Here is a 51,396-nt window from a genome sequence, read left to right on the forward strand (position 1 = left end):
ATTTTACCTGGATTTTCCACTATTTATTTAAAATGTAATACATTCTCATTCAGTTACCAGGCCTGGGTGCAATAGTAGATGTGTGTGGCAGCTTGTGCACACAGATAAAGGTTCTCCTCATTCCCGCGTGTAGATCTTTTTTTTTTATAGGGAAGGCCCAGTCATTTGCAGTAATGCCACTGTTACATCGTAATTTTGTTTCATCCACCAAGTTCACCCATTTTTACCTAAATGAAACCTGCCAAACTGCTAGTAGTGAACTCTGAATTGTACCATTTTTTTGTAGTATTCAGAGTTTATTTGTGCAGAAACCACAAACTCATTGGATATCGGTAGGGACATCAGCGCAGACACCGGAACCTTCCCCATTGACTTATACAGGATCTCGAGAGCTTTGTGATGGCTGATTTTCGGAGTCTGACTTTTAAGACCATCAGGCTTTAATAAATTTCGGCTTTGATAGGCTTTTAATAAACCTTTTTAAAATAAATCTCTAAAAATTTTAACAGGCTTTTAATACATTTTTAGTCTGAAAACCACAAATTATTTGAATTTCGAATATTCAGAGCATAATAAATAACTCCCTGATAGTTGTGTTTGCTAAGACTCAAAATTTCCCCATTTTTTAATTAAAAAATAATCTGTGTGGGAAAAGTCTTGACAAAATTGTACATCAATTTTAATCGTGCAACATTTTCAAATTTGATGCTTGATTCTTAGGTGTTTTTCGAGTTGTCGCCCAATAACTGACTTTTTCGGATTACCGTACGAAAACCAATGTAGATCACAATGGCAAGAAACATATTCAGATTGTAAAAGGGACATCTGCCATTGACTTCTACGTGACTTTTTGACAGGTTTAACTGAAGTATTTTCAGATTTGGATTTTTAGCAGCTTCATGGTTTTTTTTTCCTCTAAAAATTTTAGTTTTTCCTATTTTAAAAACTCGACAAGAAAAATTTGAGGTTTAATAAATAGGCCCCTGAATCTCATCTGCCAAATAAATAACAGAGCAGTGCAGACTGACAGCTGTTTATCTTGTTAGGCATTAAGCAGATGCCATTCCCAGTTGCTACGTCTGAAGCCAGAAACCTTCTTCCTTGGTAAGCTCCGATTACCTTGATAGAGAAAAAGCCTCTTGAATTATTTCACCTAGTGTAATCAAAGCATAGTCTGAGTACAGCACCACCAAGGAATAACATTTCACTCCTGACGTGTGAAAATTAAAATTCATTCAAACAACATATGCAGTGAAAGACAATAGACATGCAAGTGATGGCTGAGATGAGGCAATAAGCAGTAGTCTCAACAGTCCCCCTCTATAGACAATCTTGTGTCTGTAGCAGATACTTATTCATCTTCTACCTCTATTAGAAGACTTTTCACTTTTCAGCCATGGCATGTAGATTGATAACAGTAATTGCCCTTATCATCATGCTGACTACCGTTTAGCCATACAGAATATACATAAAAAATTTTCTTTATGTGGCTAATAACTTGATAACTATTTAATATAAATAATAAAGACCAATTGCAAAGTTGTTAGGGACTGGACATTCTATAAAATACAAAGAGGGTTATTTATCAAGGTCCGAATTTATCTCAATATCGGCTGCTACAAACTCCGATCTAACCTGCTCGGGTTTTTAACGCTTATTTATTATTACATTTTCCCGAAACTTTTCTTTGCGGGAAAAACTCTGATTTTCAAGATTTTTTCATGAATTTTCCCCGAAAGCTTTGAATTTTTCAGAGTTTTCACCCGAAAGCTCCAAAAACATTGTGAAATTGCCTGAAACCCCCAACACAACCAAAAATCAATGGGACTGTTCCCATTGACTTTTATGCAACCCCGACAGGTTTGAGATGCTGTGTTTTTATATTTGGGCTTTTTAGCCCTCAGGGTTTAATAAATTCTGAAAAATTTATTAAAAAAGATTTTTTTTTAAGCCTATTATAACAAAAAAATCACGAATTTTTCCGATTTCGGGTATTCAGAGCTTAGTAAATAACCCCCTAAAAGTTATTGCAACAGTGTCTTTAACTTTTGTCTGTGGCCTTTCGTATTACCTCCTGTAATGTCCTATAGAGTCATAATTCCCTTAGTATAAAAAAAAACTTGCAGTGGCCACTAACTAAGTTCAATTTTAGTATGCAATAGAATGCCATACTCCTGGAAACATTGCAATTGGTCTTCATCATTTATTATTTTATAGTTTATTTGCCCTTTTCTTTTACATCTTTCCATCTTTCAAATGGGTAGCAAAAAACGATTTCTTTGTAAGCTTACATTTGCATTTTGTACTTTTTGTTTCTTATCTTTTTATTCAGCCCTTCTTCTATTCATAGTTCAGTCTCTAATTCAAACCACTGCCTGGTTGCTAAAGTAAACTAGACACTAGCAACAAGATTGCTGGTGAAATTGCAAACTGGAAAGCTGTACAAAAAGCAAAATAAATGAACCACAAAAAATAAAAACCAGAATATCAATGTCTATGTCATAATAAAAGTTAACTGAAAGGTTTGAACTGATGTCACAGGGCCATAGACAAACAGAATTGTCTGAAACTCCTAAAAATACAGTTATACAGACATAGATGCCACAGGTACATTTTTCCCATAGGCCGTACAAAGAGATACAGTAGCTTATTACTGTTTCAGCAAAAGTGTTTTGTTCAGCACAACCTGAAAGCCACTCTTCTAGGTTGTAAAACTGCCCCATAAATATACAGCCACCTCAATGAGAGGACACATGGCCACACACACTTTTGAATTATGAGTGAATTACTTTATGGTGAAGCATCAAAATAAAGTTCTGTGGCTACTTTCTGCATTATATATGAGCCCCACTGAATAGTATTTAAGCATGATTATAGGGAACTGCATACTTGAAGAGTAGGGATTTCTGAGTTATGCATGTTCCAGAGTAGAATGTCCTCACAGGGGATTAACCTGCATACAGTTTAATAAAATGCTTTTGTTGTTAAAGGGTTAAATATGACATCTTGTGCAAGTGGATACTCGGCTGGGCACATCATTCAGAGGACAACAATAGCAACCTGATACAGTAAATACAAAAAGCAGTGTGAATTATACAGGTGTAATTTTGAAGATAGCTCACTCCACAAACACTGTTAATCCATCTGACTGTTATTTTCACATTTGGACTAGTTACTGCTTATTAGCAAGGCATGTGTTAAAATACAACTTGGTTCTTACTGTAATGCTTCTTTATAAAAAAGCATAATATGCATTTATTTACTTGTATGAACTATACTAGTTTCAAGTAGGTAAAGGAACATATTCATATAGTGGCAAAAATTGCAATACACTCTTTGAAGAAAATATATTCTCCAAAAATTACAGTCGAATTGATGTTGAATGGAACAGAATTAATCCAAATCCACAAATATACACAATAATATACTCATAAGTAAGTATGTTAGCATTGCTACCTTCTGGTACTGCAATGCTGGGTTTGATTCTGTACACTATCTGCATAGAGTTTGGATGTTTTGGCGTGAGTTTCCCAATAAAAGCAAGTTTTTAAATGGCTTCTGCTGTAACTGAACCTGGTGTGCGTGCATAACAGGGAATTTGAGCTCCTCTGGGGTGTGGACCATCTGAATGATGGACTGTTAAGTGCTGCTTAAAGTGCACCTATAATGTATAAATAAATAAGATACATTCACAAGATTCTGCCAATTTGATGCAGCCCAACACAATGGGGCCCATTTACTTAGTTCGAGTGAAGGAATAGAAAAAAAAACTTTGAATTTCGAATGTTTTTTTGGCAACTTCGACCATCGAATTGGCTACTTCGACCTTCGACTGCGACTTCGAATCGAACGATTTGAACTAAAAATCGTTAGACTATTCGACCATTCAATAGTCGAAGTACTGTCTCTTTAAAAAAAAATTCGACCCCCTACTTCACCACTTAATACCTACTGAGGTGCCATGTTAGCCTATGGGGAAGGTCCCCATAGGCTTTCTATCAATTTTTAGGTTGAAGACAAATCGTTTCGATCGATGGATTGAAATCCTTTGAATCAAACGATTTTTCGTTCGATCATTCGATCGAACTATTTGCGCTAAATCCTTTGACTTCGATATTCAATTAATTAACCCTCGATATTCAACCTTATGTAAATCTGCCCCAAAATGTTGAGTTTAATTTACCCAAATCTAAGACAAAAAAAAAGCATATTTAGGTCAAAGTGTATCTGCTTAAAGACTACGTTTTCTTCCCAACCACGTGGAAATAGTAAATTCCATACAAGTCTGCTTCTTATGTTAATTTTACATTAATGTTTAGCAGTGTTAATACATTCTTTCCACTGAAGAGTAGCTTTTGTTTCAGCTATAGTTTACTGATATAGTAGGCATCAATGAAGGCTTGAGTTGGACACTTCTGCTTTATTGCTTTTAAAGTGTGCTATTCTTCGAATTTGCATTCCTTTCTGTGAATGAGTGACTCCTTATATTTCAACTTGAGTCTATCACTCTCCTACTTAAGCTCATGACTTCTGATTCTAGAATTTCAACCTTCCTACAGCTTGTTACACCAGTCTATCAGAAAATGTTGCCTTTGCGTTATCGTTATTTTGTCTTTTTTTGAGAAAAAAATCTTAAATTAAGGATTTTGTGGCCTGTTGGTAGCAAAGATTGGTGTAACAGCAGAAGAACATGAAATATTAAGCTGATCTCTTGTAAGCACTAGCTTCTTCCCTTGTTGCATATCTGCGTCCTAAAAATTTGATGTGGTGTTCAAACAAAGGCAAGTTGAATGACATAGGATCCTGAGGAATATACATTATTAACTTAAGAAAAAACCTAACACCTCCTTGACTGACCCATTTCCCAGCCAGACAATCCCATCAGGTTTTGAACCACCTGGTCTGCTTTTCAAAGAGACCCTGTCCTGCAAGGTACTTCCTAGGGTGCAGGGTTATCTTGTACGGTGTAGTTCCATAAATTCATCCAAAGTAAGAAATAGCACTACAATGAAAGCTTGATATTAAATTTCAGGAAAATTATATTCTATTATTTTGTATGTATAGTTGTTTAAATAAGTTATAATTTATGATATAATGCCAGGGTCACGTGGGATTAATAGTTCTCACTTTTTTAATAGCATCTTATTGATTGTTATGCAGTTGAGCAAACATAGTGCCTTTTTATTACATATGGGGGTCATGAGTTAAGATTTGGTTTGGCCAGGCAATCTTCTTTGCATCCCTACAAGACATATTGGCCAGCTAGTCGCCCCCATATTTAATAAGTAGTATTCGTTTTTTTAGGGATGTACCGTATCCGCTGTTTTGGGATTTGGCTGAATTCTGAATCCTTCATGAAAGATTTGTCTGAATCCTGATCTAAATCTAACCCCTAATTTGCAAATGCAAACTTAGTTGCTTGACTCATAAAAAGTCAAGTGATTTTAAGGATTCGGTTCAGCCAGGCACTTGGAACTCTTGGAATATTGCTTAATCCAGCCAAATCCTGGCTGGATCCCAAAACAAATTCAGGATTTGGTGCATCCCTATTATTTTTTAAGTTTATAAGATCCGAATGCAATATAACAGCACCAACAAAACTTGTATAACCATGTCTTTCAGCATCTGACTTCACTTTGACTTTGGCAATCCGGTTCTTTCAACTACTGGACGATGCTATCAGTTCATGTTCTGTGCATTTCTAGAGGTTCTTCTTTGGTAAGGCACCATATCTGAAATGTATCCTTCAACTTTTTCTTACTGACTTCCCTGTGTTCCTTATTTACTATCAATGCACTTACACAGCAAGCCTTGTCCTTGACCTGTCTCACTGGTGCTCATTTAGAGTAGGAACACTGCTCACCAGTTGATACATGCCTACTCACTGTTACATAATTCACGCAGTAGTATATTTGCATGAAACACTCCCTGGTCTCATATTTTATTAAACATTAAATTCTATGCAAGTGCATACATTTAAAAACATCCCTTTTTCTCACATGTTCATATTCTAACAAAAGCAAAAAAAACATATCCCTAAGGCATCCTATATGATTGCCCTAATTATCTTTAGCAATATTTCATCCAGTTAGTAATTTCCATTCCAGTTAGTATTTTCTTGGTGTCTCCCTGATCTCTACATTGCTCTTGTAGGCTAGGGTGGAACCCCATGAGTTGTATTTAGCCTGCACCCTGCCCAAGGACTCCATAGATGTCTTTGTGTGTCATTATCATGTTATTATAATCTGGCACCAAAACCTTATATTAGATAATCAGACTACTACATGGAAAGAGTAGGAAAGAAACACATATTGACTGATAACTATGACATTTTTTTAGTTACTATGCAGGCTAAACTTTTGTAGCAGTGGCACCTGCAACTATTCCTTTAAACGTTTCATGTGTTTATGTGTGAGATCATTCAAAGCAGATTTAAATAAATAAAAACTCACCCACGTTCTATGGGATTTTTAGAATGATATTTATCAATGGATGAAAATTAGAACTCACCATTTGATAAATATGCTTCCAAAAATCCCATAGGAATGAATAGAAAGTGGGTGAGTTTTTATTTATTAAGCTATGAACTCACATTTTGATAAATCTGCCCCTTAAAAAGGGATTTATTATTTCCAGAATAGTAGCCTTTAAACTGCTTTGAATGATCTCACACATAAACACATGAAACGTTTAAAGGAATAGTTGTAGGTGCCACGGCTACAAAAGTTTAGCCTGCACAGTAACTAAAAAAAAATGTTATCAGTCAATATGTGTTTCTTTCCTACTCTTTCCATGTAGTAGTCTGATTATCTAATATAAGGTTTCTCTAGATCACAAATTCATTGTTTTCAGTAAATTGCTTATTTTGTATTTTGGATCATCTACTGTAAGGGGCTGATTCACTATGGGTCGAATATCGAGGGTTAATTAACCCTCGATATTCGACTAGGAATTGAAATCCTTCGACTTCGAAAATCGAAGTTGAAGGATTTAGCGCAAATTCTGCGATCGTACGATCGAAGGATAATTCCTTCGATCGAACGATTAAATCCTTCGAATCAAACGATTCGAAGGATTTAAATCCAACGATCGAAGGAATATCCTTCAATCAAAAAAACTTAGGCAAGCCTATGGGGACCTTCCCCATAGGCTAACATTGACTTCGGTAGCTTTTATCTGCCGAACTAGGGGGTCGAAGTTTTTCTTAAAGAGACAGTACTTCGACTATCGAATGGTCGAATAGTCGAACGATTTTTACTTAGAATCCTTCGATAGTCGTAGCCGAAAGTCGAAGTAGCCCATTCGATGGTCGAAGAAGCCCAAAAAAACTTCGAAATTCGAAGTTTTTTTACTTCGAATCCTTCACTCGAATTTAGTGAATCGGCCCCTAAAAGTATCTAAATACAAAACTGCTGGGAAAGCAGAAAACACTTCACTGCCTTCCCAGTTTTGTTGTTAGGAAAGGCAGCCAGAACATGAGGGGTCTCTAGTTCAAACTCTCAAAAGAGCCGTACATTACCCCCATGCCCCATCCCATCCACATTCCAGGCACCTAAAAATACAGTCTTTTGTTAAAGCTGCAGGAGCAGGTTAGAGGCAGGGATGCTGGCATAGGAAAATAAGGAGACTGATCATCCAGCACAGGAAAAGTCAATGATACAGCTGAAAACGCCCCTGAATTTTAGAAAGAATTTCAGCTAGAAAGGCCAGCAGCATGGGAATGAGGTTGGGCTTCAAGTAGAGCCACCTCCATGGTTGGCTTGACTAAAACTGGGTTTATGGCAGAGGCACTTGCATGGGTGCCTGGTCAAGGGTCATGACAGCAGGAAGGGCCACCTTTATGTGCAGAAGGAAAAGCACAGTGGTGGGGCTGCAGGAATAACCAACTTCTGGGGGTCCAGGTTTAAAGAGGAGCCCTTCAACTTTGGGTTCAATAGCAAGTGTAAGCCCTTAAACTGCACAAAGAGGCAAAAGACCCTCACTTCACTATGCAGGAACAGGAGCAGGTTAGAGACAGGGATACTGGCATAGGAAAAGAATGAGACTGTGCAGCCCATTCAGGAAAAGGCTGGCAGGCTAAATCAGGAGTCGGAAAACAGGCTGTATTATAATATATAAATTCAATAAACCTTTTCTCTGCCCGCATTATTTTTCATACAAGACAGTTAACATAAAAAGCTATTTGCAGTCAAATGTTGCCTACCACCCCTTTTCTATAAATCTGGGTATTATGTATAGTTATCCTTTATAAACCAAGGCTGATTATATGAAAAGTGGGGAAAAAAATGATAGGTTTCAGTATTTTAATAGGAATATCCATTTGATGATGCAATGCCTCTTATGCTAATGTCCCATTGTCATTAAAAATCTATTAATGTATAACACTGTTTTATTAAAGCAGTTTATAAAGCATGTATACAGAACAGAATTTCTATGTAATGGGATAATGGTGAACTATATTTCTGTAAAGTGCTGCGGAAATGTGTTGGCACAATAAAAATAGTGTATAATAATAATTATAACACTGAGGGAAGGTGTCTACAGTGTGGTTACAGATATATCTTGATCAAGAGAAAGTCAGAATTGCATGCATTCTGTTATCAAGGGTAATGTTATACAGTATAGCTGTAATATTCTTCAATGAAGAATATTCGAATACTACAAATATTATCTTCACCCAGCAAGCTTGCAGTCTTTTTCCTTCTCCTCCCAATCGAAAGTAATTACTCTGTAATGAAACAGGCCTAATGAAGGATCAGCTGAAACTCAATCGGGAAAAAGGTACAGTTACCACTTCTTATCTATACAGCAGCCAGGATACTTGTGTAGCAGAATGTGACCAAAGGGCTGAGCTACTGACTCAAGAGTGTGAATTATTAAGGGCTGCAGGAGAGGGAGAGAGAGCAGGACTTACCATACTGACCATACAGAATAGACAAGAAGTGAACAAGTTCTGCAGGTTTCGGGAAGTCGCTGCTACCCTCTGAAGGGGGAGACGGGGGATGAAAATGGAAACACAGGTATTTTCTAAGTAGTTCTTCTAGTATTTTAAACGGTATAACTAGGATAGTCTTGTAATCGAGTACTTTGCAATCCAACTAATTTAAATGCAGTTAGCAGTCTTGTATGAGCGTGGAAGTCAAATGTGAAAATAATTGTTTAATAATTTTTTCTGTAAAACGACCAATTACTGCACATATTTTACCGACCCAGTTCCATTTGATTAAACGTGGAATGTAAAAGGTAGACAGATTATTCACTGCTTAATAGAATTTCCTTTTATTGTGGCTCCTTTGTATGGATGTGGCAAGGGATCCTATCACAAGCACTGCAGCAGCCTACAAATAACATAGCTTTAAAGGGATTGCTCATGTTTAAGTTAACTTGTAGGGGGTTATTTATTAAACTCAGAATGCAAAAATCACGAATAATTTGGGGGTTGAAATACAACAGCAATCAACCTGCTCTCATTTTATTCACATCTCTTGGATCGATAGGCTTCACAGGAGAATTTTACATAACACTCACCCGGCGCTAAACTATACTTTAAGGGGCCTATTCACTAAGGGTCGAATATCGAGGGTTAATTAACGCTCGATATTCGACTAGGAATTAAAATCCTTCAACTTCGAATATCGAAGTAGAAGGATTTAGCGCAGATAGTTCGATCGAACGATCGAAGGATAATTCCTTCAATCGAACGATAAAATCCTTCAAATCGAACGATTCGAAGGATTTTAATCCACCGATCGAAGGAATATCCTTCGATCAAAAAAAGTTAGCCAAGCCTTTGGGGACCTTCCCCATAGGCTAACATTGACTTCGGTAGCTTTTAGATGGCGAACTAGGGGGTCGAAGTTTTTTTTAAAGAGACAGTACTTCGACTATCGAATGGTCGAACGATTTTTACTTCGAATCCTTCGATTCGAAGTCGTAGTAGCCCATTCAATGGTCGAAGTAGCCCAAAAAAAACTTTGAAATTCATAGTTTTTTACCTTCGAATCCTTCACTCGAAGTTAGTGAATTGGCCCCTAAAGATCTGGGATATATTAAAGGAGAAGTCAATCCCTTTGGCGCTAAAATCCCTCCCCTGTGTTGCCCCCCTCCCTCCTCCCCGGCCTTCCTCCCCCCCCAGGCAAATGCCCGCGGCGCAGGTCCTGTCCACGGAGGTCACAGGCGCCATCTTCTCCCGTGTGGTCTTCTTCTTCCTGGATTCCCCGGCGGCGCATGTGCAGTAGGAAAATTTGCCGGTTCAGCTCTACTGCGCATGTGCTGAAAGTCACAAAGTTTTTCAATTTCTTTTGTCGGAAACTTCGTGACTTACGGCGCATGCACAGTAGAGCTGAACCGGCAAATGCTCCTACTGCGCATGCGCCGCCAAATGCTGGGGAATCCAGGAAGAAGACCACACGGGAGAAGATGGTGCCTGTGAACTCCGTGGACAGGACCTGCACCAAGGGGTAAGCAGCAACTTAGGGGCATTTGCCCGGGGGGGAGGAGGGAGGGGGGAAACACAGGGAGGGATTTTAGCACAGAAGGGGTTGACTTCTCCTTTAAAGGAGAATAAGAATTTCTCTAAATATCCCTCCCCGCCTTCCCCCCAGCATTGCAGGCAAATACTTTTAAAGAATGGTTGGTAGAGGATCATCTACAATTTATTCATCTTATAACCCAAGGCCAATTAGCTGATTTAGACATGCTATGGCCAGCCAGACCTACCAACGCACTCCCTGAATTTCAATACTCTCAAATTAGGCATTACTATTTGCACTTGGGAGGTCACCGCAGATTAGGTACTTATTCACTTTGAAACTTTATGTACTGCTAAAAACCCACCTACTCAGACAATCTCAGCCTTATATAAGCTTTTATTCCCAGGTAGTGATAAAAAACAACTGCTTTTCGTTGAGTCATGGGAAAGAGATCTTGGGTTAGGTATGTCGGATGAAGCTTTAAATAAGGGATTGAGTACTCTCATCTTTAGTTCACGATGCTGTAGAATTCAAGAGTTGACTTATAAGATTCTCACTAGATGGTACCATACGCCTCACAAATTGAAACTAATTTTCCCACAAGCAAGCAGTGTTTGCTGGAGATGTCAATCTGGAACTGGCACCTTGTTACATGTTTTTTGGGAGTGCGCTGAAATACAGATATTAGTCAGCAATCCTGCAACTATGTAAATCGGTGCTAGGCCGCGAAATCCCTAATCATCCAGCCCAGGTCTTACTTTTCTGGGATGTAGGTAATACAGACCATACTGCAGACCGGGTACTTGAAAGGCATCTATTAAATGCGGCCAAACTCCAAATACCACTCAGGTGGAAATTGGTATAATGTGTGCATATCAAAAACTCGATGTATAAACTTAAATTATATTTATGGATGTTTGGCTGTATAATAATGGTGTGCAACCTTTCCCCTTCCCTCTTTCTTTCTGTATCCCCTCCCTTTTTTTAAGCTTCAATAAAGATTTATGATTAAAAAAAAAAAAAAAAAAAAAAAAAATATATATATATATATATATATATATATATATATATATATATATATATATATATATATATACACAAGGCCATTTGTAGAGAATATATTGGTTGATTCAATAAGAACGATCGTGTCAAACCTGCACTCTTCCACTTATTGTCAACCACAGCCTCCCAAACCAGTAAATGACATGTCTGACATAAACATATTGGCTTTGTAATTTAATATATGGATTGAAGTCATCCAACAATTTATTTTCCAGTTACACTTGCTGACCATTATTGTGCCAACCAATTGCATTACTACCCCAGTAGAAATCTCATTTGTCAACTTAAAGTATCCAGATCACATTTTCTGCCAAGTTCCTTTATGATCCAGGTATTGGCTTGTATATAACTGTATACGATATATATAGTCATATTGCATGTAATTAATAACTTCAACCAATAGATCAGCCAATCAAAAAAGACTTTCAATAAAAAATTGGCATATGTTTAGTGATGTAACTAGGGTCACATGGGTCCAGGTGCAGGATTTGCACCCTCAACACCATTGGTAGTAACACCACTGCATACATTATGTTAAAGTATCGGTCTTACTGGACCAGACTAAATTCTGAATATAACTAATTATAAATGGCAGACTTTCCAAGGGAGTTTTTATTTTATGCAATAGTTATCAAATTGATTAATTTTCAGGTATTATTTTACTCAGTAAAATAATTTTCCCTGTTAAGCATTTAACATGTCAATGAAAATCTTACTAAGAAATGTGTTGTACATAATTCGTGCTTTGTGTGAATTGTCCTCAGTAACCTTCACATTTAATAATTCAATAAAATCATTTTTATTAGTCTCAAGAGGGTCAGAAAATGAATTGATTGTGGCGCCCAGAAGGGTGTTCCTTTAACAAGTGCTTTCACCTGTCTGTTTGCATTAAATTATATAGGAGAGTTTCAATGCACAACTCGAGGGAAAGAAACTGTAGAAGTGGGGGAAATGCTTGTGAGCAGGTGGAAAGCAACTTGTCCCACGTACGGAACTGTGTCTTCCTCAGACAATTCCTCATTGTTTCCCCTCATCCAGAAATGAGTGTCAGATCACACAGGGGGTTCTTTGACCGTTAACTGCCCAATTTAGCCCCCCCCACCTTGGGAAGTGGGCTCCTCCTCCCAGGACTTTCTCAGATTAGGCAGAGAAGGAACGAGAGAATCCCACTGTAATGGGCTTACTCTGAGTCTTTGTCCGCAGACTGCCTAGTGTGAAATCCACAGCGACATTAAATGTTTTCTAATGAATAATTACTCAAAGAGAATTCGCCAATATATGTGTAATGGATTGTAACAGCGTTAAAACGGTTTTTATACGGACTACAAAAAATGTTATCCGTCACAAGCATGGTAATTGTTATGGGGGAGCCTTTGTAATGGAGAGAGAGGGAGGGGGCTTCGTGGGACTGAAAAGCTGATCTGATAGTCTGACATTCCACAACAAGAATCAAAGACAGGCTTTGGCAACAGAAATACGGTTTCAAGAGGGCAGCTATAAAACCCGGCCCTGCGTTTTGTGGTTTGCAGAATGAATGCTTTTCCCTCCCTTTCTAGTACATTTCTATTGAGCTCCTCACAAGCGCTAAGCCACTCTCGGCTGCCCTACTGTTACCTCAGGGAGCTTCATGCGCTAAACCTGGGGGTTGTTCTCAAGCAGTGAGGCTTTTTCTAATCAAAGGGCCTCTGTCAAAACCACAGTGACAAGAAAAGTGCAACTAATGGCTGTTTATTTTCTTTATCCTAGGGCAGTACAAACTATTAAAATCGCCTTTTCTCCGTTTATTTACTATGAATTTGTATAGGTTCCTTATTCCAATGTCTTGTTGGCAGTTAGTGGATCAGAAGTCGGTCAACAAATAATGTTTTTATATGGGGAATAACTGACCATCATTAGATTTGTGGGACACTGATATTCCCCTTTTATGTGGGTCTCTTTTCTCTGCTTTTTTTTTTATACCTTGGTATTTTTGAGTCGAGCATAATTCTGTGACATATCCTGTATATATTATTGTTTTTTTTAAAAAAGTTATCCATAACTTCAAACACCATTAAATAAGAGGTGTGGTACTTACACTATTTTTACCCATTGGACAAATGTGCCCAGTTTATGCTTCTGATACATTCAACTGCATCAGCCAGACCTTACAGTACATGGCACAAAAACCAGAGTTTAAAATGCCTGTGGGTATTAACTTTAATTCCTTTAGCTGTCAAGTTTAGCGGTCAACTCTGTCACTAACATATTTGATAGAGTCTAATCACTCCTATAAACGGACAAGCTACCAGCAGATTTACTTGCAAAAATGCAGGTATTTGGTGGGTTACATGTAGGAATTTCAGATTTAAGTATGTGTGCTAGTTGTGTGTGTGGGATGTGCATCTAGAAGTAGGATTCTTTGCTTCACCTTTCCTTTCAATGATATTACTCAGGGAAATAGGGTGAATTTTTTGTTTGGGGAGGCAACCAGCAGAAATATTTATTTTCACTGGAGAACATATGATTAAATGGAATATATATATATATATATATATATATATATATATATATATATATATATATATATATATATATGATTTTTAAAAGATCCAATCATCATCGTGAGGCCACGATTATCTCGGAACGGTTGTACGAATTGACCATCAACTAAAAAGACCAATTTGCCAGGAAAACAAAGGGCAGCTGCCTGCTTGGCCCTGAATACATAGATAGATTGCACTGGGACCGACAAAGATTTTTTAACCTGGCCGATCAATTTCCTGACAGATGTCGGCCGAAAAATCATAAGATGTTCCATCGTTCGAATCCCACTAACCGCATGATAATTTCGAAGGACTTCGCTAAAATCGGTCGTTCGGCAAGAGAAATCTTTGCGTCTATGGGGACCTTAAGCCTCCCTATGTCTATTATTCTCTGCCTTCGATATCATGGCCAGCATTATAATGCCATTTCTTTTTCATGGGGGCCATCAGGTAGCAGATAAAACAGCTGTGGACCAGATAGGATAACCCATAGCAGGGTAAAATTAAAATACAGGTTGTGGGTATGAGTCATTTTTCTGTGGTACAGACACACCCTACAGGTCTTCATCCTAAGAGACAAATGTTTGGATCCTACATCCAGTGCAGAAAGTGGACACTTATGTCTCCTGCACACCTGTGTTTGGATATATCACATATAAAATTGGAGCAACAGCTTGCAGATAACATAAAACTCATTCAGTGATGCTGGAGTCATGGTGCATATTCTATTAGTACAAGTGTGTGATTTCCCACTTACACCATCACACCAAAATACATTGGAGTAACTACCAAGGGTGAGTTGTGGGAGTCTGACGTCACCCATGTCTAGATTATAAAACAGTTTAAGAGCCAGATTCTGTGAGCATCATCATTATTTTGTCCTCAGTAACCTTACCATTTGCCTTTATACAGAGGAAGGCTGCATCTGTGTTATTGTGAGGATATGATAAAGAAAACAACATGTTCATTTGCAATAGCGATCAGTACAGGAAGAGTCAACAGCTCTAAGCTTTTGAGCACTGAGAATTCCAAGCATACTGTATATGTACGAGCTAGCAAATGTAGATGTGGAAAAAACCTACTGTGTCTAACATATGATTTAGGGTATGAATCCATTGGTTTCTTTTGTGTGTTTTCTAGTCATTTATAAGAAAGAAAACAAGGAAGATTATTTAATATTCTATTTAATAATGTTTTATGATGAGTTAATCCATCAGTTACTTATTGTAAGTTTTAGGTAAGAAAGTGCAGTTGTAGAAATTTGTAAGTACACCCCCACACCACAGTAAAAAAGCCACATAGACATGAGCGCTAAAAATCCATTGGTGGCCAGGGTCCCTCCTACAAGGTAAAAAAAGAATTGGTGGACAGGGGCCCCCATAAAATTTAAAAAAATAACATTGGTGAGCCGGGGCCCCATAGAAGAGTAAAATAAAACACCGGTGGCCAGGGGCCCCATAGAACATTTAAAAAAAACGTTGGTGGCTAGAGGCCCCATAGAAGATTAAAAAACACATTGGTGGCCAGGGGTTGAATTAAAAAAAAATAAAAACATTCGTGCTCAGTGGAACTTAGCTTTTAAGTTCAACATGAGATCTTCTTCATTCTCCTCAACAATGGCAGCTTCTTCTACGGCTTTGGCTCCCTTCAGTGGATTTGGCTTCAGCTCCCTTAGGCAGCTTCGGCTCTTTGGCGACATCCTGCTTTAATGCCTGCTCAATGGGGGCCTGGCTAATACAGAAAGAGCAGCATAGCCATACCCCTCTTTAAACTTGAAATCTGTACGACTGTACCCCCCAATGGAGACCCTATCCATGGACAACCACTTGTGTCTTGATTGACAGTGGTATTCTGTATAATGTTCCATACGCCATACAAAGCTGTACTTGACTCAGAGCCGGGCTGCGCTGGCCAGGCGCCCTAGGCAAGCCGGCCAGTCGTGGCGCCGGCTTAGCCTGCGCATGCGCGAATGGGCGATCGCGTGCGCACGCACGAATTACCGCTCTCGCGTGCGCATGCGCAAATTACCGCTCTTGCGTGCGCATGCGCAAATTACCACTCTCGCGTGCGCATGCGCTGGTTAGAGGTCTTGCGCATGCGCACAAGGGGAAAAAAATCCTAAAATGCCACAGATAGTCGGACAGAGAAGGGAACCGGACTATAGGTAGGTGACAGAGGCGGTACGTGCCTGGCGCCCCCCCAGCTTTGCACCCTAGGCACGTGCCTACTCTGCCTGCCTACCCCTAGTTCCGGCCCTGACTTAACTACTTGTCTGGTCTGATGGTTTTACACAAGAATGAGCAATGTAGGAATTCTATGGAATCACAGGCAGCTGCCTGTTTATCCTTTTATTCAGAGCAATATTTGCTCCACCTTTATTGGTTCTGGTTTGAGGCTGGTGGAGTTCCCTTGCTGCATGAGAAATTTTAAACATTCCCATAACATCACAGAACTTACAGGAGACTGTTTTTGGTGCCAGGCTGTTGTCTGGCACCCTCTACCTTGCGTGTCATTCATGATGTGCAAGAAGGAAGTGCCAGGGAATGTAAGGTACTTCAAAACTCTGTACTTAATGGCTACTAAGGGCACCTTTCTAAGCAACTTGCACTGGATAGACAGTTAAAAACAATGACTTTATTTTTGCACCCATTATATCTTTTGTGTGGTGCCTTGAGAATGAAAGAATTTCTATCATCTCGAGGCATTTAACATACTCACTGATTTTTGAGAGGCTGTGTTATATGTAGAAATTCCATGTAGTTTCATCTGCTCTACCTCACCTCACCTGTCTTTCTATGTCTCTCAGTTTGGGCTCTCTCGTAGTCTCTGAATGTTCCATAAAGGGAAAAATATCGTCTAACAAATCAGACATTTTTAATTGCATTGTCCCACCACCCTGGAAATGACCAACTGTTGTGCAATCCCAATAGCCTCCCAATGCACGTGGGAGATCAATGGCCATAAGATGAGCACACCTCCCCTTCACTCCCTATGTGATATGATTGTTTTGCTTGTAGACTAAGTACAATTTGCCTATCACTTGTGTCATCTAATCATCTGTGTTACAATAAACTTACCTATGGGACCACTAATTTGACTGGACAGGAATTAGCTAATGGGTTTTTCTCCATAGTTTTTGCATCCCTCTATTTGTGTGTAATGTATCCTCTGCTTATGCTTAAAATAAGTATCCAAATCTTCCTTGAGCTTTTCATCTAGCAATAAGAAAACTGGAAAACAATGATTCTCGAGAGTGAAGGAAAGAGTTAAATGGGCAGAGACTGAATAGACTTGTAAATAATGAATGGCAGAACACATTATTTCCAAACAATTGGTCTTTACAAGGACAGACAAATATATAATACAAGAAGAGTAGCCCTGCAGATGGACATCCTTTATTGTGCAAACTTGTATCAGATGTAAATCTCCAGTTACCTGTTAATCAGGCCTCCGATCTAGTGACTTGTGACATAATCGTATTAAACAGAATTGCATCTAGTTTTCTATATATATATATCTGTTCTGCAACTGGAAAATGCTAAGGGAAAATGAAATAGGATCAATACAATATTTAAAATAAACTCTGGAATTTCTGGAAAATAATTGTATATTTCTGCCACAAGACCAGTGATTTCCATTGCCTATAGCTATTGAGACTTTTTAGATTTTTGGGTATTATTTTCAATGTTTTCCCATGTGTCCCAAGCCCTTAGTCAACATCAAGGGGCACATTTACTCATTTTTGGGTACTTCGTCCATCGAATAGGCCAAAATTAGATTCGAAATGAAAAAACGTAGAATATTCGGCCATTCGAAAATTGAAGTATTGTCTCTTTAAAAAACTTTCGACTTCGACACTTCGCCACCTTTATTATTCTCATGTACAACGAATGATTGTTTGTTTCAATTTACCGACCTACAAGTAAACATTTAGATTAAATAAAGCAGGAAAAATAACAAATCAGATAATGTTCTGGCCATTGATTGACACACAGCAATCATACCAAAGTAATGTTGAGAAATAGTAGTGACAGTCACCCATTAATATTATCAGATAAGCAATATATGCAAAGATATCGTTAGCCGACAGAAATCTTCTAACTTGTCCGATCGACTAAACGACTGATCGCCATGGTACGAAAAATGTTGGGACGATCCACATCCAGTCCGAAAACCATATGAAACTTCGTTTCTTACGACTATATCTTTCCATCTGTGGCCAGCTTTATACACTGGTGTTTTATTATGCTTTTACCAACACATGCTGAGCACAAAACAATACATATACTGTGTTTATATGCATTTTTAAACAAAACCAAGTACATTTTTGTGAATTTAAAACGCAATCTTTTATTTGATTGTCTTTTGAATGCGTATCAAGTTGCAGCAAGGATACCACTAGGCAGAATATGATGGAATCAATTAGCTGATGTGTTAGGTGTGACCAGACCTGTGTCTCAAATGCATAAGAAATGCCTGTGTGTATGAGCCCTTAGTAAGGATTTGCTTCTCAAATAAAGTCTGACATGTACACAAATATATAGTCAGATAGCCTCACCAGTGCCAGCCATGCTGCCTAACCATCACTGCCTATTTGAATGATTAGCACATTCAAAAAAAAGAAAAAGAGAATTTAAAGGGGTGCTTAGGCTAACATGAAAATGGCATCATTTCAACTGCATTATATGACCGATAATGTCAGTCAGATTCCATTCATGATGGCAACCCTTTTACTCTTTCTAGGCAAACAGAGATTGATTTACATCATCTGCCAGCTGCTACTAGCATTTTAGTTTTTAAAACAGGTTAGGCCTAATATACCATTGCAGGCTCAGGTTTGCACAGATTAGAACACTGAACACAAAGTGTACACCCTTATTGCATTTATTTATATACAGTACACACAAGGTAGCCCTGTACATGCCTCCAAAATGATACACAACTGAGAGACATGTACAACATTTCCTGAATGTGATCTGTGTGCTATTTACAAATAAGTACATTTTTTTTTTTTGCCCTAACGGAATGCACCAAATTTTATTACAAATTGAGGCCCCTGCAATTCACCGTATATATATTAATCGCAACGTTGGTTGTTCTTACAATTTATGCAATGTATTTAGTGTTACAAAACTGTTTAAATTTGTTTTGATTCTTTTGACACTGTTGTCCATGTTAGGCTAGCAAATAAAATCAAATTTTGATTACTGTCCAATCCTTTACTTGGGAGACGGTTGACTGAAAGAGGAATGAGGAGATGGTTGCTGTAGAAAGGAGGCAGCCAACCGTGGAGAGGAGGAGCCGTCCTCCAAGAATATATTAAGAGATCAGGGATGAAATGTACAAAAAGCAACTAATTGCAGGGCTTTCAAGGTTACCAACTGGTCTTGTTGGTAATTCATTTCTTAAATGTGACATGTATGAGAGTCAATAGTAGGACAATTTTTGGAGAGGTATGATAAGTGGAAGTAAATGGAAGTAATTATACCAGTGAGTCGCAAGAGCACCTTCCCTCTGCCTGAAAATCTTTCTTAATTTCTTGCCTTATTATTGACTTTTTTGTACATAAAGACCTAAAATCTTCCCCCTATTAAACTCTAATAAGCAACTTTCTTGTATGAGTCTCCTCAGTTATCAGACCCCTACCCGGACCTGTTATCCAGGATGCTCGGGACCTGGGGTTTTCCAGATTTAAGATACTTTTGTTTGCTAAAAAAAATCTTTTAAACATGAAATAAACTCAGTGGGATTGTTTGGCCAACAATAAGGATTTACGAGACAAAGGAAATCATTTTACAATTTTGATTTATATGATTAAAATGGAGTCTATGGGAGATGGGTTCTTTAATTCAGAGCTATCTGTATAGAGAGAATTATATCTGTTAATGACATCTATAATGTTATGATTGTACTTGCATATTATTCTTTGCTTTGTTACTTTGCTGTACAGAGCACTTGAGTTTTCAGATGATGTTGGCTACTGTTTTAGTCAATAATAGAGAAATAATATGCCTCGTAAGGTTAGGGTTAAGATTCACTGTGTTTCCTGCAAATGTTCAATATAAAATATTGGAATTGGTTATTCTATCCAGGAGGCCCTTTACAGCTGAATAATTTTGTTTATTAATACAGGAAATTCTATGCTGTTCTTTTTTAGAGCAAACTATTGGAATGTATTCATATACTAAAGGAAAGTAGAACCTGCAAAGACTAACAGGGGAATTTACAAAAGTGGAGTAAACTGAAATTGGAGTAATAAATATTATTGGAGTTAATTGTTTATTCATTTATACCAGGTAGTGTTGATTTTCTACACTTCTCAACCATAAGCAAGCTTGCCAGGAGAAACATTTTATAAAATAAAATGAAGCTAACATATTTCTTGAACTGAACTCAGAATAGCTCTGTTAAGACCTCTTGTGGACATTGCTAGTATTTCCTGTCTAATCCGTATGTTTTAGGAATTGTTCCAAATACTTCATTCATTTGGGAGATCTTCAGCTATAATATATAGATTATTACATGCACTAAATATCTAGTCAACTACCCTGCCCTTTAAAAAACAATTGGATTTATTATTGTTTACTCCAAATGTAATAGATCAGGGCCAGTTTGTTTGGAAGGGAGATAAGAAGCAAATATACTGCCCAGTTCTTCAGTAAAAATATACGTATGACACCACTAATAAATTGATCCTAAATGTACCCCTAAAAATCATATACAAATTAATAGAGACGTGAAAAATTTCTTTGTGGCTGTCTTCTTTTTTACACCTTTGTTTTGCTGGCAGTTGTTAATGGAAAACTGGTTTATCCTCCCTCTAGCTAGCAATACTGGCTTTTTCCTGTCAACTGGCATGTCTTCCTGGCAACTGTTTATTTTCACTTACTTGGCAAGTGCGCTAGTAGCTCAGGGTTGTTTTCCTGAAGCTGAACGATGACTAAAAAGCTCAGTCCATTTAGCAATAGTTTTTACTTATTGAATAATTGCAACTGTTGACTTGAGCCAGGCCCACTGCTGTCACTGACAGGTGCATGTGCCAGACTGGGAATGCATCTTACATCACCAGAAAGTGGCACCCAAGAAACCAAATGTAGCTGGAATATACAGTTAGGTTCATAAATATTTGGACAGACAACTTTTGTTTTCTAATTTTGGTTCTGTACATTACCACAATGAATTTTAAATGAAACAACTCAGATGCAGTTGAACTGCAGACTTTCAGCTTTAATTCAGTGGGTTGAACAAAAAGGTTGCATATAAATGTGAGGAACTAAAGCCTTTTTTCAACACAATAACTTCATTTCAGGGGCTCAAAGGTAATTGGACAAATTAAAAAACTGAAAATAAAATGTTCATTTCTAATACTTGGTTGAACCCCCTTTGCTGGCAATGACAGCCTGAAGTCTTGAACTCATGGACATCACCAGATTCTGGGTTTCCTCCTTTTTAATGCTCTGCCAGTCCTTTACTGCAGCGGCTTTCACTTGCTGTTTGTTTGTGGGCCTTTCTGTCCGAAGTTTCGTCTTCAGTAAGTGAAATGCATGCACAATTGGGTTCAGATCAGGTGACTGACTTGGCCATTCAAGAATATTCCACTACTTTGCTTTAATAAACTCCTGGGTTGCTTTGGCTGTATGTTTTGGGCCATTGTCCATCTGTATTATGAAACACCTCCCAATCAATTTGACTGAATTTAGCTGGATTTGAGCAGACAGTGTCTCTAAACACCTCAAAATTCATTTGGCTGCTTCTGTCATGTGTCACATCATTGATAAACAGTAGTGTCCCAGTGCCATGGCAGCCATGCACGCCCAAGCCATCACACTCCCTCCACCATGTTTTATAGAGATGTGGTTTGCTTTGGATCATGAGCTTTTCACGCCTTCTCCATACTTTTTTCTTGCCATCATTCTGGTAGAGGTTGGTAGAGGTTGATCTTGGTTTCATCTGTCCAAAGAATGTTTTTCCAGAACTGTGCTGGCTCTTTTAGATGTTTTTTAGCAAGTCCAAATATTTAGCCAATTTAGCCTTTCTATTCTTGATGCTTATGAGTGGCTTGCACCTTGCAGTGCACCCTCTGAATTTACTTTCATGCAGTCTTCTCTTTATGGTAGACCTGGATATCGATATGTCTACCTCCTGGAGAGTGTTGCTCACTGTTTTGAAGGGGTTTCTTTTCCCCCTGGAAATGATTCTGGGATCATCCACCACTGTTGTCTTCCGTGGACGTCCAGGTCTTTTTGTGTTGCTGAGTTCACCAGTGCTTTCTTCCTTTCTTTCTCAGCATGTACCAAACTGTAGATTTTGCCACTCCTAATATTGTAGCAATTTCTTGGATGGTTTTTTTCTGTTTTTGGCTTGTTTCACCTTCATGGAGAGCTCCTTTGATTGCATGTTGTCTGTTCACAGCAAAATCTTCCACATACAAGCACCCTCCTCAAATCAACTCCAGGGCTTTTATCTGCTTCATTGATAATGACATAACGAAGGAATTGAAGTAGCATTTGAGTCAATGTCCAATTACTTTTGAGCCCCTTAAATGAAGTAATTGTGTAAAAAAAAAGGCTTTAATTACTCACATTTTAATACAATCTTTTTGTTCAACCCACTGAATTAAAGCTGAAAGTCTGCAGTTCAGCTGCATCTGAGTTGATTAATTTAAAATTCATTGTGGTAATGTACAGAACCAAAATTAGAAAATAAGTTCTCTGTTCAAATATTTATGGACCTATGAAGACATAGAGGCATAGAACTTCATGTCTGGGAGTCTACTTTGATTTGGAAAAGTCAGCACTTTGGTATAAGGAACATTTTCTACTAAAAGTTTTCTTCCCTTCAAATAGATGCAAATAAGCAATTGTGAGAACAGAACACACTTTTCTCCCAACCTGCCATGTCTGAAAATTCCCTCTATAAAAAGGCTGCTTAAGATAAAACTTGGGTGACTTGAATGGCCAATGAAAGAAGATCTTATTCGAGATCTAATGATCAACTTGAGGATAAACTAACCATTGTAATGAAATTGCACCTACAGTCCTTTTTCCACACTATGCTTTCTGACATGGCATACAAACTTTTTTAACTGTGCTATTCTTTCAAGCAGCAGGGAGGACAAGAGAATGGACGTATGCACATGGAAGGGTCGTTGTCTGCACGGGACAAAGTTGGTGTACAGGACTTTGTTTTGCTGGATTCCCACACTAGCGAGGCAGCGTTCATGGACAATCTACGAAAACGATTTCAGGAGAACCTCATTTATGTAACACCTTATTTTATATATCTATTGAGTACTTTGCATATTTAATGATATAGAGACTGTATAAATAAACATACATAAATATCTTGTGCAATCTTTAGACATACATAGGAACAATGCTGGTGTCTGTGAATCCATACAAGGAGCTTGAGCTGTACACCCAGAGGCAGATGGAGCTATACCAAGGAGTAAATTTCATTGAACTCCCACCACACATGTAAGCTTCAGCAAATGTATTTGTATTTAGGTTGTTAGGCATGGATTGTATTTGCACCAATCATTAAATTCAAATTAATTTATTTCTCATATTTGTCGCAGAGGCTAGGTTTCAATATTGGTAGATTACTTTTTTCCATCATTGTTGGTGTCCCTTTTGAAAATTGCTTTGTTAAAAGAATTAATGATTCACTGTACTGTACCATCATTTTTAATGCAACTTTTTTATTTGTATAATGGAAATATTAAGAGATAAAGTATGTTATATTTTCTCTCTTGTTTGGTTGGCAATTTCAGAGATGTGTAAATGGCTGCATATTGCTGGCTAACAACTTTCCATACCTTTTCAGTATTGTTTCAGTATTGTTCCTTACAGTAGGGCCATGGCGTTGGCCCGCTTGTGAAAAGCCATAATTTTCATAATTTTTGCCCACACTTACAGTGGAACTATTGGTTGATCACCATTGTAAATCCCTGTTTGTTGACTGCCATTGTAAATGCGGCCAGTAAAAAACATACCAAAGTCATAATTGTGCTCAGTGGTGCAACTACAGAGGAAGCAGACCCCGTGACCGGGAGGGGGGGCAGGGAAAAGGGGTGCCCTGTTTCCTCTATAGCGTTAAAATCCCCCTCCCTGACACTTTCTAGTTCTTATAATTAACGCACTTGTGTCTGAGCGACCATGTGGCGGGGGAGGGGGTTGCAGCCAGCCCATTTTTATTACGCCCCTGATTTTGCTTGTAGCTTATACAAATATTGTACTGTAAAACTATGTCAGCATAATTATACAACACAGTGCAACAGGAAAACTGAAGTGTATACAGAACTCTTATAAATTAAGTTTAAATGAATAAAATGTAAAGCAATAATTCTTTTATCTCACTACATAAATTTCTCTATCCTTAGATATGCAGTTGCCGATAACGCATACAGGGTAATGTGCACAGAGCGTAATAACCACTTTATCCTTATCTCTGGTGAAAGTGGTTCTGGAAAGACAGAGACATCTAAGAAGATCCTCCAGTACCTTGCCATGACATGTCCTATCACTGAGAAACTTCAAACAATCAGAGATCGTCTCCTTCTCTCTAATCCTGTACTAGAGGTACAAAAAAATATAGTATATGAATGTAAATCTTTTTTATTTTTTTTTCTATCTTAAATTACAGTACAAAATCAAATTAAGATTGATTGTAAATCAGCGATAGAAACACAGCTTCACTTTTTATTTGAACAAAAAAAATTCCAAATTCAAGGTCACTTGATCCTATGCAGTAAGTGGCATGCAAAGATATCTATCAAGGCCCAGGCACAAGTTTATCACTTACTAAAAAGTTAAATATTTCACATTAAAAGAAAAGTTAAAGCAAATGAATGGATGTCCATTATTTTTAGTAAAAAAAAAAATATGGTGATAACCTATAAGTATAAATACTTAGAAGCTTTAGTGTTCTCTGATATAGCTTAAAAATCATGTTAAAAGGCAAAATGTTGAGCTGTACGGTTACATGCACATGCAGTATACAAAATATATGTATTATTATTTTTTAGGCTTTTGGAAATGCCAAAACAATCCGCAATGACAATTCAAGCCGATTTGGAAAATACATGGATGTGCAGTTTGACTACAAGGTAAAAATATCCTCTAGGCTTATTTTCTAAAGTTTATACAATATACCTGTGGTTGTCAGCCTGTGACTGTATATCTAATACTAAAGTGCTGGACCTCATCAATGAGATGAGAATGTGTCACTGTGAAAGTTGTCTTTTTCTGTGGTTTTTTTCTGCAGGGAGCCCCCGCTGGAGGACACATCTTGAGCTACCTGATAGAAAAGTCACGCGTGGTTCACCAAAATCCCGGGGAGAGGAACTTTCACATTTTCTATCAGCTGCTGGAAGGAGGTGAAGATCATCTGATCCGTTGGTTGGGCCTGGACCGTAATCCACAGACATACAGTTACCTGATTCAAGTAAGGTCGTTTAAATTGATAAATTCTGTACAATGAAATGTTTCTTTATAAACGGTTGATTTCCTTTGCTAGGGCGAGTCTGCCAAAGTAAGCTCAATCTGTGACAAAACCAACTGGAAGCTCGTCCGTAGGGCATTCACTATCATTGAATTCACAGAAGCAGATATTGAGGTACAGTATTCTTTGTTACTTTAAAGGTGACTTTATAGTATGATCAATATATTTATATATATATATGGAGAGAGAGAGAGAGAGAGAGAGAGAGAGAGAGAGAGAGAGAGAGAGAGAGAGAGAGAGAGAGAGAGTTTCTTGGTACTGTGTCCTGGTGCTTTCCAATTATTTTTTTAACGATGAAATGATAATTGGTTTTATGCATATTCATGAACTGGATTTTGCTGAAGCAATGATAATGTCAGAAAACAAAAAATCTACAGTACAATCAACAGACAGGAGGGCCCATCCCACCCAGGCCACAGTCTGGACAGCTATGAGTTAGACTTTCTGTATTGTATTGTAAGCATTTTATGGCAAAATCACATCCGACATATGTCTCACATTAAAGGGATCACTAACTCTGGGGCCTACTCATAGCTTATACTGTAGAAGGTCAGAATGTCTAATGAAATACACAAATATGTCCCTGATACATATGGTAATCTAACCCTAGATAGTTCAGTTCTGTATGTTTCTGAGTTTTGTTCAGGTATTTACTTGGTTCACAAAATATGGAACCAGATAGAATATGTGCCACACACAGCAGGTATGTTGTCTGCATTAAAATACAAGCTGATCTGTGTTCATTGTGAGCACCAGATGCATCAGGTCTGCACCATCTGTACAGATGTGAGCCACGTTGCATAACCTGGAGTAATATGTTAACAAAATTAATTGTTGCCATTCATATTTCTCATCAGCATCTATTTGGAATAGTAGCCAGTGTTCTACATCTGGGGAATATAAAGTATGAAGAAGACACCCATGGTCATGCAATCATTAAGAATGGATCTCAGCTTCAGTGGATATCTAAGGTATGCCTTGGAGCAATGAAATACTTTCATAAAAATGATATCTGTGTATTAGCTAGAATGTGTTAAGTAAGTGTTAATATTCTAGCTGCCTGTTCTTTGTAGTTGTAAGGGGTGAGTGAATTCATGTTGCTTCTCTGTTTTCTCTATATTTTCCCATATAAGAACACTTTATATAACCCTTTTGTTTTTACTTCCCATAGTTGCTCGGTGTCCCTGTATCCATTTTGCAAGAAGCACTGACACATAAAAAGATTGAAGCTAGGGCAGAAGAGGTATGTGACAAATGAACATGATTTTAAGATTATATGAAATCAGTATATCTCCTAAAGAAGTTTTGCTCAACATATTTATACTGTATCTAAAACAATTTTCTTCTCCAAAAGGTATACGGGTTTAGGCTGATCTATCATATTGTACTTCTTGTACCTCCCTGCCTGTGTGCATGGGGTGGGGGGGGGGGGTCAGACACAGTTTTGAAAGCTTTGCTGTTCTTCTGCAAGAAAGTCCACTGCCATAAAATCCTGCATTTAAAGACTTGCATTACTTAATGTGACTGTAGGTTATAGGCATGTTTACTTGCAATAGACTGAGGTTCAAAATAGGTAGGCAATTCTCTAAAAGAGAATAAGATTAAATTTTAATCAATATGACTTTTAGAAGCATTGCTATATGATACTATTAGAATAACTTATTTTTTGCAATGAAAATGTTATAATAAATGTTTGAAATAAATGATTGAATGCACTTTTTCGTGCATGTTATTATTGTTTGAAGTTTGTTTGGATGTTGTTTGTTCTCAGGGCCAGAGAGACAAGAAATGTTTGAAAGTCATTTTTTTATTTGCAGGTTCTCAGTCCTTTGAATTTAGAGCTGGCTTATTATGCTCGTGATGCCCTCGCCAAAGCTATTTATGGAAGGTCTTTCAATTGGCTGGTAAACAAAATTAATAGCTCTCTGGCCAACAAGGTAATTCACCTACCAACTAGATATCTTTTGCCAAGAGGCAAATTTAAAATGCTGTTTTGTCCAAACTTAATCAAGTAAACTTAATATTCTTTCTTAAGATTTGTAGTAGCATCTAATCTTGAGTGCCAACCAGCTTCTTACAGTTCTTTGCAATAATAAAATGTAAAGAAAGTCAAATACAGGCAATCTCAAGTTAGTTTTACCAGCTCTCTCCTTCTGGAGTGTTTTTCTTTTTTTTTACATGTATAGTAAAACATTAGATTTTTTGCTATTTGCACTTGTTGCATCCCCACAATTTAGACTGTTACACAAAATCTATTTAGGAGCTTAGCTAAATACGTTTATATTTATAATTTTGCAGTGTGGTTTTTCTATTACGTGTAATATATAATTGTATTAAAACTTTACTGTTAATAGGAGCCACCAAAGAAAACAGTTATTGGACTCCTTGACATTTATGGATTTGAGGTTTTTGAGACAAACAGGTAATATAAATTGCGCACAAAATCCTAAAAGTGAAGTACAGGTATGTGATCTATTATCAAACATGCTTAGGTAAACAGGTTTTATGTATAGGTATATTTCTATCATCTGGAGAACCATATCAGGCAGCAAAAAAAAAAGTTTGTTTGCCATTGCTATGGATTTATGATTGTTTTGTTAACAGCTTTCCCATATTCATGCTTTCTGGTTAGCAGGTTTCTGGATAATAGACCACATACCTTTAATAACAAAAAACTTTCCATTACATATATATGAAATGCAATTGTAGTATCTTATGTCAGTCTCTTATATTTGTAACTCTGCAGCTTTGAACAGTTCTGCATTAATTACTGCAATGAGAAGCTACAGCAGCTCTTTATTTCCATGACACTAAAGGCAGAACAAGAGGAATATGAAATAGAGGGTATTGAGGTAAGAAACACTGCTCTAAAAGCAGATTTACATATATTTACCTACTATATACAAACAGAGAATACACAACCGTACTCTGTTGGCAAATACAGACATGTTGTCGTGCCCTGTCTACTCTTTTTGTCCTGCCAGATAATATATTCAAGGCTTAGACCTCAATCATTCCTTTAATTACTGCTATCAGTTTCACTTGAAGCACTTGGTACACTGTATAATGTTTTTAAATCAAGTTCACAGTGCCAAGGAAGTATCTACTGTTTAATCAACCTTACACGTTTCATAAAGTAATGGAGTTTCCTTATTAGTGAGATGCAAAGAATACAACTGTTACTGTAGGTTGGCAGGCCAGTGGCCTGGCTTTGCATATAGAACAGTCTTTTTCTGGAGTGATCTTTCCAGGCTCACATATCTGGGATGTGTGAAATTAATTTATTTGCTATTTTACTCCCTTGTTGCATTAATTTTGGTTAAAATGTTTGTATTTTCTGTGCACTGATCTATTTATGACAATGTCTTTTTTTTTATAACATTAGTGGGAACCTGTACAGTACTTTGACAATAAAATTATCTGTGACCTAATTGAAGAGAAGTATAAAGGGATCATTGCCATAATGGTAAGAATTGCATATGCAAAATATTCAAATAACTTCTGTTATAGAAGAGGTTCTAGAAAAACAGGGCAATAGTCCATAGTTAGAAAGTCCTTGGTAAAGGCTTTCTTTAAGAACAGTGGAAATACTTTTGTGGCCTACAGAACATCAGAGTGATAGCAATTATCTTTCCTATACACAGATAATCTACCGAATATACTCGAGTATAAGCCGAGTTTTTCAGCCCCCAAAATATGCTGAAAAACTCTACCTCGGCATATACTCGAGTCGCCGGCGTCTAAGAATAGTCGCCGGTGCCTAAGAATAGTCGCCGGCACCTAAGAATAGTGGCCGGTGCCTAAGAATAGTCGCCAGCATCCAAGAATAGTCTCCAAGAATATTTGCCGGCGTCCAAGAATGGTCGCCGGCATCCAAAAACGAGACGCTGGCACCTCCAATGGGAGCAGAAACCCTCAATTTTTTGATTGAAACTTACCAGAAGCTGCTTCATTTCTCACCCTAGTCTTATACTCGAGTCAATAAGCTTTCCCAGTTTTTGGAGGTAAAATTAGGTACCTCGGCTTATACTCGGGACGGCTTATACTCGAGTATATACGGTAGTTTTCTTTTTTTAAGCTCACCATATATCTGCCACTTCTACCTGTAGTTAATATTCTTTGTGTTCTTATCTAAGTCAGTGCTAGAGCTTTCTTTTGTGTACAGCCTGTAAATGTATGATGATTGCATCCCATTTATCTTTAAAAAACGATATGTATATGTAGAACTGTTGTTTTATGTTCTAATAGGACGAAGAGTGCTTGAGACCTGGGGAAGCCACAGACCTGAGCTTCTTAGCAAAACTGGAAGAGAAGGTTGGAGATCACCCCCATTTATTAACGTAAGTGCTCAGCTTTTTGTTTGTTTACATGTGAAAATAAGACAAAATTCTTACTGTGCCTCTAACCCAAATTGGGATTCCATTCTGTTGTGATTGTTACGATAATTTGACTGGGAATTAAGTACTATATGATTATTTTCCACTATCTTCTGTAAATAGACGCAAACTTGCAGATCCGGTAGCCAGAAAAACCATAGACTGGTTGGATTTCAGGCTTATCCACTATGCAGGAGAAGTTACATACTGTGCAGTTGGTGAGTAAAAAAACAGAACCTCTCAAATACTTTTGCTCTGCAAAAGAGTATTTTGGACTTGTTGGGTTCATCTCCTTTACCATTTGTATACATTTTCTATATCTTAATTTTAATCTGTGTTGGGCTTTCCATTTTCGCTCCGTGTGTCCTGACTGAGCACTGTGAAAATATATAAACACCACTCGGTGTAAAGTACCCTAAAATAAACAACTAATAGACTTTTTGGTAGTATATAAGTGCACACATGAATTAATAAATGTATATGATATATAGAGCATAGCAATACTTGCGGCTAAATTACCCATTCTAGTACAGTTCTATAATAACAATTTATAAATGTATTATATGGTATAGTAATCCACTGATCCTGACATGAGTTAAAAGGGAGAACACATCATATAGTCAAGTAATTTAATAAGACTGTTTGTTTATTGAGAATAATTATTATTAAGTAAATCATTTAAAACTATCAATCCCCCACAACACCTATTTCTGGCATTGTAGCTATGATGATGTAGCAAACGTCTTCTCTTCCCTATAATAGGAGCCAAACAGTTCAACCATACTGGTGCATGGTATAGCTTCAGGGATTTGAGGAGATTCTAGGATCCATATATCGAGAGTGCATTTTCCAAAGAATATTGGGATCTATTAAACAATTGTTTAAAAAAATGACTATAAGGTGCTCACATCTTTTTAGCTATACACAGGGTATACAGTATTTCCTATCACCCTAAGTACGATGCACCTATTAGTATATCAGCTATCCTATATATGTTTCCTTGGCAGTCACACTCATTTTCCAGATGATGATGATGATGATAATGATATGTATCATTTGAAAGAGATCCGATTATTTATGTCACGTGCAGATATAATTGCCCTAATTATTGTTTTTCTGTTTATTTAGGGTTTTTGGAAAAAAATAATGACTTGCTATATCGAAATTTGAAAGAGGTAATAAAATGCATCTTCCAAAATGTATCTGTGTCACACAAAATAATTAAATAATTATTGTTATTTATACATTATAAATTAGATTTATTAATAATCTGTTTGATGTTTGCAGGTGGTTCTGAAATCTAAAAACTATATCTTAAGAGATTGTTTTCATTCCTCGGAACTGGACAACAGGAGGAGGCCAGAGACTGTGAGTGAATATAATCATTTAATATATGGCTATTGATGAGGCACAAGTTACCAACTCATTGTACAGTACTGATAAACCATCTTGTGATACATGTCTACCTGTATAAAAATTAAGATTTTTATCCTGCAGCAACTAAAGTGGTACTGACACTTTCATACACATGATAGGAATATCAACATGTCAGTATAACTGACAAATAGCTATGTTGTACTGAAAATCAATTTTACCAGTTTTTGCCCTCACTTCTCTATTTCCAGGTAACAACACAGTTCAAGAACAGCTTGTCCTCCCTGATAGAAATCCTTCTGTTAAAGGAACCGACATACATTAGGTGTATCAAGCCAAATAACAACAAACAACCTGGTGAGAACATCGTCTGAAGGAAAACAGGTTGTTTCTTCAGTCTTGGATATTGCTTTAGTATGGAGACAGAGTGAACACATATATCTATATTGCATTGTCAATGGGAGATTCATGTTTTAGGCACAAACTTTAAAATAACTATACCTGAAAACAGCAACAAGGCTGTTATATCAAAACATACACACTTTATTTAAAACAACGGTATCACAACATTGGCAAATACTATATAAATTTGGAAGACCTTCTGCATAGGTATCTGCAAAAAATGTTGTTTCATACTACAGGTATAGGATCTTTTATCTGGAAACACAATATCCAGAAAGCTACGAATTATGGAATGGTTGACTCCCATAGACTCCATTTTATCCAAATAATCCAAATTTTTTAAAATGATTTCCTTTTTCTGTGTATTAATAAAACAGTACCTTGTACTTGATCCAAACTAAGATATAATTAATCCTTATTGGAAGCAAAACCAGCCTATTGGGTTTATTTAATGTTTAAATGAATTTCTAGTAGACTTAAGGCATGAAGACCCAAATTGCGGAAAGATCCATTATCCAGAAAACCCCAGGTCCCGAGCATTCTGGATAACAGGTCCCATACCTGTATCAGTTTGTAGAGAAATTAAATTCAGTCTCTACTTGAATAGCAAAACTTAAATGTTAATGTTGAAATATGCAACCACTGCATTGAGTAAGTCACACATCTTTCCCAGCAAGAAAAAGGTAGTTAAAAGTGCCCATTAGCTGCTGAGTAGTGCACCAGATGTAATTTATTTTTAGCTTCTGCTCAGTATAAATCACTAGGAGGCAAATATTAAATTTTAGCCCCCATGATGAAATATTTTCTTTGTTTTGAAATGCCTACCCCTAGTCCAGAAACATTATTCTATAAAACTGATTAAATTTATGATGCTGAATCTGCATTGTAGAACCCCACCGTTATTGATTTTTTTTTGTTAACTTAGAGACAAAAAATTAACATATATAAACAAAAGCAAGCATATGAAGCAGCAAAGACAAAGATAGAACTGCATGAAAAATGGGATATTGCAACATTGCCACAACAACCTATGAATTGAATTCATCAAATCTCATCTCTTTTGGATCAATGTGCTTCTGCTGTTTCTGTTTACAGGAAAGTTTGAAGATATGATCGTCCGCCATCAGGTAAAGTACCTGGGCTTGATGGAGCATTTACGGGTCAGAAGAGCTGGATTTGCCTATCGAAGGAAATATGAGATATTCTTGGAAAGGTAACTCTACAAAAAGAAACTGCTTAGCTGCAATTAAGAATTGACCTAAAAGAACACGAAAGGCTAGTAACTTGCAGGTAACATTCTTAGTAAAATTTCATAACATAGAGAAGTAGATTTTACTAACTAAACCAATTTATTCCTAAGTTTATTCATATGTTGTATTGTTATATTTTGGTGTAAATTTTCACATTGCTCTGTTTTATATACAATTTGCTGTGCTGTTTAGTCATCACACCTATTATTCTTCATTCATAATCCACATCTTAGATCATGACTGCATGGTGCATATATAGAGATTCCCCAGTACATTAAATATTATATGAAAGGGTTAAGATAGTTGTTTTTATGTCGTGGTTACAAATATTACTTAGTACAAATTAATACCTACAGGCTGATAATTCATAACCTCCAGTTTAATGTACGTTTTGTATAATGCAGTTGTTAATACAGAATAAAGATGGTCCTTTTTTGTGCCATGCTCTTTGGGCTAGCCCTGTCCTTGCAATTCAACCATCTGTCAGTTTAAGTAATTCATAATAATACATAATTATACATGTGTTGTTTCTGCTTTAGGTACAAATCACTGTGTCCACAAACTTGGCCTAACTGGGCAGGCCCAGCCCGAGAAGGAGTGGAAAAACTAGTGAAGTACCTTGGATACCAACCAAATGAATACAAGTTGGGAAGGTGATCTCAATTTCAGTTTCCAAAAGTGTTTATATCTGCAGCCATCGTGTAGCTGGTTGTCAGATATGCTGCTTTTATTTTTATTCTTCTGATATAGATACTGCTTTTGGGAGTAATGCATTACACTCTACTCTCTCTGTCTTACAGAACAAAGCTGTTCATTCGTTTTCCACGTACACTGTTTGCCACTGTGGATTCATTTGAAATAAGAAAGCATCAGCTGGGTAAACTTTTCATGCCACCCCTGTAACAATACTTTTGATACCTGGATATCAAACACACCACACGTTTGTAAAAGCCCATTGTTGCAGTAAATGCACATATTTAGTATGATTGGAAGAATTTTGCCACTTCCATTAAGAAATGTGTGCCTTGAGAAGGAGGAAGCAGAATACTACAGTATAAGCAGCATGATGCATCCATAGAAAGTGTGGCATACTAATGATACATCTTGAAGTCAATCGATCCATTTGAATGTTGGGGTTAATAAAGTAAGGCTTTCCAAAAAAATAAAATACTTTAGGATATTGATATTAGCCTCTAATTGGTTGTAAATCCAAACATAAATGTTTGTATAATGAAATTGAAACTTAACTTTAAGCAACTTTCCACTATACATTAACATTCTCAGTGTTAATAAAGTTACAAATATAATTGCTGTTAAAAGCAGTTTCTGTATGTTGCTCGGCCATTCCATTGATGCAATTGGCCCTCAAGTCAAGATTGCATTTTCTCACAATGCCTTAAATGTTCTGCAAAGGACTTGTGGGAAATGCATTCTTGACTGGAGGAGCTAACAACTGCAACATGTTTCAATGTTACAGGTAATCAGAACCTAGAGTGCAGAGGGCAAAGCACAGACAAACAAATAGCTTCAGAATCATTGAAGACCTGCAGTGCATGTATACTGGAGAGTTGCTTCCAATTAAGCTTGCCTTCATTATGGAAAATGTTGCAGCCTATTTAATGAGCACAACTTTGTTTGTGTCTTCTTGTTTGACATCGATTATTTTATTGTTAGAATAAGAACAACAAAAAATATTTTTCCATTCTGCTGGTCATACAGATGTTGTTTGCAAATAGTGTGTTTGCACACTTTTTAAGAAATGTACGTACTGTTTTGTTCTATTATGTTGAAAATTCCAGACTGCCAAAAGAATCAAGGAAAGTACCTTAATTGTTATCGCATCCTATGTTACTTTATTCTCTGTGTATTTCTAGTTTCAAAAATCCAAGCCAAATACAAAGGGTGTTTAGGAAAAAGAGCTTTTGAGAAGAAGAAAAAAGCAGGTATTGTTTACTCTTCCATATTTGCTCCCTTTCTGCAGGTGTTTATGGCGATGCATGAGGAATACCAAATTTGCATTTGAAATAACTTTATTACCTTTGTTCTAAAAAATATACATATTTGCTGTTATTTGGCATGGAATGTGCTGTTATATGTAAATACTTAACCCAGCAGTCTGCATATAATACTTAAGAATAATTTTCAAATCAAAGGGGTCCAAAAGATACATTTTGCATAATGAAAGAAAATGTAATTTCAAGCAAGTTTCCAATAATATAATAATTCCAAATTTAAAATGATTTTAAAGTGATTTGTAAAAGAAATTGCAGTTGAAAGTAATATTTGTTTATCCCTTTCTGATTGACTTAAAAATCAGTGTAACAGAAGTCAGTTGTGGAATAAAACCAGTTTTAAATTAAGGACCTCTTTAAAAAATAGTAGCTCAACTAAATAAGAGGTACCAGCAGATCTGGATTGGCAATATATAGATTCTGCAAATGCCAGAGGGGTTGCTGTAAGATGCCATAGATAGTCACCAATTATTGGGCCTGAGGGGACAGTTCGGCTTCTGTGTACTTGAAATTCAGAGACGAAATAGGGACTGGAGAGCCTTTCAATGTAGTCTGAACTTTTTTTGGCTACTTTGACCTTCGAATTGGCTACTTCGACCTTCGACTTCGAATTGAACGATTCGAACTAAAAATTGTTTGACTATTCGACCATTCGATAGTCGAAGTACTGTCTCTTTAAAAAAAACTTCGACCACCTACTTCGCCACCTAAAACCTACCGAGCACCAATGTTAGCCTAAGGTGAAGGAAAATCGTTCGATTGTTGAATTAAAATCCTTCAAATCGTTCGTTTCGAAGGATTTAATCGTTCAAACGATTTTTCCTACGATCGTTTGAACGAACGAATTGCGGTAAATCCTTCAACTTCCATATTCTTCGACAGTCGGTGGAATTAACCCTCGATATTCGACCAATAGTAAATGTGCCCTGTTACATGTTTCGGACCGCAAAGGTCCTTCCTCGGGTGCATGTTACAAATATTTTAATTACAGTGACCTTTTTAAACCCTGTTCACCTCCCATCAGCCCCAACTGCTTCCTCAGCTCCATCTAGTGGCCAGAGGACAGATTACAAGACCTTCATTACACATGGATACTATTGCACAGTTATACAATTTATCCAAATAGATACACCAAAATGTAGCTTCTAGTCTTTACAATGTTTCTTTATTATATATAAATAAAAAGTTTACTTGGTGTCATGAATCCATCTGTTCGTGTTTTTCAAATCTATTTTGTCCTTATATTGAAGGTTTAGTCAGTTTTTATAAGTTAGAATTTTACACTGAACTAGGGACATATTATGGGGCAAATTCACTAACCTGCGGAGTTGCGCTAGCGCAGGCTTCGCCACACTTGGCCACACTTGGCCGCACTTCGCCAATTCACTAAAATCCGAAGTTGCGCTCAGGGAGGCAAACGTTAGCGAAGTTGCGCTAGCGTAAATTCATCAAGGAAAGCGAAGTTTCGCTAGCGATGCCTAATTTGCATACGGCGCCAAGTTAAAGTGCAATGGACGTATATGTAGGAACAAATACATTACACTACACAAGCCTGGGAAAGCTTTATAAAATAAAATAGAGTTGTTATTTTGCCCTATACATGTGCCCACTGTATAGTTTAGGTGCCATATGTTAGGAAATGTAGGGGGGAAGGAGGGTACACCCAAAAAAATCTTTTTCAACCCTTAAAAAAGGAAAAGACGCCAGCGTTTTTTGAGACTTAGAAAAAATGTCAACTTTTTTTGAAGCAAGCCCTATCTACTCTATTGCACTTTGCTTGGTCTGAGGTGGCGAAGGTAAGTCTGGCGCAAGAGGTAACGTTCAGTAAAATGTGCAAGTTAGTGAATTAGCGTAGTTACATCCCTTCGCCATAGCACAACTTCGTCTGGCATAAGGGTGCGAAGTAGCGTTAGAGTAGGTCCACTTCGCTAACGAATTTATGCCAGCATCCGTTAGTAAATCGAAGTAACGAAATGACGTCACGCTGGCGAATTTGCGATACCGTTAGGCTCTTTGCACTTTAGTGAATTTGCCCCTTTGAATCTCAGTCCAGACGTTGGTGCCAAGTAATGCAGACACCAGATTAGTCATGGCCACTGCCATTAACATTTATTCAGGTGATGCCTCTTGTCAAAGCCATGTATCCTCTCCTGACAGCTCAATCGCCTCTGTCCCATATCTTAGAACAGTAGTTCTTGTTGGGCTTGGAGCTGTGGAGGGTGTAGCCTAAATGCCTAGTAGAGTATAATTGCCTGTTCGTGCTTCTAGATAGAAGCCAAAAAATGTTGTTGCAAGGCACACTGGTAACTCACGTATTGATCAGACCGAAGTTCATGGATAAAAATAAATGCTTTATTTAAATAACCATCTCTCGACTGACGCGTTTCGTGTCACTAGGACACTTAATCATAGGCTTGAGCATTAACAAACATGGGTCAGTATTTAAAGGCTAAACCACCAATCAAAAAGGAGGGGGAGGAGAAAAGGGAAAAATGACATCACATAACAAATTCACACAGAATTTAAAGGCAACACGTGTCTAGTTACAAAAATATGTATAAAAAAAACAGTACACCATTACATTAAAAACAAGTATCAATGAACAAGGTGATTACACAATAGCTTGTAATATATTGATAAATTATTTGATAAATTATTTAGAAGAATACGTTTTAGAATATGATAAATTATTTAGAAAAATATGTTTTAGTGCTTCTAGCTAGACCTAGAGCCCAGCTTAATGGTCAGTTGGGGTGAGATTTAACATGCAAACTTATTTATTGCCCTTAATATTATTGGAACAATGGCTGAATGACTATACCAGTGAACTTGTTATAATCTAAGGGGGGCTATAAGTCAATGGGACTGAAAATGAGATCTTTAACTGAAAGGGTCAGTCACTGCCTTAGAGGAAATCATATGAAACACAAATTTTCTTTGCAACACAACACAATCTCCTACTTTCTTTTCAGGAAGGGTCATCTACTACATGTGGTATGTCCAGGCCCAGATATTTTTTAAAGGCAGTGAAGCTATTATAATTTCTATATGTACTTTAGCAACAGACAACAAACTCCTTGTGATCAGGGCAGATAGAAGGCTAGAATCAGATATGTTAAAATAGACCACTAACTAGCACTTTGCAAAGAGAAACCATGTATTTTTTGTGGCCTTTACCAAAATAAAAGCACATATTTGAATGAAATTTTCCCAATGTCGTATTAGGTGTGATATGCTAATGTTACTTTTCACCTTGTTCTTTAGCTGTTAAGCTAGAGTCATGCTGGAGAGGGGTACTAGCTCGCAGAGAAGCAAAGAAGCGCGCGTGGGCTGTGCAGACCATCAGAAAGTATGTTTTATATTGTACCCCTATACTAACCTTAGCCATTTATGTTGGATATGTTAAACCTTTAGCCCTGCACCATCCTGCAGCCCAATCACTCTAGAAAAATTGTTCCAAATTTCTTTTCTATTGTGTTTTAGCAAAATAAACTTTACTTAAACGATTTAAATTGTTTAAATCTTCAGTCTTGAAATCACACAATCACAGCACACAGACAGTAGCTATTTTGTGGACACTGTTATTAAGGTGAGATTTTTATCATCCAAAAATCTTGTTTATGCCTGAGGCATAGAGGTGGGGCAGGCTATTTTAGATTGACAGCTGAGATATCTATCTACCTTTATAACACAAATGGGTGTTTTAATAAAAAAAGCATTTGGATTTCATGTTTAATTTGAAAAGGATTATGTCATGTTTCATATTTTTACTTGCGTGTAAAATAGTTAAGACATAGAGGCTTTTCTAGGTAGGTAAATTGTCAGTATGGGGTTTATACACACACACACAAGTGCTTGAGTTAACAGTCATTAAAATTACAGGAAAATTAGAGAGCTAATTCCCCTGGCTTTGTTAAGCTGCATTCCTTAAAGGGTGGTTTGCCTTTAAGCTAACTTTTAGTATGTTGTAGAATAGCTAATTCTAAGCAACTTTTCAATTGGCCTTCATTTTTTCTTTTTTATAGTTTTTAACAATTGACCTTCTTCTTCTGACTCTTTCCAGCTTTCAAATGGGGGTCACTGACCCAATCTATAAAACAAACACTTTGTAAGGCTACAAATGTATTATTATTGCTACTTTTTATCACTCATCTTTCTATTCAAGCCCTTTCCCATTCTATTTTAAAACAATGCATGGTTGCTAGGGTAAGTTGAACTTTGGCATCCATACTACTGAAATTGAAAACTGGAGAGCCGCTGAATAAAAAGCTAAATAACTCAAACACCACAAATAATAAAAAAATTCAAATGCAAATCGTCTCAGAATATTACTCTTTACATCATACTAAAAGTGTATTTAAAGATGACCAATCCTTTTAAATAGGAACTGCTATCTTGCAAGTCACCAAAGCCATGCCAGTGGCCACACAGCTCCTGTTCCTGTATAATGGTCATTTCTTTTTTTCGTATTGACTGAAAACAAACTTATATGGCATATTTAATCATATGACACGAGTGAACCAATTTTTCAATCAAATAATAAATAGGTCTTACTTCTGATCATTCTAAGAGATAAAGATGTCTCAGGCGGAATTCTGAATGTTTTATTTTTTATTTATTTCAAGGTTCATTATTGGATTTATCAACCGGAAGAATCCAGATGCAGATTCAAACAAAAACTACTTTAGCATGATGTATTACAACTATCTCTGGAAACTAAGGGAACATGTGCCCAGAAATGTGCTGGATAAAAGATGGCTGACCCCACCAGTAGCCATGGAAAAGGTACTCTATTGGAATAAAGAAATGGTATAAAAACACATTCACCTAGAAGAGAGCAATGCAAAATTCAGTAAAGCTAATATACTATAGGAATCATGGGAGTAGTCTTTTTTGAATGCAATACAGAAAATATGTTAAAATGTTATAATGTTATATTGAAAAACACTTCAGTACTATAAGTGGCTTTATAGTACATAAAGAGGACTAGATTAGAAAATTGTATGTTGTACTCCTCTCTCATTTTAGATTATAAAATGAGCAGGGTCCTCTTTACCTCCTGTATTGCTTAGTATTTGTATGGAATCTGTGAGTCTGATTTATATACCTTTCTGTATGAAGTCCTGTGGCATATGTTGATGCTTTATAAATGCATGTTATTAGTAAAAATGTATTCTTCATGTTTCAGACATCAGAACTTCTACACAAGCTATGCATAAGAAATTTAGTAAGGAAATATTGCAGGACAATCACCCCTCAGAGAACAAACCAGGTATAACACTTTCTGACATCTGACTTCCATTCACCTATCATTTCTCCATCAAAATTAAAAAAAAAATTGTATTTCATTTATTGTCCAACTAGCTACCTGCTTTCCTTTCCTGCTTTTCCTTTACACACTTACCCATACAATGGCCATCTCTACCACATTATGGCAATTCTTACCCCACTGTGCTGATGTGTGTTAAAGAGTTTATATTTAATATTATTATCACCTATCCTTAGATTCCTCACTCATTTCCATAAGCTATATTTCTTGAGCATATTTTGTTTTACAGCTGCAGCAGAAAGTCGTGACTAGTCAAATCTTCAAAGGGAAGAAGGAGGGTTACAAACAAAGTCTTAGCCAGCCTTTTGAAGAGACTCGTTTGAGTGAGTTTACATTACATATCATAAATCACAAAAGATGATCTATTTATCAGACTAATTAATTTACCCTAGCCCTCTACAATGCAAAGTGTTCAATAACACAGCTCCACACATTCGTGTAACTAGATTCATCTGTTTAACCCATATTTATTGAAACTGTATATGAATTAGGGGCCTCATGGGTCCCCTATACCTCCTGGGCCCCCCTATAGCTCCAGCGTCTGCTTCCTCTGTAGTTACGTCCCTGGCTCCACAAATGTCTTTGGCTAGGGCCACATGTTGTGGATTTTGGTCTGTGGAGAAACACACGCTATTCATGTGCCTATGTGCCTACACCTGAATACATTGCCTTGGGCTTGGGTGCAGACAGACGCTGCGGATTGGGGTGCTGAAACACGAGATTTCGCATTTCACTCCTAAATCTGAATTCTCCTTATAGAGCACCTATACCTGAAATGTTTCCCCTACTGGAGGCACAGGCTAACAGAGCCCACACTCTGAATGTGGGAAACACAAGTATTTGTATTTTTCTAAAAAAAAAAAAAAAAAGAGGCCCCCTATCAAGAGCTCTCACGCCAGATGGGAGCTCCTGGTACAGACATCCATATTGAGGCATGTGCATGGTATTCTCATGTGCATGACACAGGTTTCGGGGATGTGCTGACCAATCTACGTCACACACATGCATTGCTCATTATGCGTATATGTGTGCACCAATATCAACCCTCACAGTCGAAATGATTGCTCCGTAGGGGACTTTTCTTAGTAAAATATTAATGTTTCATTTATCTGGAGAGTGGGCTCTGACATTATGCTGTTTAAAATACTAATCAGATGCATATTATGCCCAGTAAATAGTGTCTTCCAGTTAGTTTGCCCCTCTGCCAACTGACAAAGTAAGGTCTTGACGAAGCTGTCTCATAGCGTAACATTAATCCCACACTATCTAAGCCTTGTCAGTAACACAGTACAATATTGCATTTCAGGTACTTGCAGCTTGTTATTTCCAATTACATTTCCCCAATTTTATACCATTTTTGTCTGAACCCACAAGAGTACTTGTATCCAATCTCATATTTGAAAAGTCAGAATGCATAAAAAACGTGGGGATTCACAAGACCTAAATTCTTTGCACAATGAATTGGCAAAATAGCATAGATGCATACAGTGTCTGCTAATTGTTAGGGGATAGTAATGCTATTTGAGGCATTTTCTAAATCCTTATTTAGTTTATCAGCATGTTTCATCAGCACAGCGCACAATGCAGTTGCCTAATAAGTTATAGTTTCATCTGGAAGCTCATTGTAAGTCTCATGTAATGTTTTATGCTTTATATGATAGGTATTATATCAATTCTTGTTACAACAGTATTTCTTTGTGTTTCTTAATCTTTAGGCGAACAAGATATTAACCCAAAAGTGCTTCAACTCATGAATTATGACAGGATTAAGGTGAGAATGAAAAACAGCATTTCATTTTATCCTTTGTGATTCCAAAACTATACTGAAATGTACCTTTCACTACTTTAGTATATCCAATAGCCTGCTTTACCACAACCATTCTGGTTCCACAATTATCATATACTTACTCCAAATGGCTGGGCAATTTGGCTGGTTTCACAGTTCCTTCTTCACAATAAATACGGGTCCCTCAAGATGCAGTTTTGCCATATTATCAGATCACATTAAGTCTATCTAAACAAACAATTTGATCAGTATATACCTCCCTTTAGTGCACAGCGAACATTAGCACACCATGGAAGTGAGAGGGACTGCTTTTCCCTCTTCTGTTGCGATCTATTCAAGTATTGTACAATATTCAAGTGATTGTTTGGATGACCACAAATGTAGCCCCCTGTGTGTGTGTGTGTGTATATATATATATATATATACTATACTGTATATATATATATATATATATATATATATATATATATATATATATATATATATATATATATATATAGAATGGACAATTCTAACCAATTTTTCAACGATCTTCATTATTTATTTTTTATAATTTTCTTTAATTATTTCTTCTGACGCTTTCGAACTTTCAAATGGGATTTACTGACCCCATCTAAAAACATTCTCTGTAAGGCTACACACATATTGTTTTTTTTCTACTTTTCATTACTCATCTCCCTATTCAGGGCCTCGACTAATTATATTCCTGTCTTTTATCCAAATATGTGCATGGTTGCTAGGGTAATTTAGACCCTAGTAACCAGATTGCTGAAACTACAAACTGGAGAGCTGCAGAATAGATAGTTAACTCAAAAACTGCAAATAATAAAAAATGAAAACCATTTGCAAATAGTCTCAGACTATCAGCTTCTGAATCATACTAAAAGTTAACTCGAAGGTGAACATTCCCTTTAACTGTGTAGTGTTTTTTTCAAAACACTAATACTAACGATAAATGCAGCCCCTCCAGATTGGACCAGTAGCTTGTGTATGAAGCCGTTATCTAATAATGAGGTTCGAAAATTAGATTATCACAATTTGGGTAAAGATCTGCTTGTTATGGCAACCTTGTCAAATGAGCAGATATGACAGTGTATACCCAACATTATTCCTTCATTAGGGAGCCATGTGCAATTTGCCTGGCAAAGTATCATGTATATAGAATTGTATATAGAATTGTACCTTTGTACCGTTGGGCACAGCATACTGCAGTGTTTTGTACCTTAAATGAATGCCAGTTCCACCACTCTCTAGCATTTTGCTATCTGCAGCAACAGCAGCTCCCGTTTACGTCTCAATTTAAAAGGCAAGTGCATTAGAACATTCTGTAAAAGAGTCTATACAAATGAATTACATTTATCAAAAGCTTCTTAAAATTTCTGCTGCACTTTCTATGTAATTATTACTATGTCTCTTATTCTGGATTTTAATAAAAACGCAATAATATAAACGATCACTTTTAAATCAGTATGGAATAGCAGCAGTGAAATACGACAGACACGGATTCAAAGCTCGGCCCCGCCAACTCCTATTGACGCAGTCAGCGGTGTATGTGACTGAGCAAGCCAAGATAAAGCAGAAAATTGAATATTCTGGGCTGAAAGGTAGGAAAACCTACTCATTCAAACCGAATAGACGGCTCCAAGCTCACCCTCCCATTGGCTCCTCCTCTCTTTCCCTGTTAGGTGCCCAGTCCGCAGCGTCCCTACCGCTCCACGTCAATTCAAAATCAAACAGATGGACGGCACTCCATTCAAGTAAATAGCAAATTTATTGCAGGCTCCTACAAGGATCCAACGCCCTACGCATTTCGGGATACAATCCCAAAAACGAGTAGGGCGTTGGATCCTTGTAGGAGCCTGCAATAAATATGCTATTTCCTTGAATGGAGTGCCGTCCATCTGTTTGATTTTGAATTGAAAGGTAAGACACATTTGCTGCAGGAAGAGCTTTAGTAACTTGTTGAAGAGAGTGCTGGACACAGATTTATTTCTCCAACACCCAAATGGTCCGTTAATGATTTCTCAGGTTTACTGCTAGGAGCAAGTTAATCACAGGGCTCTCTTTCTGTACCTGTATTTCAGGAATCTCTGTCAGTAACCTGAGTGATGGATTCCTCATCATCCATGTATCCACAGAGGACAACAAGCAGAAGGTAACATGGTAACATACTTGCACTATCCCCTCATATTTTTCCCTGAAGGCAGGAAAGACAAAATTGCTTTTGGAGGTACAGGTATAGGATTAGTTATCCGGAAACCCGTTATCCAGGAAGCTCAGTTGCCCACTCCCACACCTTGTGTATTACTTCCCTTTAGACTGTATGCCTATGCATAGGGCCTTCCTCACCTTTTGTACCGGTATTGATTGTGATGTATGTAACTCCATATGTTCTATGTATATAATTCATGTGATATAGTTGTATAATCACATTTACTTTACAGTGCTACGCAATATGTTGGCGCTATATAAATACATGTTAATAATAGGGAAGAGCATCTCTTATAGGCTTCATTTTAATGAAATAAATCTCACATATTTCTGTTTTGTCTGTAATAACAAAAAATTACCTTGTACTTGATCCATACTAAGATATAATTAGTCCTGATTGGTATGAAAGCATTACTGTATGGTTTATTTAACATTTAAAGGAGAATGAAATTCCCCCGTACCAAAAAAGCCCCCCTTAACTGCCTGGCATTTCCCCCTCTCCCGCCCCGCACTGTGCATTAGTAAAAAAAAAATCAGTTAAAAGAAATTTGACCCTAAAATGCAGAGCAGCAGATTTACTGGGCGCCATCTTTCGCTGCTTTGTATGCCTCCGGGAAACCTGCGGGAGCATGCACAGTTGGGTCAAGTCAGGAATCAGCTTCAACTGTGCATGTTCAAACCGGCATTGAAGTTGCGGAAGATGGTGCTATGGAGCTCCGCTGCACTGCTCTGGATTTTAGGGTCAGATTTTTTTAAGGTTTTTTTTTACTAATGCACAGTGCGGCGAAGGAGAGGCGGGGCAATGCCAGGCAGTTAAGGGAGACTTTTTTCTCCTTTAAATGATTTTTAACAGACTTAAGGTATGACATTCCAAATTCAAGAAAGACCTCTTATCTGGAAAACCCCATGTCCTGAGCATTCTTGATAACAGGTCCCACTAGTGCAACTGGTGAACTGTTTTCAGGCATTTAGCTGTAAATATTACATGATTTTTATCCTCCAAATTGTATGTGACATAGAAAAGCACTGCTTGGTCTAGTAATTTATCAGTGGCAACAAGGTAATACGTTTTTGTTCTCTTGTATACAGGGAGATGCCATATTACAGTGTGACTACATCTTTGAAGCAGTAACCAAACTGTGCATGTTGGCTTCTAAGCAAGATGCCATTACCATAGCCCAGGGAAGGTACATACAATATTAACATACACGTATATATGATGCTGCCTAAATTAATGCAACATATTATTACTATTATTATTATATATTATTATTATAATTAATCCAACAAAAAGTATTTCAAAGCTCGCACTCAGTAGATGAAGTCTCAATTCATTTCATTTTATTAACTACATTAACTTAATTAATCAAACCGCCAAAATTCGTAAATACACCAATTCATAAACTAAAATGAATGATTATAACAATTCATAGAAAAATCAATTGCACATGATTATTAAATACATGTTTGTTTTAAGTTGATTGAAATGGATGGATTAATTCATTTAATAAAGCAGATAAAAAACAGCTGCCAATGAATGGCTGATACCAGCTAACTGTTAAAAAGTCCAGGAGGTTGAAATATGAGCTTTAATGTCACTTGACCTCTAGCAACAGAACGTTCCTCATTTGTATGTATGAAGGTCAATTAAAAATCCTCACTTTGGTCACAAAAAGAACATTAGACCTTTGATTTATGCAAAAAAATGCATAATTGCAGCTTAAGGTGGAAGAATTAACGGTACTCCAAATCTGAATTATTGACCCCAATTTATGTGTACTTCCATCTGTTTTAGGGATTTAACCATAGAAATTCCACCATGCGTTGTGGACCTCTTCTACTAAGAGATTATGGGGGGAATGTAATTAAAGTCGCAAAACAGCAAAACAATAAGGATAAAAATCCACATCTCGCAATGTAATATTGTTCCTTAAACTGTTATTGCATTGCAAATTTTAATTGCGCACTCTTAAGAAGTGCTTGAAGGTGTCGTAATCTTTTGGAGCAAACATAACGACTTTTTCAGTTAAAAGTTTTATTGCATTTACTGCGCACTGGCGCAAACTATAGAATTCGCAAGCAGTCTTCCACTGTCGGAAGTGGTCGCTAAACAGTTTCCGGGTTCGCAAAAGCTTCATTAAATTTGTGCAAAGCAAAATTTGTTAGCGCAAAGGTATAATTTTTCATATTGGGAATAGTTTTTCCCAGTGTTGGACTGGGATACCAGAGGCCCACCAGAAAACCTTAGGCTGAGGGCCCACTCTCCAAACTTTTATACCTCCTTTCCTCACTCACTCTCTTTATTCTCATAGTCTCTTTTCTCTACATACTAGTCTATTCTTCTTTATTAAGCCTCTTTGTTCCCATAAAGAAATATGGAATGACCATGAAATAGGCCAAATGGTTAGAGGCAAGAGGCCCACTGACACCCTGGCCCACCGGGAGTTTTCCGGGTATCCCGGTGGGCAAGTCCAACACTGGTTTTTCCCTTACCAACTTTTATTACATTTCTCCGTATGTATTGAAGCACCGAAGCTGGAATTAAAGTCACAATTTGGCGCTAGTACAAGAACTGGGCAAGCCTTAAGTTGTTATGTGTAAGTTATGAAGGCACTTATCTCCATAGTGAGGAAAGTTTGAATATCATTGCCTGTTTTAATTACGCAGTGTCTTTACTCAGAATGTATGACTGCAAAGAAAGCATACTGGATCACACCGCTCTTTGGGAGGTTTGTGCATTCCTGGAGGTTCACTGTTTAACTGCCCGCTGTTGTGCTCATTCAGGACCTAAACAACAGCGACGATAAACCATGGTTTATGAATTGGTGTATTTATGAACTTTAGTGGTTTGAGAATTAATTAAGGAGGCCTGTAGTTCATAAAATTGAGCCTTGATCTACTGAGTGTGAGCTTCGAGATACTTTTTGTTGGATTAAATATATATTTCCGTCAATGTCACTGAGAATCTCTCGGAGAAAAAGAAATATCACGTGAAAAGTCGTGGATGTGATTCAATTTAAGATGAAATTCAATTCAGAAAAATTTTTATCACATGAAAACTCTATTGAAGTCTATGGGAAAAAAACTAGAACTGAATTTGGAGAAGTTTTCTCTTCAAATTGAATCTCATCCTTGGGTTTTCACGTGATAAATCATGAGATAACTTTTTCTCACTAATTGAATCTGGCCCATTGTGCCATGTTTTTGTATTCATCAGACAACTGTGTACCATGACTGCTTTCAGATGAGCTTAGGTTCCTTTACTCTTTCTTAGCAGCATCCAATGTTACTGTGTATTATTCCACCTAGCTTAACCTTCCACTTCCAAGGCAAAGAAGGCATCATTGATTTTACACATGGGGCTGAAGCACAAGTGTACAAAGCCAAGAATGGGCACTTAACAGTGGTGAGTAACAAACTAAGACTTTAGGTGGCACAAGAGTTTTTTTTTAGACTTATACAGGTTCCTTATCAAATTGACCATAGTTGTTTGAATTTATAATCGGAGCCTGTAAGCTCCGCTGGGGCAGGGACTGATGTAAATGACGCAGGACCTATAAAATCGCTGTGTAAATGTCTTGGCACCATATAAATGACAGATAAGAAACTATAGGTTGTACAGAGATTGTACAATATCTTTCTATTTACATGATGAGAGGGTATATCTTGATTCCTGGGTTTCCAAATAGCTGACCACATATTTGTAATTAGTAAGTTCTCCCCAGAGACATATTGAGGCAGATTCACTAAAGGCCAAAGTGGCTAACGCTAGCGACATTTTGCCAGAAATCCCAGGCAAATTTTCACTCTGGCGAATGGTCATTACTGGTGCAAATTTTACTGAACGTTAGAGAGAGTCACCAGAGTTGACTTCCCCCCCTTTCAGACCAGGCGAACTGCTAAAATGAAGCTACATCCTCCTCAATCTTATGTCAGTGACATCATATCCTGTATGCTGGAAATGCATTAAAGTTGTAAAAATGCTGACGACTTGTCCTTTTTAAGTGGGATTGCCTGCAAAAGTCAAAACTATTAAACTTTTTTGTGTTAACATTTTCCCCAGACATTTGACGGGCATGGAACATTTGTTTTAGGGTGGGTTCATTTGTAGGGCATTAGAGTATCTCTTTTGTCTTTATTCAGGTTCCTTGGATATTTGTAATAAATAGTGGCCACGTCAAGCATTTGCACCAACATCTCTAATAAAGACGTCCTACGACTTTAATTTACCTGCCCTATTTAAATTGACCTAAGCGTAAGAGGACTAACGAAGATTTGCTAGGCAGAAGTGATCGCTAGTGTCATTTCTCCTTGAAACACTCGCACTGCCAAAGTAACGCTAGTGAAAAGTCGCCAGCGTCCGGCACCCAGGACGCAACTTCACATTTTAGTGAATTAGCCTAGTGGTAGCGAATTTTTGCCTGGCAAAGTGTGGTGAAGCGTTCGCTGGCAACAATTCGCCCTTTAGTGATTCTGCCCCATTGTGTTAATATATCCATAAACACTTCTGTTTTTGTTTTAGGCCACACCAAGACTGAAATCGTAACCGGAAACCTCTGCGCTTCATCATAATGGCGGAATGAGAAAAATTCCCACATTTTATCTCCACTCAAGCAGCAGAATTATTCAATTTTATGTACATTACATCAACATGTGTCATTTTGATTGGAGGATTGCCGACATTATTAACATACTCTGAGGTCCATCAACTATTTATAAGTTTAAGGGTATTTTATTTTCACTTTGGGAAATTAAAGCTATCCCATGGTTTGGCATCTTGTTTTCAATAAAGCAATATCAAAATCTGTTTTATACTTAATGTAATTTACTTTTTGTGGTGTTTAATAATGAATAACATTAGGGGGATCAGGTCTGGACTGAGAGTTTAAATAGGCTCCGGCATTCCAAGTACAATAAGGCCCAAACAGCCCCCACCAGCCTATTAAATAGTGGGGGTTATTTATAAACACAGGGCAAATTTGCACTGATTGGTTGCTATAGGTTACCGCCCAAGGGCAATTTTGCCCAATGTTTATAAATGAGCCCCAGTGACTTTCTATTGAATTTTACACAGCCCATCTGGCATTTGCCAGAACTTACAGATTGCCAGTGAGATCTTTTCTACCTAGAATAAACTAGAATGTTTGCTTATTTATGAAAAAACTTGAATGTAAAAACTCGAATTAATGCAATCTGTGAAAAAAACCTCGAATAGCTAGAACTGATAAGAGTTTCCGAGTTTAAATCACCAAAGAAAAACCCAAAAAATCACAAAAGAAAAAAACATCTTCAAATGGTTCAAGGGACCTCTGCCATTTACGTCTACATGACCTTGACAGGTTTTAGCTAGAGTTTTTTAGGATTTAAGCTTTTTGCAGCTTGGGGCAAATTAAATCTTGATAAATTCAAGTTTTTTTAAATCAAGTTTTCGAGGGTAGTTTCAGTAAAAAAAAATTATTTTTCAACCTTTGATAAATAACCCCCTAGATGTATCCCTGCTTCATTCTAATTCATAGGTCATAAACCTGAGACAATTTGTGATTGGTTTTCATTTTTTATTTGTGGTTTTTAAATTTTTTAGATTTTTATTCAGCAGCTCTCCAGTTTCACCAGTCTGGTTGCTAGAGTCCAAATTACCCTAGCAACCATGCATTGATTTGAATAAGAGACTGGAATATGAATAGGAGAGGGACTGAATAGAAAGCGGTGTAATAAAAAGTAACAATAACAATAAATGTGTAGCTTTTCAGAGCATTGGTTTATTAGACGGGTTAGTGACCTCCATTTGAAAGCTGAAAAGGCAAATGATAAAAAAAAAAAAATAACTATAGAAAATAAATAATGAAGACCAACTTAATTTGAAAACTTAAAATTTCTATAACATTCTAAAAGTTTACTTCCACCCCTTTAAAGAGGTAGTCGCTCATCAGAACTATGCTCATTGAGGAAGCAATGACTTGAAACATGTTGTGTCTACCAGTAGACCTTTAGCTGGTGATCAGTAGATCTAAAAACACTGTCAACAAACAGCTTGTCTAAATCACCCTCCTATTCATGCTTTTCATTCAGATATTTATTCTGTAAAGGTTAGATAAGAAATGGTTGTTTTTTAAGTATAGTAATATTAATTCTCTTATAAATCAATGTAATATTTAAGTAATATTTTCCACGGAACAGAATGCGAACAATGATATTATGGATGTGGCTCATAATGGGACAACATCACTAAAAGTAGTAAAGTATGGACACTCCTGGTCTAGACTAAAGTTTCTGCTATCAGTAAGTATACACAGTACTGCATGATTGCTTTGCAGTTTACAGTGCAACAGGGCCTGATCCATTGGCATCATTCAGGATACCCTTAATATCTCATGTTTCTTGTAACAGACAAACCCAGTTTCTGTTGCACCACACACAACCCTAAAATGACACAGGCATCCCCAGTCCCCATCACTGGCAAACATTTATGCCGACACCCTGAAGTTCCTGTGTCCCACACAGTCCAATATTAACAACTCGGGTGTACCAGTGAATATATGGAGCAGAATGCAATGACAGCCTGTGGGAGTTTCTGCATGCAAATTATTCACATCAACAATTCCAAACACATAAAAATAAACAAATTCTGGTGCTCCAATATTAATTTTAATGTTTGTACAAGCTTTCTACTGTCACCTAGTGGCCTGAGATTGCATTACACTCATCATGACCACTTCCAGATTATAGATCTACGAGCAATCGAGTCTACACCTAGTGCTTCCCTGCACTAACCAGAGGGCCTGCTCTAATGGACAAACCACAGCATTTGGTATGGAACTTCCTAAAAGACTGAGTTGGCGAGTATATTTGCCTTTTAAGAGCTACTCGTGGTGCTTACTATTTATCTAAGATGCCCCTAAAGTTGTACTAGGAGCAACCTGCAGCAATCAGTTGCAAAGGTTAACTTTTGGCTTTCAAAAATCTTAAAGGGTTACTGTGTCACCCTGAAATATTACCAGCAATAAAGTAAATCTGCCCAAACAGTATATAGGTAGCATTGTACAGAGAACTTTCCAGTCACAAAGTATGAAGGATTACTAAAGCACACCTTTGTAAAGA

At 37.2% G+C, this 51,396-nt stretch overlaps 1 protein-coding gene across 1 annotated transcript; it reads left to right on the top strand.

The window, feature by feature from the left end:
• The first annotated feature begins 23,162 nt into the window (after positions 1-23,162).
• myo1h.L (myosin IH L homeolog) lies at positions 23,163-49,105 on the top strand. Its single transcript, XM_018260943.2, has 31 exons — positions 23,163-23,318; positions 23,417-23,532; positions 24,438-24,636; positions 25,083-25,163; positions 25,322-25,501; positions 25,574-25,672; positions 26,416-26,529; positions 26,730-26,801; positions 27,376-27,495; positions 27,913-27,980; positions 28,305-28,410; positions 28,944-29,024; positions 29,807-29,898; positions 30,058-30,152; positions 31,063-31,109; positions 31,222-31,302; positions 31,560-31,665; positions 32,806-32,923; positions 33,500-33,613; positions 33,761-33,837; positions 34,835-34,903; positions 38,237-38,321; positions 39,598-39,757; positions 40,161-40,244; positions 40,531-40,624; positions 42,017-42,072; positions 43,556-43,691; positions 44,172-44,242; positions 45,388-45,485; positions 47,608-47,704; positions 48,821-49,105. Exons 1-31 carry the CDS (start codon positions 23,187-23,189, stop codon positions 48,842-48,844), a joined length of 3,072 nt encoding a protein of 1,023 aa, XP_018116432.2. The 5' UTR covers positions 23,163-23,186; the 3' UTR covers positions 48,845-49,105.
• Positions 49,106-51,396: the final 2,291 nt, after the last annotated feature.

This window comes from Xenopus laevis, chromosome 1L (genome assembly GCF_017654675.1).
Source record: "Xenopus laevis strain J_2021 chromosome 1L, Xenopus_laevis_v10.1, whole genome shotgun sequence".
NCBI lineage: Eukaryota > Metazoa > Chordata > Amphibia > Anura > Pipidae > Xenopus > Xenopus laevis.

Coding starts and splice junctions, on each gene's coding strand:
- myo1h.L (XM_018260943.2), top strand. CDS start 23,187: ATGCACATGGAAGGGTCGTTGTCTGCACGGGACAAAGTTGGTGTACAG. Junction 28,411..28,943: donor ATGAAATAGAGGGTATTGAG/GTAAGAAACACT, acceptor TTATAACATTAG/TGGGAACCTGTACAGTACTT. Junction 29,899..30,057: donor GATCACCCCCATTTATTAAC/GTAAGTGCTCAG, acceptor TTCTGTAAATAG/ACGCAAACTTGCAGATCCGG.